The 72,089-nt window shown below is 42.2% G+C and overlaps 2 protein-coding genes across 2 annotated transcripts; one reads left to right on the plus strand and one right to left on the minus strand.

Moving 5' to 3' along the window:
- Positions 1-12,408: 12,408 nt before the first annotated feature.
- LOC140482412 (fibrinogen-like protein 1-like protein) lies at positions 12,409-19,179 on the plus strand. The gene is made up of 2 exons (XM_072579892.1): positions 12,409-12,688; positions 18,370-19,179. Exons 1-2 carry the CDS (start codon positions 12,505-12,507, stop codon positions 19,053-19,055), a joined length of 870 nt encoding a protein of 289 aa, XP_072435993.1. The 5' UTR covers positions 12,409-12,504; the 3' UTR covers positions 19,056-19,179.
- Positions 19,180-28,812: 9,633 nt separating this feature from the next.
- Positions 28,813-37,127, minus strand: tmem177 (transmembrane protein 177). Its single transcript, XM_072579893.1, has 2 exons — positions 37,036-37,127; positions 28,813-31,810 (listed from the first exon to the last, which is right to left on the minus strand). The coding sequence occupies exon 2, from the start codon at positions 31,782-31,784 to the stop codon at positions 30,846-30,848; it is 939 nt and encodes a 312-aa protein (XP_072435994.1). The 5' UTR covers positions 31,785-31,810; positions 37,036-37,127; the 3' UTR covers positions 28,813-30,845.
- Between the last annotated feature and the right edge of the window lie 34,962 nt (positions 37,128-72,089).

A 72,089-nucleotide genomic window follows, 5' to 3' on the forward strand; every position in this document is an offset into this window, starting at 1 on the left:
TAGGAATAGGTCCAATCAAGGATAGTAATGGGAAGTTGCGTGTGGAGGCTGAAGAGATTGGGGAGGCACTGAATGAATACTTTTCGTCAGTATTCACTCAGGAACAGGACATTGTTGTCGATATGAATACTGAGGCACGAATAAGTAGAATGGATGGCTTTGAGATATGTAGAGAAGAGGTGTTGGAAATTCTGGCAAGGGTGAAAATAGATAAGTCCCCTGGGCCTGATGGCATTTATCCTAGGATTCTCTGGGAAGCAAGGGAGGAGATTGCAGAGCCATTGGCCTTGATTTTTGTGTCCTCTTTGTCTACAGGAGTAGTGCCAGAGGACTGGAGGCTAGCAAACGTGGTTCCCTTGTTCAAGAAGGGGAGTAGGGATAATCCTAGTAACTATAGGCCAGTGAGTCTCACTTCTGTTGTGGGCAAAGTCTTAGAGAGAATTGTAAGGGATAGGATTTATGCACATCTGGATAAGAATAATGTGATCAAGGATAGTCAGCATGGTTTTGTGAAGGGCAGGTCGTGCCTCACAAACCTTATTGAATTCTTTGAGAAGGTGACTAAGGAGGTAGATGAGGGGAAAGCGGTAGATGTGGTATATATGGATTTTAGTAAGGCGTTTGATAAGGTCCCCCATGGTAGGCTACTGCAGAAAATACAGATATGGCATTGAGGGTGAGTTGGAGGTTTGGATTAGGAATTGGCTGGCTGGAAGAAGACAGAGGGTAGTAGTTGATGGCAAAGGTTCATCTTGGAGTGCCGTCACTAGCGGTGTTCCGCAAGGATCTGCTTTGGGACCATTGCTGTTTGTCATTTTTATAAATGACCTGGAGGAAGGGTTAGAAGGTTGGGTGAGCAAGTTTGCAGATGATACGAAAGTCGGAGGAGTTGTAGACAGGGAGGAAGGATGTGGCAGGTTACAGCGGGATATAGAGAAGCTGCAGAGCTGGGCAGAAAGGTGGCAAATGGAGTTCAATGTAGCTAAGTGTGAGGTGATTCACTTTGGTAAGAGTAACAAAAAGATGGGGTACTGGGCTAATGGTCGGATACTTGGTAGTGTGGAAGAGCAGAGGGATCTTGGTGTCCATGTACACAGATCTCTGAAAGTTGCCACCCAGGTAAATAGTGCAGTGAAGAAGGCATATGGCGTACTGGCTTTTATTGGTAGAGGAATTGAGTTCCGGAGTCCTGAGGTCATGCTGCAGTTGTATAAGACTCTGGTGCGGCCGCATCTGGAATATTGTGTGCAGTTTTGGTCGCCATACTATAGGAAGGATGTGGAGGCACTGGAACGGGTGCAGAGGAAGTTTACCAGGATGTTGCCTGGTATGGTAGGAAGATCCTATGAGGAAAGGCTGAGGCACTTGGGGTTGTTTTCATTGGAGAAAAGAAGGTTTAGGGGTGACTTGATAGAGGTGTACAAGATGATTAGGGGGTTAGATAGGGTTGACAGTGAGAACCTTTTTCCACGTATGGAGTCAGCTATTACAAGGGGGCATAGCTTTAAATTAAGGGGGGGTAGATATAGGACTGATGTTAGGGGTAGGTTCTTCACTCAGCGAGTCGTAAGTTCATGGAATGCCCTGCCAGTAGCAGTAGTAGACTCTCCCTCTTTATGGGTATTTAAGCGGGCATTGGATAGGTATATGGAGGATAGTGGGTTAGTGTAGGTTAGGTGGGCTTTGATCGGTGCAACATCGAGGGCCGAAGGGCCTGTACTGCGCTGTAATGTTCTATGTTCTATGTTCTATGTTCTATGAGATGATGCCCACCCAACCAACAGTGCAGTATTAATGGTTATTAGTGCAGGTATTTAAACTAAAGAGTGAAGAGTGCCCAGTGCCCACAGGAAAATAAAAGAGAGCAGCCTGTGTCAGATCATTGAACTTCTTGCATCATTAGGGGTGGGAGATGTTGCATTATATACTATAGATGTCACCACCTCCCCATCATACAGCAAGAGTCTTTATCTTGGACTTGAAGCAATTGCTTCCTTTCTGCAACTGAATCTCATTTCGGAGCATTTCCTCCATGAAATTGTCTATGCTTCTAATACATGCTGCCTTTCTAAAGGCTGCACACTCGTTTGCTTTTCTTCTAAATACACAGGGTTCTTGAGCACAAAACTCGCAACATTGATCATGTGAAACTTTGAGGTCACGATGTTTCCATTCTTGCGGAATAAGTCCTCTAGCCAAGTATTTATTTGCATATCACTGCAAACCATGTTTTCATTCAATTAGTTGCTTTCAGGATTAGTGAAACTAGGACGTGTGTAATAAAGGCAACCTATTTGTTATGCAAGTGTTGACTCTTCTACTGATGGACTGTTAATGATAAACAATCAATGACACGTAACACAGCTAAAATGTACAAATATTTGCTGGCACAAAAGATTATAATCGAGGACAATAATTAATTCTTAAGATGCAGCATTGACCAAATGTTTAGTTATACTGCTCAGCAGATTATAAATGAGGATTGCATGAGTCGTATTAAAGATAAATGATTTATTTGAAATTCTCACACACAACATATGTAGCATGATATCATTATGACAACTTAGTCACTATAATCATTTATGATGCTATCCTTTCGTTTTTATATTTAATTTTTATAATTTTAATGTGTAATCTTAAAATGTACAGGACACACCTTTACAATTCAAGGTGTCTGCAAGAGTTCATATATTTGAACTGTTACAGTGCAATGAGAATTGAAATAATAAATGCTATTAATAGTGAATATATCTGTTTATCTTTAGTTCTTTTCCCTATAAGTGATTATATTTCTGAAAGACAGTGCTTTTGTCGACACAATGTAAATGTAAACCTTCCTTTTGTTTCACTGTGTTAAAATATTACAATATTGTAATAATTGTCATAACCCTCTCATTAAATTAAAACCCAATATTTCTTTCTGGACAAATTACAATGAACCTAAGTTCCTTTTTTTCAGTCATTCATGCCATAAGGCCAGTATTTATTGTCCATCCTTAGCTGACCTTGAGAAGGTGGTGGTACGCTGTCTTCCTGAACCGCTGCAGTTCATATAGACCAACATTGTCAGTAAGGAAGGAGATCCAGAATTTTGATCCAGCACTGAAGGAACAGCGATATACTTCCAAGTCAGAAAGAATGGCTTGGAGGGGAATATGCATGTGATGTCAAATTTTGTGTGAATTTGTCACCTTGTGCACTGTCAACTTTCTGACTCTTCTCTGTTCACATCCTTGCAGGTTGGTTTTTGACCTTGCCAGCAGGCAAAAGCCACTGATTACATTCTCACCAGAAATCCAGTGTGCTGTTCTTTCTTATTCCCAATGAACACCCTATGGTGCTTAACAGGTTAATTCATCTACTCCTTCTTAATTGCATGTCTCTGTGGTTTTCACTTTGACCTGATCTGAACAGACAGCACATGTTTGCAATAACTTCTCCCTCCAATCCTATATAGTCAACTCAATAGTCCATATGGCTGTCATGCTGAGACCCCTTTTATTTGCTTGTATGTTTTGTCCTTCAGTTACATTACTTATGCATATGGAGTCAGTTTCTATCCATAAATAGATTAGATTCCCTACAGTGTGGAAACAGGCCCTTCAGCCCAACCAGTCCACACCGACCATCCGAAGAGTAACCCACCTAGACCCATTTCACTCTAACCAAAACACCTAACACTATGGGCAATTTTGCATGGCCAATTCACCTAACCTGCACATCTTCGGACTGTGGGAGGAAACCAGAGCACCCAGTGGAAACCCACGCAGACACGGGGAGAATGTTCAAACTCCACACGGACAGTCACCCAAGGCTGGAATCAAACCTGGGACCCTGGTGCTGAGAAGCAGCAATGCTAACCACTGAAACACCGTGCCACCCCAAATTATGATTTGATGAGGATCTTGCCCATTGGATGGAAAGCAGTGAGAGACCCATCAGGTACTTAATTGGATCATAATGCATCTTTCCCTGAATCAAGGATGTGGAGGCCAGAAGTGTCCCAGGAGTGGCTGGACAACCAGAGACCGGCAGCTGAACAAGTAGGCAGGATCTGTGAAGAGCCCAGGTCAGAGGTGAGTGAGGGTTGGTGGGGGTGAGGGAGAGTGCAGTCTGCAGCAAAGGCAGTGCTCAGGATCAGGTACTGTGCCTTTGAATGAGAATCCCACTGCCAGATGGCACTATTTCTCTGGCAGCAAGTTTAACTCTACCAGTAAGACTGTGTTATTAGATTGTCTGACACCAAATGCATTAACGTAAAAATCCCAATTCTTTTTTTTTATACAACCCTCCAGTCCTCTTCTCTTCTCACCACAACTCCTCTTCCCTGTCCAAGTCTGACATGCCAGGGTTCACTTTTCTAACTGTAGCCTCTTTTGCATCTCACCTCCATGTCAATACAACCTTCAACCTTCAGATGCCTGGAGCCTACATCATCAATCTCTATGTTACTACACCTTACTCCATTGTCAAAAGCCTCCTCAAGATTAAACTCCTTGATCATACTTTGCCATTTCAGTAACTTAATGGCTATAACTGACAGAATACTGAATAGTCTGGACAGACTGGATGTTGGGAAGATGTTTCATTGGCAGGAGAGACTAGGACCTCAGGGCACAGCCTTAGAGTAAAGGGAAGAACTGTTAGTATGGAGATAGGGAGAAACTTCTTCACCTAGAGAGTGGTGAATCTATGGAATTCATTGCCATAGACGGCTGTGGAGGTCAGGTCATTAAGTACATTTAAAACTGAGATAGATAGGTTCTTGATTGTCAAGGGAATAAAGGGTTATGGGGAGAAAGCAGGAGAATGGGTTTGAGAAAGTTAGCCATGACTGAATGGCAGAGCAGGCTTAATGGGCTGAACGGCTTATGGTCTTATAGTCTGACTCTCAGAATCGAGTCTAGCTCTTGTAAAATACATTGAAACTTTTAGATTTAGGGTCTAAGGTACTTACAAACACAAAGTTGATTGAGAATTTTGCTGGGAAGATTCAGTGCAATATAATTCTTCTTGTCTTGAACTGCAAAGCAGTTACATCATTTAAGATCTGTGATATCTTCGTTTAATTGAAAAGTTTTTGGTTCACTTCAAACTGCAGTCAAGAGAATTACATTAAGAACTAAATTAAATCTATGGCACTGAATGACATGGGGTCAGATGATATGGAGTCTGTGTGGATGGAGTTGAGGAACCACAAAGGCAAAAGAAACCATAATGGGAGTTATGTGCAGACCTCCCAGCAGTGGTCAGGACCAGGGACGCAAGATGGGCCAGGAAACAGATTGGGCATGTCAGAAAGGTAAGGTCACGGTGATCATGGGGGACTTCAATATGCAAATAGACTGGGTGAATAATGTTGCCGGTGGATCCAAAGAAAGGGAATTCATGGAATACTTACAGGATGGCTTTTTGGAACAGCTTGTGATGGAGCCCACAAGGGAGCAGGCTATTCTGGACTTAGAGCCAGACTTTATAAAAATCTTAAAGTCAGGGAACACTTAGGAGGCAGAGATCATAATATGGTAGAGTTCAGCCTGCAGTTGAAAGTGAGAAGCAAAATCAGATGTAATGGTGTTTCAATTAAATAAAGGTAATTACAGTGGCATGAGAGAGGAACTGATGAAAATCGACTGGAAGCAGAGCCTAGTGGCGAAGACTGTAGAGCAACAATGGCAGGGGTTTCTGGCTGTAATTGAGGACACAGTACAGAGGGTCATCTCAAGGAAAAAAAGAGTATCCAAGGGGCGGAGGGGGTGGGGGTGGGGTGGGGGGGGGGGGGGGGGGGTGCATGGTGAGGGAGTGGGCGACGCGGGGGGTGGGTGTTGGACAATTAGATAGCCATGCCTGACAAAGAAAGTCAGCAAATGTATCAAAGAAAAAGAGAGAGTCTACAAAGTGGCCAAGAGCACTGGGAAATCAGAAGATTAGGAAGACTACAAAAACAAACAGAGGATAACAAAGAGAAAAATAAGGAAGAAGAGGATCAAATATGAAGGTAAACTAGCTAGCAATATTAGGAATGATAATAAAAGTTTCTTTCAATACATAAGAAACAAATGAGAGGCAAAAGTAGAGATTGGGCCACTCCAAATTGATGCAGGAAGGCTGGTGCTGGGAGATAAGGAATAGCTGAAGAACTTAATAAGTACTTTGTGTCAGTCTTCACAGTGGAAGACATGAGTCATAGCTCAAGAATTAAGGAGAGTCAGGGGGCAGAGTTGACTATGGTAGCCATTACAAAAGAGAAAGTGCTAGTAAAACCAAAAGGTCTAAAAATTGATAAATCTCATGGCCCTGATGGATGACATCCTACAATTCTGAGGGAGGTGGCTGAGGAAATAGTGGAGGCATTAGTTGTGATCTTTCAAAAATCACTTGAGTCAGGGAAAGTTCCAGATGATTGGAAAATTGCTGTTGTTACCCCTTGTTCAAGAAAGGATCAAGACAAAAGATGTACAATTATAGGCCGATTAGCCTAACCTTGGTTGTGATAAAAATTCTAGAATCCATCATTAAGAATGAGATTTCTAAATTCTTGGAAGTGCAGGGTCGGATTAGAACAAGTCAGCATGGATTTAGCAAGGGGAGTCATGCCTAACAAACCTATTAGAATTCTTCGAAGAGCTAACAAGCAGATTAGACCAGGGAAACCCAGTGGATGTTATCTATCTAGACTTCCAGAAGGCCTTTGATAAGGTACCTCATGGGAGGCTCCTGGTGAGGGTCCATGGTGATCGAGGTGATTGAGGATTGGCTGTCTGACAGAAGGTAGAGTGTTGGGATGAAAGGTTCTTTTCTGGAACGGCAGCTGGTGACAAATGGTGTCCCGCAAGGTTCAGTGTTGGGACTGCACCTGTTCACTTTATATATTAATGATCTGGACGAAGGGACTTGGGGCATTCTGGTGAAGTTTGTCAATGATGTGAAGTTAGGCAGGCAGGCAAGTAGTACTGAGGAGGTGGGGAGGCTGCAGAAAGATTTAGACAGTTTAAGAGAGTGGTCCAGGAAATGGCTGATGAAATTCAATGTGATCAAATGTGAGGTCTTGCACTTTGGAAAAAAGAATACAGGCATGGACTACTTTCTAAATGGTGAGAAAATAGGGATCTGGTACAAAGGGATCTGGGAACGCTAGTCCAGGATTCTCTAAAGGTTGACTTGCAGGTTGAGTCTGTGATTAAGAAAGAAAATGTAATGTTATTTATCTCAAGAGGGTTGGAATATAAAAGGAGTGATGTGCTTCTGAGACTTTATAAAGCTCTGGTTAGGCCTTATTTAGACTACTGTGTTCAGTTTTGGGCCCCACACCTCAGGAAAGACATACAGTGGTGACCCTGGAATCCGAACGCCCTATTGTTCGAACAAGTCAGAATCCGAACAATTATTTCGAGAAAATTTTGCCCTAAAATCCAAACACATTTTCAGAATCCGAACACCACGTACAGTTCAGGTCGCACATTGTTTGATCAGTTCGTCCCTGGAAGTAGTCGTGAAAGCATCTCTCGTGCGTTCATCACTAGTTTTCTTGTGTTTTCACCTTGATTTGTGCTGTTTTTTTAAAATGATCACCTTTGTGCATTCACCATGGCAACCAAGAAGAGCAGTGAAGCAAATAAGAGTAAGAGGAAGTCCGTGAGAACGACAGTTGAGTTGAAGAAAGAACTTATCGCTAAGCGTGAGAGTGGTACATGTGTGTCTGATCTTGCTGCCATGTTTGAGATGCCGAAATCGACGGTGTGTACGATTCTGAAAAATAAAGGAGTGATAAAAATATCTAATGTGGCAAAAGGTGACTCTGACCTCTAAGAGATCGAATTTTATAGAGGAGGTGGAAAAACTCCTCTTAGTGTGGATTAAATGAAAAACAGTTGGTTGGTGATCCCATCTCCGAGGGCATAATTTGGGAGAAAGCCAGGCTCCTGTACACTGACCTTAAAAAGACGTGCCTGGAAGTAATGCTGATAATGATGAGTTTAAGGCGAGTAGGGGGTGGTTTGGAAACTTTAAGAAAAGAACTGGGATCCACAGTGTTGTTATGCATAGGGAGGCTGCTAGTTCGAATGTGGATGCAGCAGCAAATTTTGTGAAGAGATTTAGTGAGTTTGTGAACACCAAGGGGTGCGTGGCACAACAGGTGTTCAATTGTGATGTGATCTTCTGGAAAAAGATGCCAAGGAGGACCTATGTAACTAAGGAAGAGAAGTCTTTACCAGGCCATAAGCCAATGAAAGACAGGCTTACTCTCTTGCTGTATGGTAATGCTAGTGGAGACTGTAGGATAAAGCCTTTGCTTATGTACCACTCAGAGAATCCACGTATGTTCAAAAAGAACAATGTTATGAAGAGCAAGCTTAATGTTATGTGGAGGGCAAACATGAATGCATGGGTTACCAGGCAGTTCTTCACTGAGTGGATTCATGAGGAGTTTGCCCCTTCTGTGAAGGCTTATCTTGAGGAAAAGAATCTACCCCTGAAGGCTCTTCTTAGGGTGGACAACGCTCCTGCTCATCGTCTAGGCTTTGGAAGAAGATTTGGTGGGCGAATATAGCTTCATCAAGGTGAAGTTCTTGCCCCCCAACACCACTCCTCTCATCCAGCCCATGAACCAGCAAATTATCTCAAATTTCAAAAAACTGTACACCATGGCTATGTTCCAGAGATGCTTTGAGGTGACAAACGAGACCGAACTGACCCTCAGAGAGTTTTGGAAAGATCATTATAATATCCTCCATTGCTTAAGAATTATAAGCAAAGCATGGAGGGAAGTGTCTCTGAGGACAATGAACTCTGCCTCGAAGAAACTCTGGCCTGAATGTGTTGCAGGGAGAGACTTTGAAGGCTTTGAAGAACCTCCTGTTGTGCCTGTTATTGTGTCTCTGGGCAAGTCCATGGGCTTGGAGGTGAGTGAAGAGGATGTGGAGGAGTTAGTGGAGGATCACAAGAATGAACTCACCACAGAAGAACTTCAGCACCTCCACAAAATGCAGCAAGAAGAAGTGGCAGAGGAAATTCCTTCAGAGGAGGAAGAGGAACCTAGTGGGAACATTTCCAGTGCTGAAATTAAGGAACTGTGCTTCCTGTGGTCTATAACACAGGCCATTGTTGAAAAGTGGTGTCCTAACAAGGCAGTGGTCAACAGGAGCATAAACATATTCAATGACAATGTGATTGACTACTTCAGAAAAATTCAGAAAAGTAGCCAACACCATACAATTTTGGAAAGGTGGTTCTCTAAAGAAAGCCAGTCCAGTGAGCCCCAGCCCTCTACTAGTGGTCTTAGTGTTACAAGAGTGAAGAGACAAAGAGGGCAAACAGCAGAAGCACAGTTACCCGATGTTATTATGGAAGGTGATTCACCTTCCAAGCAGTAAACCCTCTCCCTCCTTCCTCCTCTCCAGCTTCCACATGCATCATTAGCACTCCTCACTAAGGTAAATGAAGTTATTTTCATGTTAGTACATTTATTTATTGTTTTAATTATTATTACTTGATATTTAGGTCATTTACTCATCTTATTTTACTTTAAAAATGTCTTGAAAATGATTTTTTTTTGGTCCAGAAACAGATTAATTCACTTTCCGTTATTTCTTACGGGGAAAATAGTTTTGGAATGTGAACTTTTTGCAATCCGAACAGCCTCCTGGAATGAATTAAATTCGGATTCCGAAGCACCACTGCACTGGCACGGGAGCATGTCCAGCGGAGATTCACATGGATGATCCCTGGAATGGTAGGCCTAACATATGATGATTGGCTGAGGATCCTGGAGTTGTATTCATTAGAGTTCAGAAGGTTGAGGGGAGATCTAATAGAAATTTACAAGATAACCCATGGCTTAGAAAGAGTGGACGCTGGGAATTTGTTTCCATTAGGCAGGGAGATTAAGACCCATGGGCACAGCCTTAGAATTAGAGGGGATCAATTTAGAACGGAAACGAGGAGACATTTCTTCAGCCAGAGACTGGTGGGCCTGTGGAATTCATTGTCACAGAGCACAGTGGAGGCAGGGACGTTAAATGTCTTCAAGGCATTGATAAATTCATGAAGGGTTACGAAGAGAGTGCAGGTAAGTGGAGTTGAAATGCCCAACGGCCATGGTTAAATGGCAGAGTGGACCCGATGGGCCGAATGGCCTTACTTCCACTCCTATGTCTTATGGTGTTATGGACTAAGAGCAAGCCTCACGGTGTGATTGGAATCACAAGGATCAGGGCAGGTAAGGGTCATTAGCTTTTGGTGCTGAGCTATGATTGAGGTCCGTGACTGCACAAGGGCAGGCTGCTGAGAGCTGTAAAACAATCAGATACCAACAGCAACTCATTTCCAGAATCATCAATGAGATCATCACTGATAGCATCGCGCCCACCATAAGATCGTACGAGATCAGAGTGAGATTCTAAATTAGAGTGGTGCTGGAAAAGCACAGCAGTTCAGGCAGCATCCGAGGAGCAGGAAAATCGACGTTTCAGGCAAAAGCCCTTCATCAGGAATATTCCTGATAAAGGGCTTTTGCCCGAAATGTCGATTGTCCTACTCCTTGGATGCTGCCTGAACTGCTATGCTTTTCCAGCACCACTCTGGTCTAAAATATGGTTTCCAGCATCTGCAGTCCTTGTTTTTACCGAAATCAGAGTGAGAGTAAGGTGTTCAGCTTCTCAAGCCTGCTCATCCATTCCATAGGATCATGGCTGATCTGATGTTCCTCATGGAGAAAGTGAGGACTGCAGATGCTGGAGATCAGAGCTGAAAATGTGTTGCTGGAAAAGCGCAGCAGGTCAGGCAGCATCCAAGGAGCAGGAGAATCAATGTTTTGGGCATGAGCCCTTCTTCAGGACGGCATGATTCCTGAAGGAGGGCTCATGCCTGAAACGTCGATTCTCCTCCTCCTTGGATGCTGCCTGACCTGCTGCGCTTTTCCAGCAACACATTTTCAGCTCTGATGTTCCTCATGTTTACTTTCCTGTTCTTTCCCCACAATGATTGATTCCTCGATTAAACAATAATCTATCTATCTCAGCCTTAAATGTACACAAGGACTCAGGCCCCACAGCTCTCTGTGGTAAGAAGTTCCAGAGACTCACAACCCTGTGTGAGAAGAAATTTCTCCTCATTTTAGTCGTAAATGGGCACCCTTTTATTCTGAGATTATTCCCTCTGCTTCAAGACTGTCCCATGTTGGGGAACATCCCCTCAGCACTTAACCTGTCAAGACTCTTAAAAACTCAAATGGTTCAGAGAGAGCACCTCTCTTTCTCCTAAATTCCATTGGGTAGAGTCTCAACCTGTTTAGCTTTTGCTCATAAAACAATCCCTCTATACCTGGGGATTAGATTAGATTAGATTAGATTACTTACAGTGTGGAAACATGCCCTTCGGCCCAACAAGTCCACACGGCCCCGCCGAAGCGCAACCCACCCATACCCCTACATCTACCCCTTACCTAACACTACGGGCAATTTAGCATGGCAATTCACCTGACCTGCACATCTTTGGAGTGTGGGAGGAAACCGGAGCACCCGGAGGAAACCCACGCAGACACGGGGAGAATGTGCAAACTCCGCACAGAGAGTCGCCTGAGGCGGGAATTGAACCAGGGTCTCTGGCGCTGTGAGGCAGCAGTGCTAACCACTGCTAATCATGCCAGTGAACATTCTCTGACCTGCTGCAGAGGCTGAGGATCACAGACAGACAAAAGACCAGTATGTGTGAGGACAGGAAAGGGGCTGGGGTGAGAGGGAAGTTGGAGACAACTCCTTTCCAATGCTGTGTCACTTGATCAGAAGAGTGCCCAATAGCAAGAAATCAATTTATCTCCACCAAATTACCCACACCCCACAAGGCACTTGACAAATTTGTTGTGTGGTTTTTTGAGGAGCTTGAAGATTCATATGACCTTCACTTAATCCCTGAGCCTCCACCAAATTGTGGGACGATTATGAGCATTACAGTGCAATACTAGAGCACAGACGGTAAGTGTTAATTGTTAGCTCAAGTTTAGTGTAATCATGGAAGGATGGATCACATGAAAAAGTACCTTTTTGAATTATGAAGCATCAAGGTTTATTGGAGAAAATGATTTAATTAAAAACTAAAATTATCACACCTATGATACATTTAATTTGGCTTTAGCAAACATATTTATTCATTTTTAGATAGTAGTGGTTTAGTAGCTTACCAGGAATGTGTATTTGTCTATCAATAAAAGACAAGATGAAATTGGATAGTCCCTACATGTTCCAGCTGTTAAGATGTTTACCACATGTTCTGTTCATGCTCAATGTAAACTTCGCTATCTATAAAATTGTAGTTAATTTTTAATGGTTCATGGCTATTTGCATCCAGATCACCAGTATAAAAGCAAACAGTGAACCCGATAATTTATTTCCTGCCTAACCTTCTCCCAGCAAAGGTCTCAGTAAATGTGAAGAAATTTGTTGCAAGTTTGGAAGTTAAACTCATAAGATTAACTCTTGTGGTTCATCCTCTTGCAGGTTTTCCATTATGAATTTCAACACCCAGTTCATAACGTTCACTGTTATTCTGCTGTCTGCTCAAAGTTTTACTTTGGATGCAGCAAGCACACTGATCTACAAAAACCTGAAACTTAAAGTAGCTAATGCTGAGATGGTACATACAAGCCAAGTGAGAAGCATCATAAATTTGAGAGATCTGCTTCTGAAAAAAGGTGAGCTGTTTTAATAATATTTCTTCTGAAAACTTTGGTGTGATTATAATAGATTTTTCCTCAATCTTTACTTTTACACTTTGATTTTTAAAAATGGACTCAATAAGCCCTTGACATTGTATTCAAGCATTCCTCTGGCTTTTATGGAGCAGCTTTGTATATTCTGCCTTGATCAGATCAGGAAGGAACTGATTAATGCTCACCATGCATTTATCAAGATACGCTTCCCATCTTGAAATCTCTTTACAGTCTTTGTAGTTCAAATGTTGCTCAAGCATTTATGTTAATCATCATCATAGAATCCCTACAGTGTGGAAACAGGCCCTTCAGCCCAGCAAGTCCACACCAACCCTCTGGGAGGAAATCAGAGCACCCAGAGGAAACCCACACAGACATGGGGAGAATGTGCAAACTCCACACAGATGCCCGAGACTGGAATTGAACCTAGGTCCCTGAGGCTGTGAGGTAGCAATGCTAACCACTGAGCCACTGTGCCACCCTTGGTGACCTCATCCTTACTTTAAATTTCTCTTTTCACTCGTCTCACTTTCTTCAGGTCAAGAGTGTGGCCACGGGTACCCTCACAAGCCCCAGTATGGCCAGTCTCTTTGTGCAGTATCTGGAACATTTCTTGTTCGAGTCCTACTCCTGCTCCCAATCACAATTCTCTCCAGTACATCAATGACATCAGGGGCACTGCTTCACTCTCTCACCCAGAACTGGAAAGTTTATTTATTTTGCTTCTAATCTCCTCTCACCTTCACTTGGTACATTTTGGACTCCTCCCTTCCTTGATAACTGCTTCCATTGCTGGGGATAGGCTGGTCATCAATATCCACTTCAAACCCAATGACTCGCACAGTTACCTGGACTATACATCCTCACACCCGGCTTACTGTAAAAATTCTATTCCATTCTCCCAGTTCCTTCATCTCTGTTGCAACTGTTTTGACAATGCCAGCTTCTTCAAGGGAAGTATCATATAAGTGTATTGGTTTTTAAGGAGATATCACAATTGAGAACAAACAGTATTTTTTTAAACTTTTATTTTAAAAAGATATTTAATTATATGATTTGAATGCCAATGTGAATGCATGAAAAGTTGTTCAGAAGGTACAAGTATAATGCACTGGTAGTACTGACCAATAACTCAAGTTAGGATTTGGTCAACTACCTGGTGAGCATCGGGATTTCAAATCAAACCATCAGGAAGAATTTTGGTTTGCCCTGTCCACAGAATCATTTTTGAAATGACTTTTTCTTTCCAATTATAAATGTTAAAATGTTTTTGGAGTAAACATATAGATTTTGAGATTATTAAACAGAGAAATTGAGAGAGAGAGATTGAATAGGCAGGGTAGGGAGTTTAGATTAGAGTGGTGCTGGAAAAGCACAACAGGTCAGGCAGCATCTGAGGAGCAGGAAAATCAACATTTCAGGCAAAAGCCCTTCATCAGGATTTCCAGCATCTGCAGTCCTCACTTTTGCCAGGGTAGGGAGATCTTTTGTCAATTTTTGCATGAAGTTGTCACACTTAAATGTACAGGGAGAAAGTGCGGACTGCAGATGCTGGAGACCAGTGTTGAAAAATGTGATACTGGCAAAACACAGCAGGCCAGGCAGCATCTGAGGAGCAGGAGAATCGATGTTTTGGGCATAAGCCCTTCTTCAGGAATCCTGAAGAAGGGCTTATGCCCGAGACGTCGATCCCCCTGCTCCTCGGATGCTGTCTGGCTTGCTGTGTTTTTCCAGCATCACATTTTTCAACACTTAAATGTACAGCAAACCTGTTGACATACTTTGTACAAATAAAGTATAAACAAGGTAAATTAAGGCAAAATGAATCACAACTTACTGTGCTGGTTCAGCATATGCTCAGGAAGACAAATGGAATGGTGCAATGGAAACTGAGAAGTTAAGTACAGAACTTCTACAACAGCTACACAGGGCCTTCCTTAAACTGCATCTGGAACAATGTGTGCAATTTTTGTATCCTCACTTAAGAAAAGATGTAAAAGCATTAGAAATTGTTCAGAAAGATGTCATGACTAATTACTGGGATGTATAGGCTACAGATGAGTGCAATTACAACATTTAGTAGACATTTGGAAAGGTCTATGAATAGGAAAGGTTTAGAGGGACATGGGCCAAACATATGAAAATGGGACTAGTTCCGTTTCGGAAACCTAGTACACGGGCGAGTTGGGCCAAAGGGCCTTTCCCATACTGTATGATTCCGTAAAATTTAAGCAAGTTGGGCCTACACATCAGAGTTTAAAAGAATCAGAAGTGATCTTAGTGAAATATGTAAAATCATGAGGGGACTTGATAGGGTGGGAACTGACAGTTTGAAAAATAGGAGTCTCCCATTAGGTCAGAGATGCGGAGAACATTTTTACTCTCAGTATCAGTTTGTGGAATTATTTTCCCCACAGGACAGTGAAGACTGGGATATTGTACTCAAGCCTGGTTTAGATAGATCTTTAATTGACAGCAGGGTTAATGGTTTTTTTTATTTCCATTGCACCATTCCATTTGTCTTCCTGAGCATATGCTGAACCAGCACAGTAAGTTGTGATTCATTTTGCCTTAATTTACCTTGCTTATACTTTCTTTGTACAAAGTATGTCAACAGGATTGCTGTACATTTAAGTGTTGAAAAATGTGATGCTGGAAAAACACAGCAGGCCAGGCAGCATCCGAGGAACAGGGGGATCGACGTTTCGGGTATAAGCCCTTCTTCAGGATTCCTTGGTGGGATAGTCAGAAATGGGGAGACAGTTTGAAAAATAGGAGTCTCCCATTAGGTCAGAGATGCGGAGAACATTTTTACTCTCAGTTTGTGGAATTATTTTCCCCACAGGACAGTGAAGACTGGGATATTGTACTCAAGCCTGGTTTAGATAGACCTTTGATTGACAGCAGGGTTAATGGTTTTTTTAGGAGGGGACGTCCAGGAAAGAGCAATTGCGTCCACAATCAGATTAGTCAAAGTTTGTCCAATGCCAGAGCAGACTAGGGTCTAGGTGATGATTGGATTGCTGCTTCTATTTAGAGTCATCGAGATGTACAACATGGAAACAGACCCTTCGGACCAACTCATCGATGCTGACAAGATATCACAACCCACTCTACTCCCACCTGCAAGCACCCAATCCACTTCCCTCCAAACCCTTCCTGTTCATATCCCATCCAGATGTCTTTTAAATGTTGCAGTTGTACCAGCCTCCACCACTTCTTCTGGCAGCCCATTCCACACACGCACCACCTTCTGCACGAAAAGGTTGCCCCTTAGGTCTCTTTTATATCTTTCCCCTCTCACTCTAAACCTATGCCCTCTAGTTCTGAACTCCTCCACCCCAGGGAAAAGAGCTTGTTGATTTACCCTATCCATGCCCCTCATGATTTTATAAACCTCTATAAGGTCACCCCTCAGCCTCTGACACTTCAGGGAAAATAGCCCTAGCCTATTCAACCTCTCCCTATAGCTAAAATCCTCCAACCCTGGCAAGATTCTTTCAAGTTTCACAACATCCTTCCAATAGGAAGGAAACCAGAACTGCATGCCATATTCCAAAAGTAGCCATGAGATCTAACCTTGTTAATCAGTCTCCATGGGGAACCTTGTCGAACGCCTTACTGAAGTCCATATAGATCACGTTCACCACTCTGCCCTCATCAATTCTCTTTGTTACTTCTTCAAAAAACTCAACCAAGTTTGTGAGACATGATTTCCCATGCACAAAGCCATGCTGACTATCCCCAATCAGTTCTTGCCTTTCCAAATACATGTACATCCTATCCCTCAGGATTCCCTCCAACAACTTGTCCACCACTGATGAGAGGCTCACCAGTCTATAGTTCCCTGTTTTGTCCTTACCACCTTTCTTAAACAGTGGCACCATGTTAGCCAATCCCCAGTCTTTTGGCACCTCACCCGTGACTTTTGACGATATGACTATCTCAGCAAGAGGCCCAGCAATTACTTCCCTACCTTCCCAGTGTTCTAGGGTACACCTGATCAGGTCCTGGAGATTTATTCACTTCTATGCATTTCAAGACATCCAGGACGTCCTCCTCTGTAATGTGCACATTTTTCAAGATGTCACCATCTATTTCCCTACATTCTATATCTTTCATTTCTTGTGGTCTTGTAAAATTTCTTCTAGTCCTCAACTATTACACACGTAAGAAATTAAGGGCATAGTGCACATATTTTTCACTTTTTTTTGTTTGCGGGACAGGGGAATCACTGACAAGGCCAACGGTTGTTGCCCATTCCTTATTGCCCTTAAATTGAGTGGCTTCATAGCCCACTTCAGAGGACAGTTAAGAAGTAACCATTTGCTGGGGATCTGGAATAATATATAAGCCAGACCAGGTAACAATGGTAAATTTCCCTTCCTAAAGGATTTTAGTGAAATAGAGATTTTTTACATGAGAATTCTTCATAGTTTCACAGTTATCATTACAGAGATGAGCTTTCAATTCCAGATGGATTAATTGCGTTCAAGTTCCACTATCAATGGTATTAGCCTGGGCCTCTTATTAGAAAGTCATTGTCTCCCTCAAATGGTGGGCATAGAGTACTAAGGTTAGACATGAAGATGTTTCCATGTATGTAGTGACATTTTATATATTACACATTTCAGTCTCATAGTGAAAAGTATGTCAAGGCAAAAAGGAGAAGCTGAAGGAGAAGAGATCAACAAACAAATCATCCTCAGTAGCTCATGGTTGATTGATCTAATTGGATGTGCCCTTGACTCTTATCATTTCTACATCCATCACGACCCAATGTATTTCACATTTATTAAGTTACAGTCGAGGTATGGTCTCCTGGTTTTGTAGGTAAAATGCAAGTTTATTGGTGCACATCAAGACGCCACAATCAGCAAAATCAAATAATTGCTCAAAAGACAGTAGCAATTTCTGAAGAAGGGTCACCAAAACGTTAACTCTACTTTCTCTTCATAGATGCTGCCTGACCTGCTGAGTTTCTCCAGTAAATTCTGTTTCTGTTTAAGACAAATTACTAGTTTTGTTGATTGAGAGATAACAGTGGGAATGGTATCAACGGATTATTAAGTGTTTCTTAGTTGAAATTCACCTTTGATTCAGCTGCTTCAAAAAAGGAGCAGTAGTCCAATCAATATCAATCATTCAGCCTAGCTGATGGTTTGGAGCTTAGACCCATATCTTAGAAGAGGGGCATAATCTCAAATGAGCCAAGTTGATCAAATCTAGCTGGCCCCAGCTAATGTCTGGGTCTTGTGTCAAGGTCTTCAGGCCTTAACAGGATTGGTCAGTTTATACCATACAGAGTTCTATCTTGATAGCAAAGTAACCATTGTGCTTCATTACTGGTATAATGCTGCTGTCCTTATGAAATCAAACAAATCTAATTTATCCTGAACAAATCTGTGAGTAACTACTGAATTAAATGAAAAACAACAAATTCTTCCAAAGTTATACACTGTACAATAGATAATAAATAGCATTCTTGATAGAAATAGACTTTTAGAAATTATATTTCTTACATTGGATTGCATGTTTATTCATAATGTAGTGTAATCTTCCTAAATAACTATCAAATAAATTTAAGACACAAGGTATAATTATTCATACAAGTGTGGACATGAAAAAACACTGCAAAATAAATTAAATGCTTATTGTCATAGCAAAATACTCAAGAGATTGCAATGAGCTTCTTCAACGAGGATTCACTGACGATGGCCTCTACGTGATCCAGCCAGAACCACTGGACAAAACACCACCCATTGTGATCAACTGTAACATGAGTTATGACTGCAATGGTGGATGGACGGTGCTGCATCGGAACACCAGACAGAGTGAGATGACATGGAATGAAACATGGACTGCGTACAAGTATGGGTTCGGCAATATTCAGGGTGACCACTACATTGGCAATCAGTATATGTACTACCTAACCAGCCAGAAATGGTACAAAGCAAGAGTAGTAATAGATGAGGAGAAAAATGGTTGGACACAACAGAGCTATGCTGAGTATGATATTTTCCGGCTGGGTGATGAGAGCACACACTATAGAATGCAACTTGGTGCATATCGGGGTGGTGCTGGAGATGCTTTGGCAACCTTTGAAAATATGGTTGATAATTTGCCATTTAGCTCAAGGGATAATGACACTGATGGTGATGCAGCTAACTGTGCTTCCAAGTATGGTGGTGGGTGGTGGTTTAATACTTGCTCAGAAAATAGCCCCTTTGCCATGTTGACCCAAAAAGAGAACATTCACTGGAACCCTTTCTGCCAAAACTGCAGGCATGTCGTTCTCCTGGTCAAACCTGTCAGTATGTATTGCCGCTCTGAAGAAATGACACAGTAGATTCGATACTGTTTTATTACAAAATGCAAATGATTCTTTCTGAAATCAGTTACTGGAACAATATAATCCAGATTGTTGGTGTAGGAACTTTTGGTGTAGTTGAAAAATAAAATTCATTAAAGCACCCACGTATGTTTTGGTTCCTGGACATTAATTTAGCAAGCAAAGCAAAACAAGCTGTGTTGGTATCTTACTCTTTATAGACTCAGGCTAAAAGGTCCATTTTTAATTTTCTTCATTGGTGAAAAACTGATGACTACCTTTTCCTCACTATGGAAAGGAATAAAATTACACAATGGCCTAGCAATGTCGCAGCAAATCTGCTAGCAATTGTCAAATAAAATAAAAGAAAACTGATTTTCCAATTTAACCAACAAGATAATGGAAAATATAAAGGTTCTATAGATAGCACCAAGTGATGAATCTGGTATCACTGCTTTCCACACTGGTTCAAATTACTGAGTAATGCTGCTTAATGCCTTATCCTGTGACCATGAATGCAAATGCAAGTTCACTTTTTACAACACTTTGCAGAGTTAGGCACAGCAAGAATGCTCCTTCCAGGACAAACAGCAGTTGGCTAACATTGGCTTCCTCTCACCCTACCAGGTTCTGTGCATGCCTCCATTCGCATTGCAGCCACTCTAAATCAGTGTTGACGACACTGGGGAATTTTCTTAGCACCTATACTGTAAATCCTCACTTAAAGTTCCTTGACAATCACAACTTTTCAGTGAAATATTAAAACTGTGGATGGGGGGTGGTTAGCTCAATTGACTGGACAGCTGGTATGTGAAGCACAGTAATGCCAGCAACACAGGTTCACGTCTCAGAACGGTGAAGGTCTCGTCTTCTCAACTCACCCCCCACCGCCACCACCTGATGTATGGTAATTCTCAGGTTAAACTCACCACCAGTCATCTCTCTCTCTCTCAAACAAGAGAGCAGCCTCTGGGATTATGGCAATTATAGTTCTGTAGGTCCTTCCCCATTAGGAATAATAGAAACAGGACACCCTCCAAACAGAAGCATTTTACATTATCAAGTGAAATATTTTTAAAAAAGTTTTAAAATATTAAAGAAAAATGTAATTTGCTGCTTATAGTATCATCTTATGTCCAGCAAACCTTCCCAAACACCTCCTCCTCATTGCTGCAACCCCTTCCTGCTTCCTACCTATCTGGGTTATGACCTCTATCCAGTCCCTGACCCTCCGAGTTATAGGGCAAACCCCAGCCTGCTTGATCCTCCCTTTTGCCACTTCAATCTTCTAGAATTGGGTTCTCATTCAAGATGCAGAGCTAAAGTTCTGATGATGTGGGTGTGTAAGTCTCAATGGTTCTGTTCAGGAGTGCTGGGACTTTTACAATCCATAACAAAAGCAGAAATTGCTGTAGGAACTCAGCAGATCTGGCAGCATCTGTGGAGAGAAAGCAGAGTTAACATTTTGAGTCCAGTAACCCTTCCTCAGAACACAATCTTTTTCTGTCTTTTATAATCCATTTTCAATTTTTAAATGCTCCCTCTCACCTCTCCTGAACCCTCTAGTGTGTGTAAGGCCCAGGAGGAAGAGCATCGAGGCAGAAACAGTTTTGAAAGTCATTAAAAATTTTTTATAAATGTGATTTATAAAGTCCCAGTGTTTTTGAACCACTGGGACTTGCACTTCCATGATATCAGAGCTCCTGTTTTAGATGTGATCTGGCTTTGGAATGGGAACTCTAGTTCGGGAAAAGGATACTCCCATGAATTGGGGAGGGAGAAGATGCTGGAGATCAGATAGTGGACCAGTTCTGACTAAGGTCACTCAACCCAAAATGTTAACTGCGATTTCTGTCCACAGATGCTGCCAGACCTGCTGAGCTTTAACAGTAATTTCTGTTGTTGGGCCGTATATTGGGTAAGGCAGTAATCTAATCATGTAGGAAATAATGTTAAAACAAATCTTGCAATGGTCAATAAGATTACAAGACCCATAATTTAACAATATAAAAGCAAGACATTAAAAATGACTTTAAACACGAACTTACTGAAGGAGTATGAATTTTATAGTAATTATTCAAATGAGGTCTGTGATTCCTTGAGCCCACAGTTTCTAGAGATTTAGATTAGATTCGCTACAGTATGGAAACAGGCCCTTTGGCCCAACAAGTCTACACCGACCCTCCAAAGAGTAACCCAACCAGACTTATTTCCCTACATTTACCCCTGACTAATGCACCTAACAGTATGGGCAATTTAGCATGGCCAATTCACCTGCCTTGCACATCTTTGGATTGTGGGAGGAAACTGGAGCACCTGGAGGAAACCCATGCAGACACGGGGAGAATGTGCAAACTCTACACAGACAGCTAGCTGAGGCGGGAATTGAACCGTGGTGCTGTGAGTCAGCAGTGCTAACCACTGAGCCACTGTGCCGCCTAATGCGTTTTAAATTCATTTGAAGCTCTAAAATGATGGTCTTCATCATTGATACTTTTCACTTTCTTTACCATGCTTACTGAGTCCAGCATATAATGATGACATGTATGGGTTTTAGTTTCTCCTGTACTGCAGTGGTGAAGAAAAATGACCAATATTCAGGGATATTTCAATGGCCATAATCTTGAGCAGATGTGACAGTCAAGAAGGCACAACAATGCCTCTTCTTCCTCAGAAGGCCAAGAAAGTTTGGCATGTCCATAAGGACCCCTACCAACATTTACAGATGTACCATAGAAAACACTCTGGGTGCATCACGGCTTGGTATGGCAACTGTTAATCCAGGACGTAATAAACTACAGAAAGTTGTGAATACAACCCAGACCATCATGCAAGCCAACCTTCCATCCACTGAATCGATCTAAACTTCTTGTTGCATGGAAAGGCAGCTAACATCATCAAAGATCTTTCCCATCCCAGTTAAAGTCTCTTCCAACCTCTTCCATCAGGTACAGGATACAAAAGGTATAACACATGTACCAAATGTGTTTTGAAGGTGTACATGTGCACTGTACCTTTAAGAGACATTGGAAGCTGGCACGGACTAAGAGAGGCACAGATTGTACTGAAAGTGGTTAAAATGTAACATTTGACTGGGAAACCAATATTGCAGATGAGTTGCCATGATACAAAAAGCAAATTCAAATTCGGCCAATCAGTTTAAATTATGCCCAAGATACCAAAATCCAAACAAATTTGAATTTAGTGTTTTGAAAAACATGTAAAACAATGAAATGATCTGATGTTTTGGGGTATAAAACTAGATATTTTAAACAGTTAGGAGGAGAACAGCTAAGAAAACCAACAAGTACAGACTGCTAGCTGAATAACTCTCTGAAAGGTACCTGTTCATATGGAAGACCTGTGAAGCAGAATACTGAAGCCAACAGAGGAAAATCTGCATAGGAAGATACAGAGAAGATTTAACAGCTGGCTGGTTTTGAAATTTGAATTTTTTTTTATAAATGTCAATCGGGGTTTTTCAGACCAGTGGGAGATAAAAGATAGGTTTATGAGAAAGGAGTTGTAAATAGCTGTTGTTCTAATGTTCTCTGTTGGACTTAAGGAATAAAATTGTTAATTATTACTTTAAATATTGACCTCTGGGATAGTTCTTTGCCTCTTAAAACTTTAACAGATTATAGCGCGATGTAAGTTTCTCTGTGTGTCAGAGTTAAATTAGCAGGGAGGTTTACCCCGTGTTGTAACAATAGGTTTAAGGAAAACTGCTTCCCCGCTGTTATTAGACAACTGAATATACCTCTCTAATTTCAAATCTAATGTTGATCTTGCTTTTGTGCACCTCCCGTGCAGCTGTAACCTTGTATGCCTTGCTCTGTCTAATCACCCTATCACCTGTACATCCTTGTATGCTATGACCTGCCTGTACCACACACAAAACAAAACTTTTCACTGTACTTAGGTGTATGTGACAATAAATCAACTCAAATCCACCTTCTGTTTTTTTGTTACCAAAGTGGACAACCTCACATTTATCTACCTTATACAACCTCTGCCATGCATGTACCCACTCTACTCATCCAAATTGCACTGGAGCAGCTCTACATCCTCCTCACAGTTCACCTTCCCACCCACTTTTGTGTCAGATACGATGCTTGGCTCCCTTGTCCAACTCATAATATATTATGAATAGCTAGGGTCCAAGTACTAATCACTACAGTACCCCACTGGTTGGCTACCACTTGTAAAAAGACTCATTTATTTCTCACCTGTTTCCTCTCTGCCAAGCAATCCATATTAATACGCTACCACCAATCCCAATGCTCTTTACGTTTACACGTATACATCCAGTGTGCAATCTTATCAAAAGCCTTCTGATAGCCCAGGTAAATCACATCCATTGGCACCCCCTTATGAATTTTATAGCTATGTCGTTGAAACATTCCAGTAGATTTGTCAAGCATTATTTCCCTTTCCTAAATCCATGCTGACTCTGTCCAATCCTGTCACTGTTTTCCAAGTGCTCTGCTATTAAGTTCTATGTAATAGTATTTAACATTTTCCCCACTGCCAATGTCAGGCTAACCAGTCTATAATTTCTTGCTTTCTCTCTATCTCTTTTTTAAATAGTGGGGTTACATTAGCTACTTTCCAATCCATAAGAACTTTTCCAGAGTCTACAGAACTTTGAAAGATTATTACCAATTTATCTACTATTTATGGGGCATTTTCCTTAATTATGTAGACTGTTAGGTCCTAGGGATTTATTGGCCTTCAATCCCATCAATTTCCCCAACACCATTTCCCTATCATCCTGATTTTATTCCATTTCTTCCTCTCTCTAGACCCTATGATTTCCAACATTTTTTGAGATGCTATTTGTGCCCTCATTTTTGAAGATAGAACCAAAGTATGTACCTAATTGATCTGCCCTTTCTTCCCATTATATGTTTCCCTGTTTCTGACTGTAAGGGGCCAACATTTATTCTCACTAATCTTTTTTCCTTCACATATTATACAGTTATTCGTAGGGCCCTGGGAAGTGTTGCTGAACAAAGAGACCTGGGTACAGGTGCATAGCTTCTTGAAACTGGAGTTGCAGGTAGACAGGGTAGTGAAGAAGGCTTTGGCATGCTTGCCTTCATTGGTCAGAATGTTGAGCATAGCAGTTGGGATGTGATGCTGCAACTGTACAAGACATTGGTCAGGCCACGTTTAGAATACTATAATTCTTGTCGCCCTTCTATAGGATGATGTTGTTAAACTTGAGAGGATGCAGAAAAGATTTACAAGCATGTTGCCAGGGCTGGAGATTTTGAGTTCATAGAACCTTTACAATGTGGAAATAGGCCCTTCGGCCCAACAAATCCACACCGATCCTCCGAAGAGTAATCCACCCAGACCCATTCCCTGAACCTATTCTGCACCCAGCCTGCACATCTTTGGATTGTAGGAGCAACCCAGAGAAAACTCACGCTGACACTGGAGAATGTGGAAATCCCACACAAACAGTGGCCCGAGGCTAGAATCGAACCCAGGTCCCTGGCGCTGTGAGTCAGCAGTGCTAACCATTGAGATACCAAGCCGCCCCAAAGAGTTTTAGGAAAAATCTCAGGCCACCCCAGATGGGACTTGAACCCCGCAATCCGTAGTTTAGGAGACCAGTGCTTTATCCATTAAACTACTGGGGCCACATTGAATGAGGTTATATTGAGTAAGAGGGAGAGGCTGAATAGGCTGGGGCTTTTCTAAGTGGAGCTTCAGAGACTGAGTGGTGACCTTATAGAAGATTATTAGATCATGCGGGCATGATGAGGGCAAATAGACAAGTCTTTTTTCTAGGAAAGGCATCCGTTTAAGGTGGGAGGGGAAAGATTTTAAAAGGACATGAGGAATAACTTTTTCATGCAGAGGGTGGTGCGTGTATGGAATGAGCTGCCAGAGGAAGTTGCGATGGTGGGTACAATTATAACATTTATGAATGAGTACACAAATTGAAAGGATTTAGAGAGATATGGACCAAATGCGAACAAATGGAACTCCAGTTGAAAAATGTGGCACTGGAAAAGGACAGCAAATCAGGCAGCATCTGGGAGCAGGAGAGTCGATGCTTCGGGCATAAGCCCTTCATTAGGAGTGTGGAGAGGGAAGAGAGCTGAAAGATAAATAGGGGGTGGGGCTGGGGCTGGTGGTGAGGGCGGGGGGAAAGGGTAGGTTGGAAAGTGATAGGTGGATGCAGTAATTGTGATGGGTCAGTGGGAGGGTGGAGTGGAGCGGATAAGTGGGAAGCAAGATGGACAGGGAGGACATGTCAAGAGAGTGGTGCTGAGTTGGACTAGGTCAGATTACGGGCAGCATGGTGGCACAGTGGTTAGCACTGCTGCTTCACAGCGCCAGGGACCTGGGTTCAATTCCCGCCTCAGGCAACTGTCTGTGTGGAGTTTACACATTCTCCCCGTGTCTGCATGGGTTTCCTTCGGGTGCTCCAGTTTCCTCCCACAGTCCAAAAATGTGCAGGTTAGGTGAATTGGCCATGCTAAATTGCCCATAGTGTTAGGTGAAGGGGTAAATGTAGAGAAATGGGTCTGGGTGGGTTGCTCTGCAGAAGGTCAGTGTGGACTTGAAGGAAATCTAATCTAAGCAGATTGGGATATCTAGTCAGCACAGACACTCACACTAAGCTGCCCTGTGGCTGAACACAACGCCCTCTCCCACTGCACCAAAGACATGCAATTCCTGGGCCTCCTCCACCACCAGATTGACGCCTGGAGGATGAATACCTAATCTTTCACATTGGGACCTTCCAACCACATGGGATCAATGTTGATTTCACTAATTTTCTCATCTCCCTTCCCATCTTTTCACAGATCCAACTCAGCACCGCACTCTTGAACTGTCCTCCCTGTCCATCTTTCTTCCCATCTACCTGCTCCACCCTCCGTTCCAACTTATCACCTTCACCCCTTAGCTTCATCATAGAATCTCTGTGGAACCAGGTCCTTCAGCCAACAAGTCCACACTGACCGTCCGAAGAGCATCCCACCCAAACCCACTTCCCTACCTTATTACTCTACATTTACCCCTGACTAATGCACCTAACCTGCACATCCCTGAACACTATGGGGAATTTAGCATGGCCAGTTCACCTAACCTGCACATCTTTGGATTGTAGGAAGAAACTGGAGCAGCCGGAGGAAACCCATGCAGACACGGGGACAATGTGCAAACTCTACACAGACAGTCGCCCGAGGTTACTGTCATCTACCTATCACTTTCCCAACTACCTTTGCCCCAGCCCTACACTCTCCCCCATTTATCTCTCAGCCTTCTTGGGCTTCCACCACATTCCTGATGAAGAATTTATGCTTGAAACATTGACTCTCCTGCTTCATGGATGTTGCTTGACCGGCTATGCTTTTCCAGCACCACACATTTTGACTCTTTTACATAGTTTGTATGTTCCTCACAAGCTCCCTCTTGTACTCTATTGTCCCCTCTTAACCAATCCCTTTCTCCTCTATTGCTGAAATGAAAACTTCTCCCAGTCGTCAGATATGCTGCCTTTTTGATCTGTGTGCCCTTTCTTTTGACCTTATATTAACTTTAATTTCCTTTGTGTGCAATGGTCAGACCACCTTTCCTTTTTAACTTAGGTCAGACAGGAATGAACAACTGCTGCAGATCATGCACTGTAAACGTTTGCCAGTGCCTCTCCACTGTCATCACTTTAAATCTATCACAGCTAGCTCACACCTCAAACTATTGTGGATTCCTTTATTTCGATTCAGGACCTTAGTCTTAGAACAAACCACATCATTCTCCATCTTAATCATATTATGGTCACTCTTCCCCAAGAAGCCTTGCATAGCTAGATTGCAAATAATTCCTTCCTCATTACGGAATGCTCAATCTAGGATGGCTTATTCTCTATGGGACACCAACCAACCCCGCTGCCATGTGGCCAAACACTTCAACTTCCCCCCCCCCCCCCCCCAACCCCCCCACTCCACCAAGGACATGCAAGTCCTGGGCCTCTTCCATTGCCACTCCCTAACCACCTGAAGCCTGGATAATGAACAAGTCATCTTCTGCCTTGGGACCCTCCAACTTCATGGCATCATTTCCCCTCCCCCCACCTTATCCCAGTTCCAAACTTCCAACTCATCACCGGCCTCATGACCTGTCCATCTTCCTTCCCACCTATCCAGTCCACCCTCCTCTCCAACCTATCACCATTATCCCCACCTCCGCCTACTTATCGCACTCTCAGCTACCATACCTCAGCCCCTGCTCCAACCCCCTCATTTATCTCACCACTCCCTTGGCTCATAGCATCATTCCTGGTGAAGGGCTTTTGCCCAAAACATCAACTCTCCTGTTCCTCAGATGCTGCCTGACCAGCTGTGCCTTTCCAGCACAACACTCTCAACTCTCATTTTAAGCAGCTACAGTCCTCACTTTCATCTGGACTACTTCCTCAACATATTGATCCAGAAAACCATCTTGACACCCCAAGAATTCATCCTCTACAGTATTGATATTGATTGGATTTGCCCAGTCATGCGCATATTAAAGTCATTCATAATTATAGTGGTATCTTTATTGCTTGAATCTCTAATTTCCTGTTTAATGCATTCCTCAACAGTAACACTACAGTTTAGGGGTCTGTATACTGTACATGCCAGTATGCCACTGTACTTTTCTGCCCCTTTGTGTTTCTGAGCTCGACCCACACAGGTTCTATTTCATTGGAGATCATATTCTTCCTCACTGTTACATTAATTTTTTTTAATCAATAATGCTACTCTACTTTCTTTTCCTTTTTGTCTGTCTTTCCTAAAGTTCCCATTCCTGGTCACCTGCATCCACATCTCTATAATCCCAAATATATCATACCTGTTTACAGTACATCTATTTGTTGACTAATTCATCCACTTTAAAGTGACTGTGTATTAAAATACAAAGCTTTAAGGTTTATGTTTTTAATGTTCTTCATCCCATTCATATTATTTTACAGTGGCCTTGTTTGATTCTTACTCTTGAAGTCTCTGCTGATCACTTTTCTGATTTCCCATTGTCTTTTGTCCTTGCTCTGTTTCCCTATCTTCTATGTATCTGCATAAACTCTAATCTCCTGTAATTTTAGTTCATACCCTCCCCAACATCTAATCTTCAGATGAAAGTGGGAAACATCACCCATTGTCACAAGTAGCTGTCCTGTAGTCACCAGCTAGCAGGATTCAGTTGGATGACTGACACAGTGTAAACCACCTGCTCCTAGACATCAGGTATATCAACCAGCTTTCAGGGTCTCGTTGGACAGTTCTGGTCAGAAGGTCCTTGTTGTTGCCAGTCTGCATCAGGGAGCTGTTTTCTTCAGAAGAAAGATAGACCAGAAGAGATGGAGGGAAGACTCAGAAGAAGTTCCCTCGTACTTTGGCCCGACGGAAGGATGCTGCCTTCACAACTTTAATGAAATCAACACATTCCATGCCATCTGCCTGTTCTCTGCTTTAATGAACCATTCTTAATTGTCATAGGGTGTATATTGTCCAATTCACTAATGTATACAGCTAAACTGCTGTTTTGCAACAATCCTAACAAAATTCCTTACAAATAGTCAATATTTAGGTAACTGTGATCACACACCCCTAAAAATCAACACTTGCCAAATACACCATTTACGCAACTGAACTATATATAAACATAGATGGTCCACCTTCTTGTTTGTAGTTTATATATTGCTTCTACATGATGACTATATATGGGTGTTGCTTAATTGAATAGTTTGCTCATGGAATTGGAGCCCTTCTCATCTTATTGACCACAGATGTATTTTATTGGCTAAATGCACTGGTCTTGCAATCAGACAATGGGATTCAATGCAGCCCAACATCATAGAAGCAGCATTTCCTAATTTATACAAACCATTCCAGTTAGCACATCAGTTAGAGGTTCATCAGTTTTAATTTAAGCAAATAAAGAGCTTAACAGGAGAAAAACAGGCAGCCTTGCAAAAGCACCATAATATTTATACCATTTCTTTTCTAAAAAAAATGCAGATTGCTCATACAGGATGAAAATAGCACATTACCAATCATTTAATCGTGGAGTGTAGCACCTGTGATAAAGGATATCTGCACATGCCTGTGAAACTTGAACCGCTTAGTAAAATGAGAACTCACAGTTAGAAGCTCTTTCTGCACTCTGTCAGACCACAGAGGTTTCAAAATCTATCTTGTACATACGTGTAAAAATCACAGAATTCTCTTAACATTTTGGTGGCAATTAGGCACAGGGCCCTCAGTCAATGTGAATGCCCATTATTTGCTACATTTGTTCCTTCTTTGTCAACGGTACATGGACATGTCCTAATTACCCTTGGGAAGGTGGTGGTAAGCCGCCTTCTTGAACCACTGCTGATCCTGGGATGCAGATACACCCATGGAGCTGTTAGGAAATAACATCCTGAAGTGTCAAGCTGAGAGGGAATTAACAATGCAACCAATTTATTTGCTTTTTCTGCACTTTTAACTTTTGACCACTATTACTTTTTTTATTTCAGAACTCTCTTAAAATGTTAAATATCCTGTGAAAGCGAATATTCATAATGTTCTCATTCGTTACTCAAATTCATGCTACTAATGCATCTCTAATACTGCAAATGAGGTGGCCCAGCCATGTATATCATGCCTCTTTGCACGCAATATGGGTGAGACCCAGAGGTTTGCCCACTGACAGTCAATGACTGGTGAACTTCACCTTTCAAGTCAGGTTCAAGATTTGATTATTAAACAAGGCTCGAGTTCAAGTGTAGCTCTTTTAGATTTAACTATCTTCATTCATGATTAAGCCACTATGTATAATCTGCAATTCTTACGAGATTATCATCACCTCAAACAAAAGGATATCTGCACATGCCTGTGAAACCTGAACCTATTAGCAAAATTACAATTCAAGAAAAATGTAAAGGAAAACACGAGTGACTGATATAGGTTTGCAAGCCATGTAAAACTGGCATGCTCTTGGACTCAGTAACTTGCAAAAAAATTTAACAACTTTTGGTCAATAAAAGGGAAAGAAAGAAAAACAAGTAGAATGTCAGTCTCTCAGTTTCCTGCTTTTCGCATGATTTGTGCCTGAATTTTATGAAATTAGATGATCCTTTGCTATAAAGGATAACTTCGTAAGTTTGGCAATGCAATAGGTTATAAGTCACCAGAACACCAGTGAATCTTTATCAATCACCATACTGGAACAGCTCATTACAAAGTGCAGCTGAACTTCCTATCTACAAAATTCATTTTTGTGATGCTGGGAGATGCTTCCCTCACAAAGAATCTGGGAGAACAGGAGAAAGCACACAGTTTGGGGGACACAAAAAACAAAGGAAAGCAAAATTGGAGAGAATTCACTGGCACAAGATATTGTGCAAATGTGTACCTAATTGGGGGATGTGTCAATGGCAAAGGCAGCATTTGTCACCCATCCCTTACTGTTCTTAAGACGGTAGTGAGTAACTTTCTTGAACTGTTCCAATCCTTCTGGTGCATGGACACCCACAGTATCCTTATGGAAGGATTGCCAGGATTTTGACTCAGCAATAACCAAGGAACCGCAATATGGTTCCAAATCAAGATGGTGTGTGGCTTTCAGGTGAACTTGCAGGTGGTGGTATCTGATACCTCTGTGCTTCTAGGTAAGGGTTGCAAATTTGAGAGATGTTGTCGAATGAGCCATGATGAGTTGCTGCAGTGCATCGTGTCGATAGTATACACTGCTGCCACTGTGCACCTGTAGTGGATAGAATGAATATTTAAGTTGGTGAATGGGGTACAATTCACTGGTTTACATCCAGCAGTCTTTCAGAGTATTTTCAATCATCTCTTTTCTGGAGGTGTAAGGAGCATGTTTTAATCTGAACCAATGCTTTGGGAACAGATTTCCATTTGTTGCATACATTTCCACTCCTTTTTTACCCAGTAGAAAACGAAATGTTCTATTCCGTGCAAGTACTTTATCATAAAACTCAATGCCTCCTTCTGCATAGTTCTTTGATATTGTAGCTGTGCGGTGGTCTGATCTATAGTCAAGCCAGTGACTAACTGTATCAGAAAGAAGAAAGTAACCTATAAGTCCCACTGCTGCTACAGTCAAGTTGAAAAAGCCACGTACTAATACAGGACCAGAGTACAAACCTAGGGCTTGTTTTGCTGCCACCCCAGTCAGATATGTGCCTGCTAAACAGACTGATCCCACCAGTGAATAAATGATAGGGCTGTTGCTTTGCAAATACATAATCTCTCGAGCTATGGCAAACTTCTGTGCATTAGGTGAAAAGGTGAGGGATTCCCTTAGGGCTTTTCCCACCTCACTGTCCCATTTGACGTCTCTGCCATTGATCATGACAATTCGATTTGTTATTCCTTTTCCTTCATCATCTGTGCTGTTGAAGTTGGCAGGGATGCCAATGATAGCACCAGCCGGTAACCAAGGGACACCCGCACTCACTGGCTGAAAGCTGAAGGCAGCAAACGCTGTGTAATTCTGTGTTGAATCCACCCCAGCATCTTTAAGAACCTCTTGAAAAGTATCTTGCAATTTGTCTGAAAGTTCAGCAGGGACCCCTCTTGACCAAGCTTGGTACAACTTTCCATACGTCCGCTGGGGGAAAACATGACAGAAGGCATTGGTGACAAACAGCCCTCCACAGGAAACAGCCAGCAACTTTAATCTATGCCTGGTGGCAAATATAGTAAGTTTCCTAACAAATTGACTTGCCATCATCCAAGTGTTTGTATGGGTGTGTATATCTGCAAGACAAAAACATAACAGTTAGACAGGAGTGGTCAGTCTGATTTCTCAGTTATGTGCTTACAGCCCCTTGAGTTGTTCAATCCTTCAATTAGATCATTCTTCTGCTGCATCTCAACTCCTTTTAAATATCTCTGTTTCATATCCATCGATATCATAACCTAACAAAACTCCATCATACAATTATTTTGATAGTTTCATTTTTTCTGCTCCCACAAACTTTTGGGAGAGATGTCCAAATTTGTATCGTGTGTAGGGAAGTAAACATGTCCTCACATCCCACCTAAATTGCCTCACTCAAACTTCTGATCACTTGCTTTTATTTTGATTTCTTCAACAAAATAAATAATTCCACTGTACCTACCCTTGACAGTTGAAACAACTCAATCAGATCACTCTTCAGTCTAATTTTCATTTCTAATGGGAGCTGGTGTTGCTGGCAAAGTAAGCAATTATTGCTCACTGCTAATTGCCCTTGAAAAGCTGGTTGAATAAGTTAATTTGATACCCAGAATAAAAAGCCAAACTCAAAACGTGCTCGATAAACTCAGCTGGACCGGCAGCCTTCATGTTGGGGGGACGGGGGGGGAGGACGGGGGGGGGGAGCGGGTGGAGGGAGTGGAGGGAGGGAGTGAGAGTGTGTGTGTGTGAGAGAGAGAGAGAGATAGAGGGAGAGTGAGACAGTGAGAGGGAGAATGAGAGAGAGAAAAAGAGAGAGAAAACAGAATTAGCATTTCAAGTCCAATGTGATTCTTCTTCAGAACTGAAGGGGGGCTAGATAATGATGGATTTCATGCTTGGTGGTGACGGAAAATAATCAGAGCCCTATGTTGGTTCTTCAAGCAATAAAGTGCCTAAGCAGAAAATGAGATGTGATTTGTTTGGGCTTCACTAGAACAATGCAGCAGCACATCTAGGACAGAAATGTCTGAATATGATCTCTTATTTTCCAGTCCACTTCAGATCCAAAGAAGAAACATATTGAACTCCAAATGTTAACTCTACTTCTTCCATCACAGATGGTGCCAAACCTGCTGATTTTCTCCAGCACATTTTGTTAGCATTTCAGATTGCCAGCAGCTAAAGTACTTTGCTTTTATTTGAGGTCTGTACCTACAGGGAGTTAGAAGAAAGAGAGATGATTTTCCAGAAATATACAAGACTTTATAAGAACATAAGAACTGGGAGCAGGAGTAGGCCATCTGGCTGATCTTTTTGTGGCCTCAGCTCCACTTACCCACCTTCCTCTCATATTCCTTAATTTCTTTACTGTTCAAAAAAAAATCGACCTTAGTTTTAAAAATATTTCCTGAGGAAGCCTCAATCGCTTCCATGGACAGGGAATTCTATAGATTCACAACCCTCTGGGTGAAGAAGTTCCTTCTCAATTCAGTCCTAAGTCTACTCCCCCTAATTTTGAGGATATGCCCTTTTGTCCTAGTTTCACCTGCCAGTGGAAACACTCTCTCTACTTCTATTTATTTATTCCCTTCATTATTTTATAAGTTTCTATAAGATTCCCCCTCATTCTTCTAAATTTCATTGAATATAACCTCAGCCTACTCAGTCTCTCCTCATAAACCAACCTCTTCAACTCCAGAATCAACCTAGTGAACCTCCTCTGCACCCCCTTTTGTGCCAGTACATCCTTTCTCAAGAAAGGAGACCAACACTGCACACAGTACGTGAGGTGTGGCCTCACCAGTACCCTATACAGCTGCAACATAACTTCCCTGCTTTTAAACTCAATCCCTTCAGCAATGAAGGACAAAATTCCATTTGCCTTCTTAGTTAGCTGTTGCACCTGCAGACCAACCTTCTGTGATTCAGGTACAAGGACACCCAGGTCCCTCTGCACAGCAGCATGCTGTAATTTCTTACTATTCAAGTATTAGTCCTTTTTACTGTTATTCCTACTGAAATGGATGACTTCATATTTATTAACATTGTACTCCATCTATCAGACCTTTGCCCACTCACTCAAACTATCTTTTTGAAAGTTTCATAATCCTCTGCTTTACCACTCATCTTAGTGTCATCTGGAAATTTTGACACACTATACATGGACCCCAACTCCAAATCATCTATATAAATTGTGAATAATGGCAGTCCCAACAACTGATCCCTGAGGCACACCACTAGTCACTGATTGTCAATGAGAATAGCACTGATTTATCCCCATTCTTTGCTTCATGTTGGTTAACCAATCCTCTATCCATGCTAATACATTGCCCATAATACCTTGCGTCTTTTCCTTATGCAGCAACCTTTTGTGAGTGGATTCCCAGTGAATGTTTCCACCTCGGGGGGTGGGGACACACGATGGGAACACTAAAATTAGCTATGATGTGGAGGTGCTGGTTTTGGACTGAGTCAGAAGACACCAGGTTTTGGTCCAACAGATTTATTTGAAATCACAAGCTTTCGGAGTGCTGCTCCTTTGTCAGGTTAGGTCAGGTTCACCTGACAAGGGAGCAGCGCTCCAAAGGCTTGTGATTTCAAATAAACTTGTCAGACCAAAACCTAGTGTCATGTGACTTCTGACCTAAAACTAGCTGATATTGTTTAAGAATAAAGGGCTGGCCTTTTAAGACAGAAAGTAGTTTATTTTTTTCCTGAGGGTCATTGGTCATTAGGCAGTATGGTGCCTCAGTGGTAAGCACTGCTACCTCACAGCACCAGGGACTTGGGTTCGATTCCAGCCTTGGGCGACTGTCTTTGTGGAACTTGCACATTCTCCCCATGTCTGCATGGGTTTCCTCTGGGTGCTCTGGTTTTCTCCCACAATCAAAGATGAGCAGGTTAGGTGAATTGGCCATGCTAAATTGCCCATAGTGTTCAGGGATGTGTGGGTTAGGTGCATTAATCAGGGGTAAATATAGAGTAAAGGGGAATGGGTTTGGGTGGGATACCCTTCGGAGGGTTGGTGTGGACTTGTTGGGCTTCTATTCCATTCTTTTTTCCCCAGAGGTACTGAAGTTCAGGTCTTTATATTTATTCAAGGCTGAATTATACAGACTTCTAATACACAAATGATTCAAATGAGTTATATCTAGAAGACTGGAGTAGAAGGATGCAGGAGTTATGCTGCAAATATACAGAACCCAGTTAGACCCCACTTAGAGGTGTGCAGACTGGAGGATATATTAGCACAGAGCATGTACATTATAGGTTTACAAGAATGATACCTGGACCTTTAGGGATTAAGTTATGAGGAGAGACCACACCAATTAGGTCTGATTTCTCTAGAATTTAGAAGGTTAAAGGGTGACCAGATCAAAGTCTTCAAGATAGTGACAAGAAACGAGTGGGTATATAGAGATAAACTATTTCCACTGGTAGTGGATTCTAGAACTAGGCAGCATAGTCTGACAATGAGGTCCAGACCATTCACGAGAACTTTCAGGAAGCAATTCCATACAGAAAAGGTGGTAGGTGCTTGGAACTTTTTTCCACAAACTGCAGTGGATGCTGCACCAGTTTTAATCTGAGAGAGATAAATGTTTGGTCACTAAAGGTATTAAGCGATATGGACTAAAGGTAGGCATATAGGCCACAGATCAGCCATGATCTCACTGAATGGTGGAACAATTTCAAGGGGTTGAATGGCCTATTCTTACGTTCCTACATAAAGATTATGAGGTGCAGGTAGAAAAGTGGAGATAAGACTTGAACCAGATCTTACTGACAAGTGAAGCAGGTTACAAGAGCTAAATGACCTGCTCCTGCTCCCAAGTACCACGAGTCATCTTCTCGAACAGTTGCCGTCTTTGTGGCATAAGTACACTCATACTGCTATTAGGGAGCTCCAGGACTTTGACAGTGTGGGAATGGCAATGTGGTTGCAAGTCCAAATAGTGTTCGGATTATAGGGGGACTTGCAGGTGATATCATTCCCATGCATATGCTGCCCTTGTGGCAGGGGTCATGAGTTTGGAAGATTCAAAGGAAGGAGATTTGGTAACAATCTCAAGTCTAGTCTGACCTTAGCCAATAAGTGAGGGTTGGCATATTGGTAACATCACTAGTAATCCAGCACCCCAAACTAATGTTCTAGGTCAAAATGGATTTGAACCCTACCATTGCAGATGGTGAAAGTTGATTTCAATAGAAATCTGACATAAAATGTTGGCACAGTGGCAACCACATAACTACTGAAAAGGCTCATATAGTTCACTTAGGGAAAGGAATCTGCTGCCTTTGCTTTATTTGGCCTACATGGGACTTCAGTCCCACATCAACATGATTGCCTCTCAAAATAACTTCAAGGTAATTGGGGATGACTTATTACTGACCCCACTGAATGGCAGAACTGACTCAAAGAACTGAGAGGCCTACTCTTGTACCACACTTGCAACTGCTTATCTCTTCACAAATGCTGCTTGACCTGCCACGTTTCTCTACCTTTTTTTTTGTTTGTTTCAGATTTCTAGCATCATCGTTGTTTCTGCTTTAATCTGGAAGGTCCAAATGACCAACTACTGCTTCCCAAGTGCTATGCACCCCCTTTCTCGAACCACAGCAATCCAAGGGCTGAGGTGTAGGGTCACCCATGGTGCCATTAGGGAGTTCCAGAATTCTGACTCAGTAGCAAGCACCAAGGGAACAGCGATATTGTTTCAAGTCAGCATGCCCACAACCCATAAGCAAATATTAATTATAATTAAAAAGAAAAGGTTAAAACCCCACTTTCGGCTGATCTGCCTTCATCCACAACATCCCAAACTGTTCCCCGAAGTAAAGATTTGGGAGAATTAAGTGACATGCACGGTGGCTCAGTGGTTAGTACTGCTGCCTCACAGCAACCGGGAGCCGGGTTTGAGTCACTGTGTGGAGTTTGTACATTCTCCCAGTGTCTGTGTGGGTTTGCTCCAGTTTCCTCCCACATGAGCAAGGTTAGATGGGTTACCAATGGGGAATGTAGGGATGGGATGGTCTTTGGAGGGTCAGCGTGGACTCGATGGGCCAAATGGCCTGCATTCACACTGTAGGGATTTTATTACTGGAAACAAGCATCTGTGAGACGTTTATTTTCTCCTCTTCCCTCTACAAATGAAAGACGAGCAGCAAAGCAGAGGCAGGCCAGACCCCAGGCCCAGCCTTAGCTCCTTTTTATGGTCACCCCGGGATACACTTCACAATAGACAGAGGATGGGGAAAGCCATTTCTCATCCACTAACAACCCCCAACCCCTCCCTGCTCTCGGATTGATTTTTCTTTTTACCTCAGGCTCCAGGACAACCTCAAACACACACCGGCTTTTTTTTCCCTCCCAGTCGTTTACGACACTTTCCAGCAGCTGCTCCCAGAATACGGCAGACTTCGGCTCGCTGGTCTCTCCAGTCGGGGATGAAGCCGCCGGAGCCGCCATCTTTGTAAAGGTACGAGGGTGTGCGGCCACGAAGGTGCGGATGAATGAGTATCCATCTTTGTAAGGCAATGTCAAAGGGCGGCCATCTTTGTAAGGTAGAGTCAATGAGCAGCTATTTTTATAAACTCCATGAGCGGCCATCTTTGTGAGGTAGAGCCCATGAGGAACCATTTATGGAGAGTCAAATGAATAACCTTTGGTGAAGGACAATACGGTTAATGTGTTAATATTTGTATACTGGATGCAGCTAGGGGGTGGAGTTGAGTTAAAAAAAGTTAAATATGTTTAAAAAATTAATTCCTTCAGGTAGACTCCTTACACACACATACAAACACACATTGTGTCTTCTGCTTGGGTTAATGTAATTTTCTTTTTCAATTGGTGGACATTGAAAACCTGAAATTGGAACTGAAAATGATGGAAATACCCAACAAGTCCATCTTTCTCAGCCTTATGTCGAAACAAGAACTCTGCCCTATCGCTCTATGTGACAGCAGTTTCAAAGACTCACAACCCACTGAGAAAAAATATCACTTTAAAAAAGTTATTTTGTCCTGGGTTTTTGAACAGAGGAATGTAAACGCAGAGGTTCCAAAGTAGCTTGGGAGCTAACCTGAATCAATAGTCATGATGTGGAGGAGCTGGTGTTGGAGTTGGATGGACAAAGTTAAAAATCACACAACATCAGGTTATATCCAAAAGGTTTATTTGGAAGCACTAACTAGCTTTCGGAGCTCTGCTCCTACATCAGGTAGCTGTGTAGCAGGACCATAAGACAAAGAATTTATCGCAAAAGATTACAGTGTCATATAAAAAAATACCTCAGTCAAGAGGACTCTAATTTCACACTTTTAATGCGTTGTCTGAGCTGAGATGTCACCTATTTTTCATAAAACTGTATGTTTTCTCGAGAATGTGACTTAAAAGAAGTTCTGGGATCGACATATTAATGAACCAAAACCTGCAACCCATTTTAAAAGATGAAAGATTTAACAGCAATCTAGGTTTGTTCAATATATCATTTCAGCTCCAAGACACTGTAATGTTTTCCTATAATTTCTGTATCTTATGGTCCTGCTCCACAGCTACCTGATGAAGGAGCAGTGCTCCAAAAGCTAGTGCTTCCAAATAAACCTGTTGGACTATAACGTGCTGTGTGTGATTTTTAACTGAATCAATAGTGTAAGAGCCTTTTGGTCTTTTTAAAATAGTTTAACAATGGGAGGGGAGTGGCTGGTTCTTCCCAAGTCAGGGTATTCTAGCTCTAGCAGTTACATGCCAAGTAACAAATGCGGATATGTTGAGCTGCCTCCCACTGGCAGATACACCACCGGTGGTATCACCACTGGAAGAGTCTGTAACGGTTTTTAATTTTCTGGACACATTTCCAGCCACAGCTGACAATATTAGACTATGGACATAGAAGGATCTGGTCCTGGCAAAACTGAAACAGCTGGTGGTGATGGGGGAATCCAAAGGGCTGTCACAAACATAATTGAAACATTTTTGAACCCGGAGAGACCAGATCAGTGTTCTGAAGAAGAGTCACTGGACCCTAAGCATTAACTCTACCTTCTCTCCACAGATTTTGCCTGACCTGTTGCGTTTTTCCAGCAATTTTTGATACTGATTTCCAGCATTCACAATTCTCTGTTTTTTTTTCTATAGTTTCTCATTTTCTGCCTTCTATCTTCTTTAACAGGGGTGTTACATTGGCCATTTTCTAAACTTCTGGGATCCTCCCTAACTCTAACGAATCTGAAATATCACCACCAATGCCTCCACAAATTCATCAGCTCTGTGGTGTAGTCTATTTGGTTCAGGTGATTTATTCACCTTCAGACCTTTCAAATTCCCTAGCACCTTCTCCTTAATTATGGCCACTACACTGACGCCTGGCCCTCTTGAAGTTCTGGTATGTTACTGGTGTCTTCCACTATGAAGACTGATGCAAAGTACCAATTCAGTTCCTCCGTCATTTCTTTGTTCTCCATTACTACTTCTCCAGCCCAATTTTCCAACTGTCCAATTTCCACTCTTGCCTCTCTCATACCTTTCCTATTTCTGATCAGACTCTTGCAATCTTCTCTTACGTTACTATCTAGCTTACCTTCATATTTCATCTTCTCCTGTTTATTGATATTTTTGGTTATCCTTGACTGGTTTTTAAAGGCTTCTCAATCCCCTGGCTTCCATTAATCTTCACCACATTGCATGCTTTTTCTTTTGCTCTTAAGGTGTCCCTGACTTTCCTTGACAGCCATGGTTGTCTCATCCTCCCTTTGTACGTTTCTTCTTCCTTGAGATAAATTTCGGCTCTTGAATTACCCCCCAGAAACCCCTGCCATTGCTGCTCCACCATCTTCCCTGCTTGGCTTCCCTTCTAATCAACTCTGGCCATCTCCTCACACATGTGTTTGTAGTTACTTTGACTCAGTTATAATACCATTCCATCTGATTCCAACTTCTCCCTCTCAAATTTTATCATATTATGGTCATTGTCCCCAATGGGATCCTGCATCTTAAGCTCCCTAATCAAGCCTGCCTCATCACACATCACCAAATCCAGAATTGGCTGTTCTGTAGTGCACTTTGTCACAATCTGCTCCAAAAACCTATCATGCGGACATTCCAAAAATTCCTTTTCTTGAGATCTGCTACCAACCTGGTTTTCCCAGTTCACCTGCATATTTAAGCCCTCCCCATTATCATTGTAATGGAGCCTTTCTTATATGCCTTTCCTATCTTCTGATTTATTTTTTTCCCTACATCCTGCCTACTGCTAGGAGGCCTGTATGTAACTTCTGTCAGTCTTTTTTGCTTTGCCATTCCTCAACTCTACCCACACAGATCCTATGCCTTTTGACCCCATATCGCTTTGTCTATCAATTTAATTTTAGTTTTTATGAACAAGGCAACTTCACCCCCTCTATCCATCTGCCTGTCCTTTGAATAGGATGCTTATCCTTGGATAGAACATAAAATATAGAACATTACAGTGCAGCACAGGCCCTTGGCCCTTGATGTTGTGCCGAATTGTGAAATCAATCTAGAGCCCACCTAACCTATACTATTCCATTATCATCCACATGTTTATCCAATGACCATTTAAATGCCCTTAAAGTTGGCAGTCCACTACTGTTGCAAGCAGGGCATTCCATGCTTTTACTACTCTCTGAGTAAAGAACCTACCTCTGACATCTGTCCTAATCGGTCGTCCTTCAATTTAAGGCAATGTCCCTTCATGTTCGTCATCACCATCCGAAGAAAAAGGCTCTCACTGTCCACCCTATCTAATCTTCTGAACATCTTGTATGACTCTGTTAAGTCACCTCTTAACCTTCTTTTCGAGTTATCGAGATGTACAGCATGGAAACAGACCCTTCGTTCCAACCCATCCATGCCGACCAGATATCCCAATCTAGTCCCACCTGCCAGCACCTGGCTCACATCCCTCCAAACCCTTCCTATTCATATACCCATCCAGATGCCTTTTAAATGTTGCAAATGTACGAACCGCCACCACTTCCTCTGGCAGCTCATTCTATACATGTACCACCTACTGCGTGAAAAAGTTGCCCTTAGGTGCCTTTTATATCTTTCTCCTCTCACCCTAAACCTATGCTGACTAGTTCTGGACTTCCCCACCCCAGGGAAGACACTTTGTCGATTTATCCTATCCATATTCCTCATGATTTTATAACCCTCTAATAGGTCACCCCTCAGCCTGTGACAGTCCAGGGAAAATAGCCCCAGCCTATTCAATGTCGCCCGATAACTCAAATTCTCAAACTCTGGCAACATCCTTGTAAATCTTTTCTGAATCCTTCCAGGTTTCACAACATCCTTCCGATAGGAAGGAGACCAGAATTGCATGCAATATTCCAAAAGTGGCCTAACTAATGTCCTGTACAGCCGCAACATGACCTTCCAACCCTTGTACTCAATACTCTGACCAATAAAGGAAAGCATACCAAACGCCTTCTTCACTATCCTATCTACTTGTGACTCCCCTTTCAAGGAGCTACGAACCTGCACTTCAAGGTTTCTTTGTTCAGCAATACTCCCCAGGACCTTACCATTAAGTATGTAAATCCTGCTCTGATTTGTTTTTCTAAAATGCAGCACCTCACATTTATCTAAATTGAACTCCATCTGCTACTCCTCAGCCCATTGGCCCATTTGATCAAGATTTAATTGTACACTGAGGTAACCTTCTTTGCTGTCCACTACACCTCCAATTTTGGTGTCATCCGCAAACTTACTGACAATACCTCCTATGTTCACATCCAAATCATTTATATAAATGACAAAAAATAGTGGACCCAGCACCAATCCTTCTGGCTCTGCACTAGTCACAGGCCTCCAGTCTGAAAAGCATTCTTCCACCACCACCCTCTGTCTTCAAACCTTGAGTCAGTTCTGTATCCAAATAGCTAGTTCCCCCTGTATTCCACGAGATCTAACCTTGCTAACTAGTCTCCCAGGAGGAACCTTGCTTGACACCTTACTGAAGTCCATATAGACCATGTCCACCACTCTGCCCTCTTCAATCCTCTTTGTTCCTTCTTCAAAAAACTCAATCAAGTTTGTGAGCCATAATTTCCCATTCACAAAGCCATGCTGACTATTCCTAATCAGTCCTTGCCTTTCCAAATACATGTAAATCCTGTCCCTCAGGATTCCCTCCAACAACTTGCCCACCATCGATGACAGGCTCACTGGTCTATATTTCCTTGGCTTTTCCTTACCACCTTTCTTAAATAGTGGCACTACCTTAGCCAACTTCCAGTCTTCTGGCACCTCACCTGTGACTATAGACGATACAAATATCTCAGCAAGGGGTCCAGCAATCACTTCCCTAGCTTCCCACAGAGCTCTAGGGTACACCTGATCGGGTCCAGCACCACCTCTTCTGTAATACAGACATTTTTCACGATGCCACCATCCATTTCCTCACATTCTATATTTTCCATGTCTTTCTCCACAGTAAATACTGATGCAAAATACTCGTTTAGAATCTCCCTTATCTCCTGTGGCTACACACATCGGCTGCCTTGTTGATCTTTGAGGGGCCCTATTCTCTCCCTAGTTACCCTTTTGTCCTTAATGTATTAGTAAAAACTCTTTGGATTCTCCTTAACATTAGCCAAAGCTATCTCATGTCCCCTTTTTGCCCTCCAAATTTCCCTCTTAAGTATACTCTTACTGCCTTTATAATCTTTTAAGGATTCACTCAATCTCTCCTGTCTGTACCTGACATATGCTTCCTTCTTTTTCTTAACCAAACCCTTAATTTCTCTCTTCATCCAGCATTGCCTACACCTACTAGCCTTGCCTTTCACCCTAACATTAATATGCTTTCTCTGGATTCTCATTATCTCATTTCTGAAGGCTTCCCATTTTCCAGCCATCCCATTACCCGTGAATATCTGCCCTCAATCAGCTTTTGGAAGTTCTTGCCTGATGTCGTCAAAATTAGCCTTCCTCCAATTTAGAACTCCAGTTTTTAGATCCAGTTAATCCTTTTCCATCACTATTTAAAAACTAATAGAATTATGGTCACTGGCCCCAAAGTGCCCCCACACTGACACCATAGTCACCTGCCCTGCCTTATTTCTCAAGAGTAGATCAAATTCTGCACCTTCTCTAGTAAGAATAGCCACATACTGAATCAGAAAATGTTCTTGTACACACTCAACAAATTCCTCTCCATCTAAACCCTTAACGCTATAGCAAGCCCAGTCTATGTTTGAAAAGTTAAAATCCCCTACCATAACCACTCTATTATTCTTATAGATAATTGAAATCTCCTTACAAATTTGTTTCTCAATTCCCCGCTAACTATTGGAGGCTCAATAATACAATCACAATAAGGTCATCATCCCTTTCTTATTTCTCAGTTCCATCCAAATAATGTCCCTGGGTGTATTCCTAAGAATATCCTCTCAAGTGCAGCAGTAATGCTATTCCTTATCAAAACACCACTCCCCCTCCTCTCTTGCCCCCTTTTCTATTCTTCCTATAGCATTTGTATCCTGGAATATTAAGCTGCCAGTCCCGTCCATCCTTGGGCCACATATCTGTAATTGCTATGTTATCCCAGTCCCATGTTCCTAACCAAGCCCTGAGTTCATCTGCCTTCCCTGTTAGGCCACTTGCATCAAAGTAAATGCAGTTTAATTTATTAGTCCTACCTTGTTCTCTGCTTTTTCCTTCCTGCCCTGACTGTGTGACTCACTCCTTCTCCTGACTGTACCAATCTCAGATTGATTTTTTCCTCACTGTCTCCCTGGGTTCCACCTCCCACCCCGCCCCTTACTAGTTTGAATCCTTCTGAGCTGCTCTAGCAAATCTCCCTGTTAGTATATTAGTCCCCTTCCAATTCAGGTGCAATCCATCCCTCTTGTACAGGTCACTTCTACCCCAGAAGAGATTCCAATGATCCAAAAATGTGGATCCTTCTCCCATACACCAGCTCCTCAGCCATGCATTCATCTACTCTATCCTCTTACTCCTGCCCTCACTAGCTTGTATCACAGGGAGTAATCCAAATATTACTATTCTTCAGGACCTCCTTTTTAAATCCCTGCCTAACTTTCTGTATTCTTCCTTCAGAATCTCATCCTTTTCCCATCCTGTGTTGTTGGTTCCAATGTGTACAATGACCTCCTGCTAGTCCTTCTCCCCTTTGAGAACATTCTGCACCCTGTCTGAGACACCCTTGATCCTGGCACCAGGGAGACAATACACCATTCTGATTTTTCATTGCTACCCGCAGAAATACCTGTCTGTGCCTCTGACTGCACAGTCCCCTAACACAATCGATCACTTGGAACCTGACATAACCCTCATTATATTAGAGCCTGTCTTGATACTAGAAACTTGACTGATCATGCTACATTCTCCTGAGAGTCCATCACACCCTACATTTTCTAAAGCAGCATTTTTGTTTGAGATTGGGATAGCCACAGAAGACTACCTGCCTACCCCTCCTACCTTTCCTGGAGTTAACCCATCTACCTGACTGTATCTATGGCATTTCTCCCTTCCTATAATTGCCATACATTACATCCTCTAGCTCTTGTAGATTGCCTCTAACTGTTGCTCCAACCGATCCATGCAATTGATAGGATTCACAACGAAAGACACTTCCTGCTAACATAATCATCAGTAATATGGAAACTCTCCCCAAACTCCTACATCACTCTACTAAAGGCCATCTTTGCTCCTTCACAATCTACAGACCCAGAAAATAGCACCGTCTTTTTGGCATTATTCCTGTAGACAATGACAACATAAAGATCAAAGCCAAAGGCTCTGCAATCTCCTCTCTTGCTTCCCAGAGAATTCTAGGATAACTCCCATCCGGCCCAGGGGACTTATCTATTTTCACACTTTCCAGAACTGCTAACACCTCTTCCTTGTAAATCTCAATCCCATCTAGTCTAATAGCCTGTATCTCAGTATTCTCCTCAACAACATTGTCTTTTTCCTGTGTGAATATTGATGAAAAATATTCATTTAGCACCTCTCCTAGCTCTTCAGACTCCACGCACAACTTCCCACTGCTGTACTTGACTGGCCTTAATCTTACCCTAGTCATTCTTTTATTCCTGACATACCTATAGAAAGCTTTAGGATTTTCCTTGATTCTACCTACTGAAGATTTCTCATGTCCCCTCCTGGTTCTTTTTCGCTCTCTCTTTAGGTCCATCCTGGCTGACAGGTAATTCTCAAGTGCCCTAACTGAGCCTTCACATCTCAACTTTACATAAGCCTCCTTTTTTCTCTTGACAAGAGAGTCAACTTCTTTATTAAACCACGGTTCCCTTGCTCGAACACTTCCTCCCTGCCTGACAGGTACATCCTTATCAAGGATACACAGTAGCTGTTCCTTGAACAAGCATCACATTTCAATTGTGCACATCCCCTGCAGTTTGCCTCCCCATCCTATGCACTCTAATTCTTGCCTAAACGCATCATAATTGCCTCTCCACCAGCTATAACTCTTGCCCTGTGGTATATGCCTATCCCTTTCCATCACTGAAATAAAAGTAACCGAATTGTGGTCATTATCACCAAAGTGCTCACCTACCTCCAAATCCAACACCTGTCCTGGTTCATTACTCAATACCAAATCCAGTGTGGCCTCACCTCTTATTGGCCTATCCACATACTATGTCAGGAAACCCTCCTGCACACATTGGACAAAAACTGACCCAGCTAAAATACTCGAATTATAGCATTTTCAGTCAATATTTGGAAAGTTAAAGTCCCCCATAATAACTACCCTGTTACTTTCGCTCCTATCCAGAATCATTTTTGCAATCCTTTTCTCTACATCTCTGGAACTATTTGGAGGCTTATAGAAAACTCCCAACAGGGTGACATCTCCTTTGTTGCTTCTAACCTCAGCCTATACTATCTCAGTAGATGAGTCCTCAAACGTCCTTTCTGCAACTGTAATACTGTCCTTGACTAACGATACCACACGTCCCCCTCTGTTACCTCCTTCCCTGATCTTACTGAAACATCTAAACCCCAGAACCTGCAACAACCATTCTTGTCCTGCTCTATCCATACCTCCATCCAAGTCCCAGGTACCAACCTGCACTGCAAGTTTTCTCACCTTATTCCAGATGCTCTCGGCGTTGAAGTAGACATACTTCAAACCATGTTCCTGCCTGCTGGTACACTCCTGTGATACTGAAACCTTATTCATGACCTCACTACTCTCAAACTCCTGTACACTGGAGCTACAATTCAGGTCCCCCTACACCTCCCCCCTACCCCTGAATTAGTTTAAACCCTTCTGAAGTACATTAGCAAATTTCCTCCCTGGATATTCATAGCCCTCTGGTTCAGGTGTGAACCATCCTGTTTGTCGAGGTCCCACCTACCCCAGAATGAGCTCCAATTATCTAGGTATCTGAATTCTTTCCTCCTGCACCATCTCTGTACCCACGTGTTCAATTGCTCTCTCTCTCTGTATTACTCGTTTTGCTAACACTTGGCACGTGTGACAAGCCAGAGATAACTACTGGAGAAGGTGGGACCGGTACAAACAGGATAGTCTTCACTTGAACCAGAGGGGTATTAATATCCTGGGTGGGAAATTTGCTAGTGCTATTCAGGTGTGTTTAAACTAGCTCAGCAGGGGGATGGGAAATTGAGGTGTAGTTGCAGTGCACAGGAGGATGAGAGTAGGGAGGAAAGGGACAGGATTTCAGGGTCATAGCAATGTGCTGGCAGATAGCAAACTGATTTGATGTGTGCCTACTTCAATGCCAGAAGTATCCGAAATAAGGTAGGTGAGCTTGCAGCATGGATATGTACCTGGAACTTTGATGTTGTGGCAATTTCGGAGACATGGATAGAGCAGGGTGAGGAATGGATGTTGCAGGTTCCAGGGTTTATATCTTTCATTAAGAACAGGCAAGTGGTAAAAGAGGGGGAGGTGTGGCCTTGTTAGTCAAGGATAGTATAATGATGGCTGAAAGAACTTTTGACGAGGACTCATCTACTGAGGCAGTGTGGGCAGAGGTTAGAAACAGGAGAGGAGAGGTCACACTGCTGGGAGTTTTTTTATGGCCTCCGCAGAGGTCCAAGCAGATGGAAGAGAGGATTGGCAAAATTATTCTGGGTAGGAGTGAAAGGAACAGGGTAGTCATTATGGGGGACTTTAACTTTCCCAACATTGACTGGAAATGCTATAACTCTAGTACATCGGATGGATACATTTTTGTCCAAAGTGTACAGGAGGGTTTCCTGACACAGTATGTCAAAGGGCTGACAAGAGGTGAGGCCACACTGGATCTGGTGTTTGGTAATGAACCAGGCCAGGTGTTTGATTTAGTTGTAGGTGAGCACTTTGGAGAGAGTGACCATAATTCAGTTACGTTTAGTTTAGTGATGGAATGGGATAGGTACATGCCACAGATCAAGAGTTATCGAGGGGCAAGGACAATTAGGGTGATTAGGTAAGAATTAGGATGCATAGAATGGGGTAGCAAAATGCAGGGGATGCAGACAATGGCAATGTGGAGCTGGTTTAAGGAATAGATATTGCGTGCCCTTGATAGGTATGTCCCTGTCAGGCAGGGAGGAAGTGATAAGGTAAGGGAACCATGGTTTACTACAGAAATTGCATCTCTTGTTAAGCAGAAGATGGAAGCTTACGTGTTGATGGATCAAGATGGTACAGATGAGGCAATGGAGAGTTACAGATCAGCTAGGAAGGATTTAAAAAATGAGTTAAGAAGAGCAAAGAGAGGACACGAGCAGTCTTTAGCAAATAGAATAAAGGAGAACCCTAAACCCTATGTGAGGAATAAAAGGATGACTTGGTAGGAATAGGGCCAGTCAAAGACAGAAATAGGAAGTTGAGTGTGGACCCTGTGGAGATCGGAGAGGTGTTAAATGAACATTTCTCATCGGTTTTCACTCTGAAAAAGCAGAATATTGTAGAGAAGAAGAATGAAGTATGAGATATTAGACCAGAAAGGATCGAGGTTAATAATGCACAGGTGTTATCAATTCTAGAAGAAGTGAAAGTAGACAAGTCCCCTGGGCCCGATGGGATTTATCCGAGTATTCTCTGGGAAGCGAGGGAGGAGATAGCAGTGCCTTTGGCTTTGATATTTGAGTCGTCATTGTCTACAGGTTTAGTACCAGAGGACTGGAGCACTGCAAATGTTGTACACTTGTTCAAGAAGGGGAGTAGAGATGACCCAGGTAATTATAGACCAGTGAGCCTTACTTCTGTGTAGGAAAGGTTTTGGAAAGGATTATAAGAGATAAGATTTATAATCATCTAGTAAGCAACAATTTGATTTCAGATAGTCAACATGGTTTCATCAAGGGCAGGTTGTGTCTCACAAACCTCATTGAGTTTTTTGAGAAAGTGACCAAGCATGTAGATGAGGGTAGGGCAGTTGACGTGGTATACATGGACTTCAGTAAAGCCTTTGATAGGGTTCCACATGGTAGGTTGCTGGAGAAAATGCAGAGGCATGGGATTGAGGGTGATCTAGCAGTTTGGATTAGAAACTGGTTTTCTGAAAGAAAGCAGCGATGGAAAGATTCTTGGTAGTGTGGATGTGCAGAGAGATCTTGGAGTCCATGTACATAGATCCCTGAAAGTTGCCACCCAGGTGGATAGTGCTGTGAAGAAGGCATACGGTGTGTTAGGTTTCATTGGTAGAGGGATTGAGTTCCGGAACCGTAATATCATGCTGCATCTATACAAAACGATGGTGCAGCCACACTTGGAATATTGTATACAGTTCTGGTCGCATATTTTGGGAAGGATGTGGAAGCATTGGAAAAGGTGTGGAGGAAATTTACCAGGATGTTGCCTGGTCTGGAGGGAAGTCTTATGAGGAAAGGCTGAGAGACTTGGGTCTGTTCTCATTGGAAAGAAAAAGGCTAAGAGGGGATTTGATAGAGACATACAAGATGATCAGAGGATTAGATAGGGTAGACAGTGAAAGTCTTTATCCTAGGATGATGATGTCAGCTTGTACGAGAAGGCATAACTACAAATTGAGGGGTGGTCAATTTAAGACAGATGTCAGAGGCAGGTTCTTTACTCAGAGAGTGATAAGGGCGTGGAATGCCCTACCTGCCAATGTAGTTAACTCAGCCACATTAGGGAGATTTAAACAATCCGTGGATAAGCACATGGATAATGATGGGATAGTGTAGGGGGATGAGCTGAGAATAGTTCACAGGTCGGCACAACATCGAGGGCCAAAGGGCCTGTTCTGCGCTTTATTGTTCTATGTTCTATGTTCTAACTCTGTTTCTTCAATCTGTAAGCTTCTGCCCTAGCTCCCTGAATTTCTGCCTTCTGATACACATGGTCCAGGTAATTCTTCCACTCCCTGGTGTTGTAATATTTTAAGCACAGGTTTCAGATCATCAGCTCTGAGCTTCAAATATTCTGGAGCTTCCTCCAGAAACCTACAGTTGCTCCAGATAAATTACAATGGAGGCCACCAGCTTCTAAGTCATACAGGTCGTACACATTGCCTGCCCTTGCATCTCGAGTTTATTTATTTAGTTCTTAATTTTTAAAAAGAATTCCTATTGATTGTTAAGTTTTTAATCTGTAAACTTTTCTCTTGTTTATCTTCAACCTGAAATTAATGTTTACCAGGTGGTCAAAATAGCAGCTATTACCAGCTAATGAACTTATGGTTTTTCTGTGATGTCACTCTTTACTTTGTGCTGGGCTGCTGAACCTGGACTTTGTCCTGTTAAAAATAATTTATCCTTATAAACTATTGGCCAGAAAAATATGCAAAAAACACCCAGTTCTCTCTGCACCAAATTTCCGTGTTACCTCCAAATTCAAAAAGTGTGGTGCTGGAAAAGCACAGCTGGTCAGGCAGCATCCAAGGAGCAGGAGAGTTGACGTTTCAAGCATAATCTCTTCATTAGGAATGTGGGAGTTTGGGGGAGGGGAGGGGGGTGCTTAAGGAGTTTGTGAGATAAATGGGAGGGGCAGGGCTGGGGGAAGGTAGCTGGGAATGGCTGTGCTTTTCCAGCACCACTCCTTTTGATTCTGATCTCCAGCATCTGCAGTCCTCACTTTCTCCTACCTCCAAATTCTCCAAACTAAATATCCATTCAGGCTGAGTCCCCCTTCAGATGGAGTATCTCTTTCCTGACCCTGTGAAGCTTACAAAAGCCCTTCAATTGCACGATATTTGAAACCCTATTGTTTCATACACTATCTCTGCAGCCACTTCCTTTAAAACCCTGAGATGGAGACCTTTTGTTCCTGGTATCTGCCTTGAGTCCCATTAGTTTGTCAAATACTTTGTCGCTTGAGTCAGAGACTGTTATAAGACTGTTCCACACATTAGCATTTGCTTATCTTCTGTCTTCGGGATGTTTGTAGTGTCTGTGTTGATAGGTGTCAAGATATTGTTTTACATTATCTGCCATTTCTCTGTTCCCCTTTATTAATTCCCCAGTAGCAGCCACTAGGGGTCCAACACTCACTTTAGCTACTCTGTTTTAATATATACATGGACGCTCTTGTTTTACAATTTTCTTTCATCATTAATTTTCTCCCTTTTTGTTAGCTTTTTAATCTTCCACTGCTGGTTCCTATGACTTCCGTTAATTCAGGGAGATTATGACTTCCATTAACTTAGGGAGACTATGACTTCCAATAATTCAGGGAGACTCTCATTATCAAGATGCTTGATGTTACCATTGATCAGAAACTGAACTAGACCAGCCAAATAACCTCTAACTCCCTTCCTAATAGTATTGTAGACATACCTACATCCAAAAATCTGCAGCATTTTAACCAGGCAGCTCACCACTAACTACTTCAGGGCAATTACATTTGGGCAATAAATGCTGGCCTAGCCAATGATGCCCACATCCCACAAACACACGTTTAAAAATGAATTGCTTTCCTCGAAACTGTGTTCTGCAGTCTCCATCTAAATAATTATCAACATTTTTTTAAAAGGATCTGGCAGTAACATGACGCAGCCATAAGCAATATTACAAGGACCTGTGTCACGTAACTTGATTTAGATTAGAGTTTTTAAATTAGATTTCTTACAGTGTGGAAACAGACCCTTCGGCCCAACTAGTCCACACCGACCCTCTGAAGAACAACCCACCCAGACCCATTCCCCTACATTTACCCCTTCATCTAACACTACGGGCAATTTAGCATGGCCAATTCACCTAACCTGCACATTTTTGGACTGTGGGAGGAAACTGGAGCACCCGGAGGAAACCCATGCAGACACGGGGAGAATGTGCAAACTCCATGCAGACAATTGCCTGAGGCAGGAATTGAACCTGGGTTTCTGGCGCTGTGAGGCAGCAATGCTAACCTCTGTTTCAATCATCAAAGGGCTTAAAATTGAAACATCATATCTTAAACTTCAAATTCCATTGTTGATAACTAAAAGGAAGTTTGGGTTCAGAAGGAGCTGGGTGTATGTGTGCATAAATGTTAGAAAGTTCCCAGACAGCTTGAGAGAGTAGTTAAGAAAGGGTGGGCCAAATGGCCAATGGCTTAGAATTAAAAAAGAAAATTAACACCAGTTTAGGACATAAAATAGCTTCGCTTCAGCCATTCTGTGATGATGCTCAGTGAGTGACAGTTCATGCTCTATTTAAACATTGCATGCGAGAAGCACAGCTTAGGAAGGAGTTGTCACTTATTTATGCTTACGTTTCAAACTGATACATTACAGTGAGGTACTACAGCTGTAGACTTAATTGGCAAGGTTTATGATTTACTTGCTAGTGCTGTGATGTTTGGATTTTTAAAAAATGTGTGCAATTCTCATGAGAGTTATAAATGTAACTTTTTTACACAATTCAATTTTTGGCAGGAGTCCAAGTATTTGAAATATTTATATAAATTGGCAGGCGAGTGCATCAGGAGAGTTTGCAATGATGCAGTAGTGCCTCTTGTGGCTTACAGGATGAACTGCATTGTGTGCCATAAATGCTTCATATTCTTATGTCTGAACTTCACTTGGACTAAAAGCCTAGTCTTTTGAAGAAACTCCGTCCTGACACGAAACAGCCCTGAATTAACTAAGATTTGTTCTGTCTGCATTAACTCAAAAACTGTATGAACTCCAGCGGAAAAGATTGACTTTGTACATTCTAAGGCGGTGTTTTAATTTTTAAAAAATTCTATGCTGGTGTTAACTCAGTGGATTGACATAGCCTCTTGACCTTCAAAGAATCAGCAAGTTATATCTTCAAGCTCCTTTGATTTTAAAGCTTTGGTATTAATCACTAAATTCAGGCTAATGCATTATTGTTTGTACAATCCTATACTTTTAAGAGGTTCCATCTTTGTCATGCGATGGTGGAACTGATTCCCCTATCTGCCAGTTATAATAGAGGTAAAAGAGCCGATTTAATTTTCAAACAGCAGCAGACAGCTGAGATTTTCCCCTTTGATTAAGGTACTTTGGTCACAAGTTGGCTGCCCCTTTATATTTTAACAGAAACAGTTGTGAATGCTTTTTGAAGTGATTCACAACTGTCAAGTATTTCCATAGAATCCCTACAGTGTGGAAGCAGGCCATTTGGCCCATCGAGTCCACACCGATCCTCTCAAAGGCATCTCACCCAAACCCACCCCCTACCCTATTCCTATGTTCCCTGTGGCCTATCCACCTAACCTGCATAATTTCGGACTGTGGGAGGAAACTGGAGCACCCGGAGGAAACCCACGCAGACATGGGGAGAATGTGCAAACTCCTAGGGTGGAATCAAACCCATGTCCCTGGCATTGTGAGGCACAAGCAAAGCTAACTACTGAGCCAGTGTGCTGCCCAAGTAGTTGTGAGGTACTTCCAAGTACACAAGTACACTTAGTTCTAGATAAGTGCAAGAATGATTTTTTCATCTTAATGCCTCATTAGGTTTCCAATGGGTACAAATAGGGCAAGATAAATTGTTAAGTTTCCCTTCCATGTTTCTAGGCATAATTGGTTCCATTCTGAATTTGCTTTGCTGAATTCAGATTTGATGTTGCTCACTGAAGTGAGCTCTCTGCCTTTCTGGAGTACATTTTTAAAGGTGGGTGGACGTACTCACAGGCAGCCTTTTCTGTGCATAGTAATTAAGCTGCTCTGGAAGCAAGAAATTACATATCAGTTGTCTGACAACTGTTCATTTCTGTCTGTAACTGGTTGCTGTTTCTGTTAAACTTACTTCACAAGTTGATAACTCTTTAAGCTGCAAAAAGAAGCAAGTCAGCTCACGACTTCTTTAATCTTTTTTTACAAAATATGCAAAATGACTTTGAAATCGTCCCAAATGATTCTACTTTGATTATTGGATGTGCTGCAAAATTGATTAACTCTTGCAATATGATTACTAATGATACTCACGACTAAGTGGCTATTAGCAGTTTTTTTTGCTCTCCATAACATCTTCATTGTTTTCTCCAGAAGACGCTGACATGCAGTGGGTTAATGTTTTGTGGGTGTTGATGTCTGTGTCACCATAGAGGTTGGGAGAGGACATGAATAACAGCCTGAATTAATACTTCCCAGAAAGAGAACTGGATAACAATCAGGTGTCAAAACTCTGATTGATTCTTAGTTCCCTCCTCGCTGCAATATTTCGCATGTATTCAGTCACCCACCAATGTTCTGATATTTTAAAATTTACTCATGGCATGCGGACACCACTGGCTGGACCAGCATTCATTGCCGATCCTTTGTTGCCTTTGAGAAGGTGGTGATGAACTGCGTTCTTGAAACACTGTAATCCATTTAGTCTAGGTACGCACACAATGTTTTTAGGGAGGCAGATCTAGGATTTTGACTGAGTGACGCTAAAGTAATGACAATATACTTTTAGTCAGGATAGTGAGTGGCTTGGAGGGGAACTTGCAGGCAGTGGTGTTCCCATGTATCTGTTGACCTTGTCTCCTAGATGGTAATGATCATGGATTAGGAAGGTGCTGTCTGAAGAACCTTGGTGAATATCTGCAGTGCATCTTGCAGATAGCACACACTGGTGTCACTGAGTGTTGGTTGTAGAGGGAGTGGATGTTTGTGGATATGATGCCAATCAAGTATTTGCCTTGTCCTGGATGGTGTCAAGCTTCTTGTGTGTTGATGGAGCTGCACCCATCTAGGCAAGTGGGGGGTATTCTACAACATTCCTGATGTTTGCCTCACAGATAGGGAGTCAAGAAATAAGGAGGTACCAAAGTAACTCATTGATTGAAGCTGGGAGGTTATTACCTCACGATTTTGCCATGGTTTGATCACTAAACCATTTCATTTTATTGATTTTGTTCATTAGGTTACACTTCCGTATTCGCAATGTGAACTTTTATCATTAGCTGGAATCCGAACTTGGAAGGATATTGCAGTGAAGGATGTCTGATCTTCACAAAGCATGACAACATTTAGCCACCTGATCTATGTTTGTAGGTAATTAGTATTGATGTTGTCATGTCAAGAGAAGAAGGTTACCATAACTATGATATACCAATAAATTCTCATTAATAGTGAATTAAATTCACTGGATCAAAGGCTATTGGTTATTCATTATCAAATTGTTCCCATTTTCATTTTAAGTTTAGTGATTTAATTCATCAGTAAAGATCTTCCTCTGTATTTTTCCTCCTTTATACCATCCCCTGTTGCAACCCAACCTGGTAGCTTGACAATTCTTCCTCAACTGTTCAGGTTTTCCCTGTCTTATACCCCAAAGCATCGGATTGTGTCATTGGTTTTTAATATTGTTGGGTTGGGTTGCAGTTCCTTTGACATCACCAGTTCTTTGATGTTACACCCAAGTGTCTACTCATCAACAGAATATAATGAATAGGAATAAGGTACACAGTCCCTTGAACCTGCTTTTTCCTTCGTCACTGATGTTATGAAGGTGTAGAAGTGTACTGTACCTTTAAGAGAGTTAAAAGCTAGCAGAACTACCTGGCAGCACCGAGTGTTCTGAACAAGATATAATGTAATCTTTTGGTCCAGCAGCTAGTGTTGCTGGTTGCCTGGAGACAAATAAAACAAATTTGAATTAGACCAATCAGTTTAAATTATACCCCAGAAAACACCAAACTCCAATCAAGTTTGAATTTAGTATATTGACAATATTAAAAACCAATGACACAATCCGATGCTTTGGGGTATAAGACAGAGGAAACTTGAACAGTTGAGGAAGAATTGTCAAGCTACCAGCACATGCCCAGAGAATAGCTCTCTTAAAGCTACCTTTATCGATCAGTGACCTGTGAAACAGAAATCTCGAAAAAGAAAGAAAGAAGACAGAGGAAGATATAAAGATGATTCGACAGCTGGCTGGTTTTGAAATTTGAATTTTAGTAAATCTTAATCAGGGGTTTTATTGGACAAGTATTATAGAAAGGAAAATAAAAGCTAGGTTAGAGGAACGAGTTGTAAATAGTTAGATGACAGTGAGAACTGCAGATGCTGGAGATTAGAGTCAAGAGTGGGGTGCTGGGAAAGCACAGCCAGTCAGACAGCATCCAAGGAGCAGGAGAATTGGCATTTCAGGCAAAAATCTGCTGTCGAATCTTCTGTTAATATCTTCCTCTGTCTTCTTTTCTTCTTCTGAGGGATTTCTGTTTCACATGTCACTGATGAAGAGCTTTTGTCTGAAACATTGATTCTCCTGCTCCTCAGATGCTGCCTGACCTGCTGCGCTTTTCCAGCACCATACTCTCAAGTTGTAAATAGTTGTTAGTTAATTATGCTGTTATACTTTAAGAAATAAAATTATTAATTTTTACTTTAAAATAGTTCTTGGCTTCTTGAATTTTCACAGATTACTGCATGGGATAAATCTTTTCTGAGTTGCTGGTTTAAATTATGTAGGAGGGTTTACACTGTGCTGTAACACTGATCTTTAATTTTAACATTGATCGCTTGGTGTAATCTCATATTCCTGGATTACCTTTATCTCAAAATCTATTGGTTGTAGCCTTACATGTAATCAATGGATGAGCATCTACAGCTCTGTCGGGTAGATAATTCAAAAGGTTCACTATCATCTGGGTAAAAAAAATTCTCTTTATTTCAGTACTAACTGATTCATCCCTAGTCTGCTGAATCGTGGATGGATTTTCACTACTGATCCAGGAAACTCCAGGACAAGGTTTACCTTCAGGAAGCAAGAGTATGTTGGGTTACAGTTGGGCGCACTAACTCAAGAACAGATCCTAGGTGGCCTAGCAGAGAGGCGTGTGACAAAGTGATCTGGTTACAAAATCCACCTGAGCTTTTGGGACCTTGTCCCAATTGTTTTGGACAATGTTAGGTTCTCTAATCCTCATACCCACTAACCATAACCCCGACTCTCAACCTATCTTCATCCACCTCACCAAATGATTTGATTTGATTTGATTTGATTTGATTCAGTAAGATCGGAGAAGGTGGTAAAAGAGGCAGGGGTGTGACATTGTTAATCAAAGGTAATTACGGCAGCTGAGATAACGTTTGAGGACTCATCCACTGAGGTAGTTTGGGCTGAGGTTAGAAATGGGAAAGGAGAGGTCACTCTGTTGGGAGTTTTCTCTTGGCTTCCGAATTGTTCCAGGGATGTAGAGGAAAGGATAGTAAAGATGATTCTCGAGAGGAGCGAGAGTAACTGGGTAGTTGTTATGGGGGACTTTAACTTCCCCAACATTGACTGGGAATACAATAGTTCGAGTAGCTTAGGTGGGTCAGTTTTTGTTCAATGTGTGCAGGAGGGATTTCTGACGCGGTCTCTGGACAGACCAATAAGGGCTGATGCCATATTGGATTTGGTACTGGGGAATGAACCCAGCCAGGTATTAGATTTGGAGGTAGGTGAGCACTTTGGTGATAGTAATGAGCAGGGATAGGTCTATCCCACGGGGAAAATGTATAACTGGGTGAAGGCAATTATGATAAGATTAGGCAAGATTTAGGATGCATAGGATGGGGAAGGAAACTGCAGGGGATGGACACACTTGAAATGTGAAGCTTATTCAAGGAATAGCTCCTGCAGGTCATAGAACATAGAAAAGTACAGCACAGAACAGGCTCTTTGGCCCACGATATTGTGCCGAGATTTAATCCTAATGTAAAATATAGTAACTTAACCTACACACCCCTCAACTCACTGCTATCCATGTCCTTGATAAGTATCTACCTATCAGGCAGGGAGGTAGTTATCGAGAGAGGGAGCCATAGTTTACTAAAGAAGTTGAAGTTCTTGTTAAGAGAAAGAAGAAGGTTTATGTGAGAATGAGGCATGACGGCTCAGTTAGGGGGCTTGAGAGTTATAAGTTAGCCACAAAAGATCAAAAATCAGGGCTAAGAAGAGCCAGGAGGGAACATGAGAAGTTGTTGGTGGATAGCATCAAGGAAAACCCTAAGGCCTTCCATAGGTATATCAGCAATAAAAGAATGACTAGAGTAAGATTAGGGCCAATTAAAGGTAGTAGTGGAAAGTTATGAGTGGAATCTGAGGATATAGGGGAAGCGCTTAATGAATACTTTTCATCAGTATTCACATTGGAAAAGGGCAGTGTCATTGAGAATACGGAGATAGAGGCTACAAGATTAAATGGGATTGCGATTGACAAAGAGGAGTTTTTAGCAATTTGGAAGAACTGAAGATAGAAAAGACCCCTGGGCCGGATGGGAGTTATCCCATCCTAATCTCAGACTAATGCCATTTATAAATTCGCTGGTGACACCACCATAGTCAGTCGAATCTCAGATGGCAACAAAACAAACTACAGACGGGAGGTGGAAGACCTGGAAAGATGCACTGAGAACAACCTAGCTCTCAATGCCGGCAAAACCAAGGAACTCATTATTGACTTCCAGCAGGATGTTACTCATGCCCCACTACACATTAACAGCACAGAGGTGGAACGAGTGGAGATTGTCAAGCTCCTGGGAGTACTCATACACAGTAAACTTTCTTGGACTCTTCATGTGGACGCACTGGTTACAAAGGCCCAACAATGATCCTCTTCCTCAGGCAGCTGAGGAAATTTTGCATGATGGCGAATACCCTTGCCAACTTTATAGGTGCACTATTGAGAGCATTCTATCTGGATGTATCACTGCCTGGTATGGCAACTGTACCATTCAAAATCGGAGAAGGTTATAGAGAGTGGTGAACTCAGCCCAGACAATCAAAAGACCAACCTCCCATCTATAGAATCCATCTCCCGAAAGGCCGCCAGCATTCTCAAAGATCCATCTCACTGTGGCAATGATTTTCTACAACCTCTACCATCAGGGAGAAGGTACAGAAGCCTGAACACATGCACCAGCCAGTTTTGCAACAGTTTCTACCCTACAGTTATTAGAATACTGAATGGACTCACAAACTCTTAACATTCGCCTGTACCTGTGTTTTTGGTTTTGTCGCTGTTTACCTATTATTTACCTATGCCACTTAAATATGTGATCTACCTGTTTTGCGCACAAGTCAAAGCTTTTCATTGTGCCTTGGTACACGTGACAATAAATTCAGTTCAATTTAATTCAATTTCTCGGATTCTCTGAGAAGCCAGTGAGGAGATTGTAGAGCCTTTGGCTTAGACATTTATGTCATCATTGTCAACTGGAACAGTGCCAGAAGACTGGAGGTTAGCAAATATTGTTCCCTTGTTTAAGAAGGGGAGTCAGGACAACCCTGGCAATAATAGGCCAGTGAGCCTTACTTTGTTTGTGGGTCAGGTGTTGGAAAATGTTATGAGAGATCGTATTTATAATCATTGGAAAGGAATAAGTTGATTAGGGATAGTCAACACAATTTTGTGAAGGGTAGGTCGTGCCTCACTAACCTTATTGAGTTCTTTGAGAAAGTGACAATACAGGCAGATGAAGGTAAAGTGGTTGATGTGGTGTATCTAGACTTCAGTAAGACATTTGATAAGATACCACACGGTAGGCTATTGCACAAAATACGGAGTTTCAGGATTGAAGGTGATTTAACATTTTGGATCAGAAATTGACTAGCTGAGAGAAGACAGAGGCTGGTGATTGAAGGGAAATGTCCATCCTGGAGCTCAGTTACCAGCGTGTGCCACAAGGAACTGTTTTGGGGCCACTGCTGTTTGTCATTTTTATAAATGATCTGGATTTGGGCGTGGAAGGATGGGTTAGTAAATTTGCGGATGACTTTAAGGTCGGCAGAGTTGTGGATAGTGCCGAAGGATGTTGTGGATTACAGAGGGAGATAGATAAGATGCAGAGCTGGGCTGAGAAGTGGCAAATGGAGTTAAATGTGGAAAAGTATGAGGTAGCTCACTTTAGAAGAAGTAATAGGAATGCAGAGTACTGGGCTAATGGTAAAACTTTTGGCAGTGTGGATGAACAGAGAGATCAAGGTGTCCACGTGCATAAATCCCTGAAAGTTGCCACCCAGGTTGATAGGGTTGCTCAGAAGGCATATGGTATGTTGTTGTTTATTGATAGGGGGATTGAGTTTTGGAGCCACAAGGTCATGGCTTCAGCTGTACAAGACATTGGTAAGGCCGCACCTGGAGTATTGCATACAGTTCTGGTCACAAGATTATAGCAAGGTTTTGAAAGCTTTGGAAAGGGTTCAGAGCAGATTTACTAGGATGTTGCCTGGTATGGAAGGAAGGTCTTATGAGGAAAGGCTAAGGGGACAGAGGCTGTTTTCATTGGAGAGAAGAAGCTTGAGAGGTGACTTAATCGAGATGTATAAGACAATCAGAGGGTTAGATAGGGTGAACAGTGAGAGCCTTTTTCCTCAGATGGTGAAGGCTAACATGAGGTGACATAGCTTTAAACTGAGGGGTGATAGATTTAGGACAGATATCAGGGATAATTTCTTTACTCAGAGGGTAGTAGGGGCATGGAATGGTCTGTCTGCAACAGTAGTAGATTCACCGACATTAAAGGAATTTAAATGGCCATTGGACATACATATGGATAATAATGGATTAATTTCACAGGTTGGTGCAACATGGAGGGCTGAAGGGCTTGTACTGCACTGTAACGTTCTATGTTCTATGTTCTGTTGTCATATGTATTTATTATAAACTGTGAGAAGTCTTGTTTAATGTCACCACTATCCACCATCTCAAAATGCAGAAAATAAGCCAAAACACAGAATTGTAAAGAATAATAAAACAGTAAAGTTCATCTTATAGTCCATTGTGAGGTGGTCTTTGGAACAGCTGCCACTTCTAGCTCAGATATGGGTCTGGAATTAGGCTCCTCCAGCCCGAAGCCTCCAGATCCTGCTGCTAAACCGACGACACTACTGTCACTATGCTTCACCACACCACCACCACTGGAAGAAATGGCCCCTCACAGTACTCCCGTGCCACCTCCATAGCCATTAACTCAAATATCCACAGTAGTTAACTTGCAGGATATATGCCAAGATGAGAAAAGGACTGATATCAATAAAACTGAGAGCTAATAAAACTGTTACTAATATGTAGTTGATAGTGAAAAAGACCTTCCATTCATGAAACACAATTGTAAATTTTATGTCTGCTTAAGGAGCAGTGCTCCGAAAGCTAACGCTTCCAAATAAACCTGTTGGACTATAACCTGGTGTTGTGTGATTTCTAACCAAGTAGTTAAAGGTAAACTCACCATAGATCATAGGACTGCTCTTTTATTAGAAATGGATGCCTTATGGTCATTTAATCTGAGAGTCGCCACACCTCAGGCAAGGGGAAAAATTGAGAAGGAGAATCCTTCACGTAGCCTCAGCCGGTGAAGGAACTAAACCCATGCTGTTGGCATGACTCGACATAAATCAATGAGAAGGACGATAACATGAGCAGGGAATCATCCAGGAGTGGTGCATAAGTAATGAGGTGAGTCCTGGAAGATACCATGAGAAATTTCTTTGGCGTCACAGAGAGAAGGCCTCAATGAAACTTACCAAAGTTAACACTGAAATCAATATCTGCTAAAATTCAGCCCAAGGTTGTTCCAGTTGTTGCCTGTGGCTGTTCCTGGGAAGTTGGTTTGTTTGGATATTGCTGTGACTGATTCATAGAGTTTATCTGACTATGCGGAAGTCCAGTCCTACTTGCCTTAATTCGAAACTTTTCTGCCAGAAAACCAATCTCTCAACCTTTACCCTTTCAAGGTCTCTTAGAATCAGAACTGCTACTGGGCTATTTGAAAGTATAAGCCATTAAGGTTGACACTCCAGAGTCCCTCAGTCACAGCAATATCCACACAAACCACTTCTTAGCAACAGCCACAGTCAACAACTGGAACAACCTTTTTAACTGTTGCAAGGTTTCCAACCATCACCAACCTCCCAGGCAGCACATCTCAGATTCCCACCACTCACTGGGTGAAAATGTTCTTTCCTAAATCTCCTCTGAATCTCCTACCCCTTACCCAAAAACTATGCCCTGTCATGATTGACCCCCTCAACCAAGGGGAACAGCTGCTCTCATCCTGCCCATACCCCTCATAATCCTACACACCTCAATCATGTCTACCCTCAATCTTCGCTGCTCCGAAGAAAACAATCCAGGCCTGTCTAATCTCTCTTGATAGCTCAATTTCTCCATCCCAAGAAACATCCTGGTGAACTTCCTCTGTACTCTTTCCAGATTTATTATTGTCCACTCTTTAGTGAGGAGACCAGAACTGCACAGCACTTCAGCTGTGCCCTCGCTAATGCTTTATGAAAGTAAGTGTCCCACATACCTTCTTAACTATCCTATTCTGCTGACTTCAGGGATTTGTGAATAATTACCCAAGATCCCTCCATTCTTCTAGGCTATCCAGTGTCCTTCCATTCATTAAATATGCCCTCATCTTGTTTCTTCTTCCAAAGTGCATTACCTGAATTGAACTCAATTGAAACAATTCTGGTCTCCTTCCTATCGGAAAGATGTTGTGAAACTTGAAAGGGTGCAGAAAAGATTTACAAGAATGTTGCCAGGGTTGGAGGATTTGAGCTATAGGGAGAGGCTGAACAGGCTGGGACTGTTTTCTCTGGAGCGTCGGAGGCTGAGGGGTGACCTTCTGGAGGTTTATAAAATCATGAGTGGCATGGATAGGAAAATAGACAAAGTCTTTTCCTTGGGTTGGGGGAGTCCAGAACTAGAGGACATAGTTTTAGGATGAGTGGGGAAAGATATAAAAGAGACCTAAGGGGCAACTTTTTCACACATAGGGTGGTGCGTGAATGGAATGAGCTGCCAGAGGAAGTGGTGGAGGCTGGTACAATTGCAACATTTAAAAGGTGGCTGGATGGGTATATGAATATGAAGGGTTTAGATGGATATGGGCCAGGTGCTAGATTGGGTTGGGATATCTGGTCGGCATGGACGAGTTGGACCAAAGGGTCTGTTTCCATGCTGTACATCTCTATGACTCTATGACTCATTTATTGTCCCATGTATTGAATATAAAATACTATGAGAAGTGTGTACTGTCGCCGTGCATAGGCACCATTCACATTGACTTAAAATAAAAAATAAACATAACTTGAAGAGACTCCAACTTTTCTTTCTCTGCTGCGACAGTCCAGCTCTGGGCTACAATAGCCTACTCCATGCCACTACCAGAGTCACACTCCAGGCTGTACCAGCCTGCACCATGCCACTGTCAGAGCCACATTCCAGGCTGTACCAGCCTACTCCATGCTGCTGCCAGGGGCCCACTTCAAGCAGAAGCAAGAGTCCTGCTCCAGGCTTCACAGGTTGGCAGACTCTGTAGCCACGCTGCCTCTAACAGTGCTACTACCACCCCAGGACCCATCAAAACCACCTTCCCACCGAAGAGCTCTCTTACACATATCAGGTTAAATACCATCTGCCACTGGTCTGTCCATTTGTTATTTCAGGATGGTGCTGATGCATGGCAAATCTCTGTGAGCTGTCTACAGCAGATCATACTCTTACATATCTTACGATCGTTCTGATCTTTTAAGCTTCAATTCTAAGTCTATTACTCTTGCACACTTTGTCTGGTATGATCTACCTGTTACAAGCAAACCAAAACTTTTCACTGTACCTAGGCACATGTGACAATAATAAATCAAATCAAATCATCTGACCAACCATCAATATCTTCCTGTCACCAATAACCATCTTCTTCTCTATTAACCACTCTATCAGTCTTGGTGTCAACAACATTTCCTCCACATTTTCAACTATTTTGTTAATGTATATAACAAAAATTAAGGATCTTGTACTGATCCTCATGGTGCAACACTGGACACCAGATTCCAGTCACTCCAACAGCCTCCTATCTTTGTGTCCTATTACTAAGCCAGTTTCTGATCTAACCCGCCAAATTTCCTTAATTCCATGTGCTTCAGCCTTCTCAATCAGTCTCCCATGTGAGATATTTTCGAAAACTTTGTTAAAATCTATATCAACCCTACATCAACTGAACTTTGCTCATCCACACACTTGCCCACATTTTCAAAATAATTCTAACAAATCTGTTAGGCATGATCTCAGTCTGACAACGCCATGTTGACTATCCCAAATTAACCCATGCCTTTCTAAGTGGTTATTAATTTGCTCTTTCGGAATTCTCTCCAATAGCTGCCTGACCACTAAACTGAAACTCATCAATCTGTAATTTTCTGATCGTCTCTACAACCTTTCTTAAAAGTGAACCACATTAGCTATCCTCCAGTCCTCTGGCACCTTCCCCCATGGTTAGAGAGAAATTAAAAACTTGTGTCAGACACCCTAAAGTTTCCTGCCCTACCTCCCACAGCAGCCTGGGATGTAATTCATCCAGGCCTGGTGATTTAGAATCATAGAGATATACAACACTGAAACAAACACTTCGGTCCAACTCCTCCAAGTCAATCAGATATCTGAAATAAATCTAGTCCCATTTGCCGGTATTTGGCCCATTTCCCTCTAAATCATTCCTGTTCATGTACCCATCCAGTTGCCTTTTAAATATTGCAATTGTACCAGCCTCCACCACCTCCTCTGGCAGCTCGTTCAATATATGCACCACCCTCTGCATGAAAAAGTTGCCCCTCAGATCCCAAATAAAATGTTTCCCTCTCACCTTAAATCTATGCCATCCAGTTTTGGACTCCCCCACCCCAGGGAAAGGACCTTGGCTATTCACCCAATCCATGCCCCTCATGATTTTATAAACCTCTATGAGGTCACCCCTCAGCCCCCGACGTTCCAGGGAAAACAGCCCCAGTTTATTTAGCCTCTCCCAATAGCTCAAACCCTCCAACCCTGGCAACATCATTGTAAATTTTTTCTGAACCCTTTCAAGTTTCACAACATCCTTCCTATAGCAGGGAGACCAGAACTGCATACAGTATTCCAATAGTGGCCTAACCAATGTCCTGCGCAACTGCAACATGACCTCCCAACTCCAATATTCAATGCACTGATCAAGAAAGGCAAACATACCAAAAGCCTTCTTCCCTATCCTATCTACCTGCGACTCCAATTTCAAAAAACACTTCGCATTCTAAGGTCTCTTTGTTCAGCAACACTCCCTAGGACCTTACCATTAAGTGTATAAGTCCTACCCTGATTTGCCTTTCCGAAATACAGCACCTTACATTTATCAAAATTAGAATCCACTCCTTGGCCCTTTGGTCCATCTGCTCATGATCCCGTTATACTCTGAGGTAACCTACTTTGCTATCCACTACACCTCCAATTTTTATGTCATCTGCAAACTTACTTGCCATGTCTCCACTGTTCACATCCAAATTCTTTACATGAATGGTGAAAATCAATGGACCCACACCGATCCTTTTGGTACATCACTGGTCACAGGCCTCCAGTTTGACAAGCAACTCTCCACCATCACCCTCTGTCACTACCTTCAAGCCAGTTCTGTATCCAAATAGCTAGTTTTCCTGTTACTCCGTGTGATCTAACCTTGGTAACGAGTCTACCATGAGGAACCTTGTCGAATGCTTTACTGAAGTTCATGTAGATCACATCTACTGCTCTGCCCTCATCAAATGTTTCTGTTACCTCTTCAAAAAATTCAATCGAGTTAGTGAGATTCAATTTCCCATGCACAAAGCCATGCTGACTGCCCCATATCAGTCCTTGCCTAATCAGTTTGTTTTTAATCCCAACAGAGCCTCCAATACTTCCCCATTTCCTATGTCAAACTGTGCATGTTCCTCACAGTCTCTTTTTCTGACTTCCGTTCCTACATTCCTTTTTTCCAGAGTGAGGACCAAAGAGAAGGATTCATTTAACACCCTTCCAATATCCTGAGGTTTCACAGGTTTCCCCCTTTGTCCCTAATAGGTCCTCCTCTTTCCCTGGTTAACCTCTTTCCATTAGTGTATTTGTAAATTATCTTAGGATTCTCTCTAATCCTGTTTGCAACTCCTTTCTCATGCCCCTTTTTTGCTTTCCTGATTGTTTCCTTAGGTTTCCTCCTGCACTTCTGTATTCCTCTTGGGCTGCAGCTGGATTGCTCCCTTTGGACTTACTAAAAACCTTCACTTCTTCTTTGTCCAGTCCTGAAATGTCCTAGACATCCAGGGTTTTCTGAATGTATTACACCTACATTCCCCTTGAAAAGGTATAGGTTGGACCTGTAGTCTCCCCAGCTCCATTTTGATCTGCTGTAGACTTAGCTGCATGGAACTATTCCTAATCTACAATGACCAGATCCTGATTTATTTTCATAAAATATGCCAATCCCCAATCCAAAGCCATTTTAGAGAGTCATAGAGTCATCGAAATGTACAGCACAGAAACAGACCCTTTGGTCCGACTCGTCCATGCTGACCAGATATCCAAACCTAATCTAGTCCCATTTGCCAGCACTTGGTCCATATCTCTCTAAACCCCTCCTATTCAGACACCCATCCAGATGCCTTTTAAATGTTGCAATTGTACCAGCCTCCACCACTTCCTCTGGCAGCTCATTCCATTCACGCACCACCCTGTATGTGAAAAAGTTGCCCCCTAGGTCTCTTTTATATCTTTCCTTTGTCACCCTAAACCTATGCTCTCTAGTTCTGGACTCTCCCAGCCGGGAAAAAGACCTTGGCTATTTTTCCTATCCATGTCCCTCATGATTTTATAAACCTCTATGAAGTTACCCCTCAGAGCCTCTCCCTATAGCTCAAATCCTCCAACCTTGGCAACATCCTTGTAAATCTTTTTTGAACCCTTTCAAGTTTCACAACATCCTTCCGAAAGGAAGGGACCAAAATTGCATGCAATACCCCAAAAGTGGTGAACCAATGTCCTGTACAGCCACAACATGACCTCCCAACTCCTATACTCAATGCTCTGACCAATAAAGGAAAGCGTATCAAATGCCTTCTTCACTATCCTATCTACCTGCGACTCCACTTTCAAAGAGCTATGAACCTGCCCTCCAAGGTCTCTTTGTTCAGCAACACTCCCTTGGACCTTACCATTAAATGTATAAGTCCTGGTAAGATTTGCTTTCCCAAAATGCAGCACCTCGCATTTATCTAAATTAAACTCCAACTGCCACTTCTCAGCCCAATGGCCCATCTAATCAAGACCCTGTTGCAATCTGAGGTAATCTTCGCTGTCCACTACACCTCCAATTTTGGTGTCATCTGCAAACTTACTAACTATACCTCCTATGTTCATATCCAAATCATATGGCTCAGACAGAATTCAACACTTACTCCACCCACTACAGGTCTGCTTGCAGCATTTTTCCATTTCCAGAGTGCGTTTACAAGTTGCATGAAGGTAATTCAGGTTACACTTTGTACAGTGATAATCTGATAATCAGGTCCTCCCCAAGTCTGAAGTGGCCTTTCTTGCTGGCACTCCCTGTCAAACCCATAAGCACTGAGCTTCCAAAAATTCCCATTCAATTCTATGATATGCATCCTTATCTCCCAATATAACCCCTGAACTCTAGCCCAACCACTTAATTATGCTAACCATCATACTGCACTATTCTCCCTTTGAATCCAAGGTAGTTATATCCATTTGCAACCCTCTTGCAGTAATTCATGACCAGCAATGCACTATCATCCTCCCACGTTTATGTTGAGTTTCCCCTTTCACAATTATTATCCCCTTTGTATTCAAGTATGCTGCTTGCAATCCCCAGAATTGACTCCCCCAACATATCATGGAGGTTGCCTCCTGATAACCTCTCTTGATGTTTAGTGAACTGGCCCCCAGGGCTGCTTGTGCCCCAAGCCCTTGACCAACTTGGAATACAGCCCCAATGAATGAGTGACCCGATGCCTTACCTAACTGTATACAGCTCCTTTATTGATTATTATAAATCCCTGGGCTGTTTACACTGAACCTGCTGGAGTGACCCTGAACTGTACAGGTCTGGCTTTACCAGCACTGGAACTTTGCCCAAAACCCTGGACTGAGATTAGATGTTGTCCTGGAATTATTATCCTCAAGGCACCTGACTGATGACAATCCTCTTGACCTGACTGAGGACTACTTCTTGTAGACTTTGAGAATTGGCCATTTGGGTGAAGCACATACATGTGTTTTCCATGCAAACTGCTGGTATGGTGAGATTGATGTAGCATGTTGCCATATAGCAACATGTCTGTCCCCTGAGTTGATGGCTGCTGCCCATTTCAAGTTGCTTGGCTTTGAGTCTGTGCTAAAATACAAGTCAAGACAGAAGTACCATAAGCCTTTAAATTGTGGCTGATGGGGCAAAACACAAAGGCAAGGCAGAAATGCTGTGATAATTCAAGTTATTGCCAAATGAGTGAACACTAAAAGAGTGAATGAGGAGCCATTTTGGTCAATTCCAGGTAATGGGTAGCTGACCCTTCGTGCAAAGTATCCTGGTAGGAGCTTTCAATGAAAATGCCCATGAGCTCCAAAGTAAAACATTGAAGTGCAGAAGCATGATCAAAGTTGATCAGAGATGTGCTATGAGGGTGTGATGATGCTGATGCAGGTTGGATGCCAACCTCCAAGTACGGTGGGAAGCAGGAGGTGAGGATACAAACAGTCACTGACCTTGCAGATGTTTGTAACTGCTGTCTAAAGCGCTGGTCATAGGAGCAAGCAATGAGCTTGAATTGGCCAGGTAACCTCCCTAACTTTCCTGTCATGATTCATTACTGTCTAACCTCTATGGGGAGGGTGGGTGAATTGGAACCTGCGTATCAATGAGGCAAAATGAACTATCAATGGCTTGATAATACATGCAAGTGGGTGTAAAATGACTCTTGATGCTCACTAGTGACATTTCTATCTCATTGTTCTACACTTGGTTGGAGAATTGAACCTTCTGTTCTTGATGTCAATAAATCTCCTGACTGCCAATCTCATCCTATTTTCCCAGCTTTCTTGCCAAGTCCCATGTAATTCAGTGGCTGGAAAGATTTCATTTCTTGAATATTCTCAGTTAGTGATACTAAATTAAGCTGTGTGTCCCCACCATTACTGTGGCTGGAATCAGCTAACAACACAAGTCAAAACTACCTGGTCCATATAGCTCAAATCAAGGCCATTCCCCTCTTGGACCTTGTGCAAATTGCAAAGTTAACACAATTTTAAAAAGTGTGTCGAAAGAAACAAATGTTCACATGTTTGAGATAGTAAACTTGCCTCAAGGGTGTGAGACTTTTGAAAGATAATATCTTTTGTTTTGGCATATATATGAACTCCAGTCTAGTGCAAATCTGTATAAGTTAATCAGTTCAGTCAGCACCAAGTAAATTTTATAAATAATGAATATTGTATACAAATGTTTGATTTCATATATTTTATTGAACATCGGGGTGCACTTGGACGAATCAGATTTCCATTCATAATGAAAAAGTTCCACCATTCCAATTAATTTTAATGCATCTCTGTTAAAACATAGAACATTGCAGTGCAATACAGGCCTTTCGCCCCTTGATATTGCACTGACCTGTGAAACCAATTTGAAGCCCATCTAACCTATACTATTCCATTCTTGTCCATATACTTATCAATGACCATTTAAATGCCCATAAAGTTGGCTAGTCTACAACTGTTGCAGGCAGTGCATTCCATGCCCCTACTCTGAGTAAAGAAACTACCACTGACATCTGTCCTAGATCTTTCAGCCCTCAATTTGAAGTTAAGATTCTAGGAAAAAGACTCTCACTGTCCACCCTATCTAACCATCTGATTATTTTATATGTCTCAAATAAATCACCCCTCAATCTTCTTCTCTCTAACGAAAACAGCCTCAAGTCCCTCAACCTTTCCTCATAAGACCTTCCCTCGAAACCATGTAAGTCTCCGCTGAACTCTTTCCAAAGCTTTGGGGTAGCATGGTGGCTCAGTGGTTAGCACTGCTGCCTCACAGTACCAGGGACCAGGGTTCGATTCCCGCTGTGGATGACTGTCTGTGTGGAGTTTGTACATTCTCCCCGTGTCTGCGTGGGTTTCCTCCCACAATCCAAAGATGTGCCGGTGAGGTGAATTGGCCATGTTTCGTTGCCTAGAGTCAGGGATGAATATAGGATAGGTGAATTGGTCTGGGTGAGTTACTCTTCGGAGGGTTGGTGTGGGCTTGTTGGGCTGAAGGGCCTGTTTCCATACTGAAGGGAATCTAATCTAAAGCAGAACTGCATGCAATACTCCAAGTGCGGCTACACCAGAGTTTTATACAGCTGCAGCATGGTCTCATGGTTCCCAAATTCGATCCCTTTATTAATAAAAGCTAATACACCGTATACCTTCTTAACAGTGTGCCTATTAAACCCCTCATTATAGTGAAATGGCAATCCATGTCTACTTGATAGAGGTTGTTTCAGCTATCATTGTTGAACAATGAAAAATTCAGAAGCAAGAAAATCTTGTGGCAGATTGGGTAATCCAATACATAAATAATCCTCAGTACTCCAGCAAACTGTTGATGATTCACTTTGACTCACTGGCAGCACCTGCCGAAGGAGATCTATCAGTGGGGATAGTTGACATGATGAAGCAATCTGCAATTGGCCTCAGATAGCCCTAAAATGTAAAATCCTAGCAGGGAAATTTGATCCCAACTGCATAGTAGCAGGAACCAACTTCAATAAGCTTTGACATTTTAGCCGGCTAAACATGTGCAGTAACCCTGTTCAGACTTTAGGGTCTCCTAGGCCTTGGCCTTATGAATCTACTCCTGAACTGGCTGGGCTTGGATAAGGAGAGTATGTTCACTCTGGTGGAGAGTGTACTTCTTGTTGGACAAGTAATAAATCTGTACGTAGGTGTAGATGCTTTTTGTACCTTAATTTGGAAACTCTTAAAATGCACTGACAGGTTTTTGCACATCAGCTTCCTGGTTGTTGAAAAACTAAAATAATAGCTAATCTTTCATTGTGCAATGAGTACACAACAGTGAATCATGTTTCAGAGATGACTGAAGACAACTTTTGTCCTCATAAAGTAACCAGTTGTTGTCTGTACCAAAATTGATTTTCCCCTTTCTTTCACTTATTTTCTAAACCTCCGTATCTGAAGGTTTTTAGCATTTTACTATGGTTACATCAACACTTGCCATCCTCTGGTGCCTTTCCCAAAGGATTATTATTTGCTCACAAGCTGTGATAATTAGTAATAACAGGCTATTCTGCCTTGTGAGGTATCACTGACGAACCTGTTCCTGCCCCACACAAGTACTTCCAATATGGGCTATTGAATTGACATGAGGAGAAGGAACACTAACAGGTTTCCACTTCTATAAATGAGTCCAGTTAAAATTGCACTCCAATGATGGGTAAATGCATTAAACTGAGACTAGGTCAATAAGATTCTGGTTTCACTGAACAACTCACTGAATTATTGAAAGCGTCAATTGCTTCCCCTTAATGGTAAGGGGAGGGTTAGGATTCAGACTATGTTTGGGGTTGCACTGTGACAATGTTAATTAAACAAAGAACAATGGCTAGGATCAGCATCTGGGAATTATACCAACAGTGATCTCAGCAATGTTGATGATGAGATACACCGTCTAAGCCTATTGTTGATGCCAACAATGTGGCTTTCTGTACTCTTATCCACATGTTTGTTATCATTAGTCATGATTGGCCAGCCTCCCAGGTTTCACTTTCTGCAAATTTGGAATCATCCAGCGCTCACAATTAATTCAGATCGAATCCCCTTCACTCATTACGTCTGTGATTTCTGAAATAAATTGGCCCTCAGTTAAAAAAAAAGTATTGATTTCAAAATTCTCATCAATGTTTTTAAATCCTTCGGTGACCTTCCCCTTCCTTACTTTAGTAATCTAGGCCCACACCCTTTCAGGATATCTACTTTTGGCCTTGTCAGCGTTTCCAGTTTTCATTGCTCCACCTTTGGTGGCTGTGTCTGCAGTTGCCTAGAATTCAAGCTCTTAAATTTCCTTACTAAAGTGTTCCACCTCTCTTCTCTCTTGTCTGGAATGGTAACATTGAGTTTATATCAGAGAACTAGTCAAGAGCAAGGCTAATGATCCAGGGATGGAAGTTCAGATCCCAGCAAGACAGCTGGGGAATTCACATTACATTAATTTAATAAATTTGGAATTAAAAGCTGGTACCATGAAACTGCTAGATTGCTGTAAAAATACATCTGGTTTATTAATGTCTTTTCAAGAAAGAATTGTGCTGATCTTGCCAGTTTGACCTATTTGTGATTTTAGACTGTCCACAATGTGGTTAACCCTTAATTACCCTCTGAAATGGCTGAGTAAGCCCCTCAGTTCTTAACAAGTCCACTCATTACCACCTTTTCAAGGGGATTTAGGGATGACCAATCAATGCTAGCCTTGCCAGTGATCTCCACATCCTGTGAAAGAATATTGAAGAGCTTCACCTTCCTTCTTTAAGTTGCTTCTTTAATTAGATTAGATTCCCTGCAGTGTGGAAACAGGCCCTTCGGCCCAACAAGTCCACACCGACCCTCTGAAAAGTAACCCACCCAGACTCATTTCCCTCTGACTAATGCACCTAACACTATGGGCAATTTAGAATGGCCAATTCACCTGACCTGCACATGTTTGGACTGTGGGAGGAAACCGGAGCATCTGGAGGAAACCCACGCAGACACAGGGAGAATGTTCTGCAACTTAAACCCAAGGCTTTTGGTAAATTGTCTCTTTATGAGGATGGATGCCATAATAGTTTTTCTAATGTGCAAATGAAGTGTCTTGGGATATTTCATTACATTAAAAATGCTATAAATACAAATACAAGTAATTGTGTTACAGGTTTCCTTCAGGGATCCCGAGAGTGCCTATTTAGATTTCTTATGTCAGGTGGAGATTGTTTTTAAATACAGTAAGCATTAAATGTGAGAGACAGAAAAAGGAAGTGCTTTGCACTGAAAATACAGTCTTGTTTCTCTTTGATTCCCCTCAAAATGATTATTTAACTTGAGTCCTGAGTAGTGACTCTTGGTTGTGGTAGGCCTGAAACATGGGGACTCGTTGAGGCCCAGGACACCTTGCAGAAGC

The sequence above is a fragment of the Chiloscyllium punctatum genome, chromosome 10, assembly GCF_047496795.1.
Source record: "Chiloscyllium punctatum isolate Juve2018m chromosome 10, sChiPun1.3, whole genome shotgun sequence".
Lineage (NCBI taxonomy): Eukaryota > Metazoa > Chordata > Chondrichthyes > Orectolobiformes > Hemiscylliidae > Chiloscyllium > Chiloscyllium punctatum.

Bases quoted from the DNA above. Each gene is read 5' to 3' on its own strand.
- LOC140482412 (XM_072579892.1), top strand. From the start codon at position 12,505: ATGAATTTCAACACCCAGTTCATAACGTTCACTGTTATTCTGCTGTCT. The intron at 12,689-18,369 runs GTGAGCTGTTTT...TTATTGTCATAG, and splicing joins AGATCTGCTTCTGAAAAAAG to CAAAATACTCAAGAGATTGC.
- tmem177 (XM_072579893.1), bottom strand. From the start codon at position 31,784: ATGATGGCAAGTCAATTTGTTAGGAAACTTACTATATTTGCCACCAGG.